Source organism: Schistocerca cancellata, chromosome 4, assembly GCF_023864275.1.
Source record: "Schistocerca cancellata isolate TAMUIC-IGC-003103 chromosome 4, iqSchCanc2.1, whole genome shotgun sequence".
NCBI classification, from domain to species: Eukaryota; Metazoa; Arthropoda; class Insecta; order Orthoptera; family Acrididae; genus Schistocerca; species Schistocerca cancellata.
Window position 1 is genome coordinate 774,940,602 of NC_064629.1, and position 51,815 is coordinate 774,992,416.

The following is a 51,815-nucleotide window of genomic DNA, read 5'->3' on the forward strand; positions in this document are numbered from 1 at the left end:
GCAAGAAATGCTTCTACAAATCTTAAACATCCTCAAAGCGGTGTGATTAACAGTGTCATATCCCACATTTTTAAATAATTTTAATCACCAGTACACTAAAAATTATCTTTTTCTGTTTCTTTTTTAAGTTAAAGTTTTTTAGCTAGACACTAAAATTTGACAATTGTCTAAAATTCCTATGCAGATATCAATTTCTCAGCAAATTCTCAAATTTTGAAGGCCAGTAATATCCAAGGCACATACCTGTGAGTTCTTGCAATGTGTTTTTCATAGCCTCTTCGGAAAGGTGCCAAGTAGGGATCCTTCTTAATTTTCTCAGGAAGATCATTCCAAGCTGCCAAGGCAGCCATTGGTAAATCACTGTCAACATTTATTTAATCAAATGATTCAATTGGAGTCCAATCTGTTAACAGACTGCCATGAGACTGGCAGCAACACAGCAGAGCTACCTGTTGCTGCCAGTGGCTACATGGCTGCCAATGTTAATCTAGAAGGTAAATTTCCTAAATTTAAATTATAATTTATCACATTGTCAATAGGGATTATGGAGCCAATGGAAATTCTTTGTTCTTTGTCTGTAGATAATTTCTTGCAGTGATATTTGACACTTCATGTTAACATAAATATCAAATTTATGTAGTGAAAAAATACAGTGATATATATCAATATGTATGATTGCATTTATAATCAGTCCATTACATATATATCTGCTAGCTACAAAAAGGTAGAACATGTACATCTATTTTATAGAATTTTCACAGAAAATGTCATTTAAGTACATTATAAAAATATATACTGACACTAATTATTTCATGATTCTTTAACACTAAGGGCAAATACTGATCAGATGTCTAATTTTCTTTTAAAATGAGAGACTTTCTATAATCTTTATACATTGTGGTAAACTGTTTTACAGTATGCACCTAGCATTTACAGGTTCTTTGTTAATTTTAGCCTACTTCATTCTATATGATAGTTTTTATTCTTGTATTATGTTCATGATATTCTTTGTTTGGCAATGCAGTGCAGTTTTAAAGTGATAATTGTTTCATATGAACAGTTTCAACCACAATGTGTGAGCAAATGAGAACACTAAGACACTGACTAACTTTTTAGCTCCCTGAATATTTCTGAAGAATTCTCTAGGTGATACTTTTGCAATGCACCATATGGCCTCTTGTGATCTTGTGTGTGCACATTTGCAGCATTTCCCCAAGCCAGGACGCCATATGACAGGTGTGAATGGACTAGTTCATAGTACATTGATTGTAGAGTGTGTATTTACTGACATTTTCTTGTCAGAAATATGCTTTAACCTTTTTGCTGCACATGTGTGATTCTCCCATGTCATATCAATCCACTACTACACTTAGAAATTTATAGGAGTCTCTTAGTTTTAGGTCTCCAAGCCTGCCTGACATTGTCCGAAGTGTGTGTTTGCATTTATCTGCATATATGATGTTTTGTTTCCATTTATAAAGAGATTGTTTTCTTGAAATAATTATTTCCACTTTTCATATTTAGTGAAGCCTTCTCTTGCAGGTCATCTGTTGTAGAACTGGTAGCAAAAAATGAAGTGTCATCTCTATACACACACTAAGATTGTAAGACCAGATGTTCATATGAAGAGAAATTGTTTATGAGCCATATATATAACATTGCACCTAAATGCAGACTCACAGCAAACCATATCTGTTACTGGTGTTTATAGGAAACTCCAGCTAATAAATTATTTGGTATTTTAAAACAATGGTTAAGCCACCTGACACTGACTTGGATATAATTCACATGTTTTTTGGAAATTCAGTGCATATTACTGAAATGTACAATAACCCAATAACATTATGTAGCTTTGCATTTGCTGTGCAAATATTAGCTGGTGCAACAGACATTGCATACCACAGCTACTTCCAATCAAGTTTTAAGGTATGGTATTTTTTGGGGAAATTCAAGCAATATATTGTGCATACTAAAGTTACAGAAAAGAATGAGGAACATGTGAACTGCCCATCTAAGGACATCATGTCACCCACTATTGGGAAAAACAGTTATTAACAGTTCCCTCCTTTTACATTTATGATATCTTTCTACACAGCAATTTAGAATTATTCAAGAAAAACTGTTTCAATCACACACACAACGCGAGAAACAATTTTATGCTTCCCACTCATCACTTAAACCTATATGCACAGTCTCCTCAGTATATGGCAATGAAAATTCGTAACAAGCTAAAAGGAAAATGTTTTGAGTATGACCCTTGAGACACTGAAAACAAAGCTATATGATATACTTGTCAAACACTGCTACTTCACTGTTGAGTTCATGAAGGATGAACTGAACATTTGAGCAGGATAAATTTACATATAGTCCTGTGTGTAAATGTAGCTGTCCTTCACAAAAGGGAGGAAAGAAAAATAAGTTTATATTAATGTTAAAATTCTTTGTATCGATTAGGCCTAACTTGTGTTGTCAAAAAATTGATATGTCTCTTTTACACTAACCATGTGATTAGAAATTTTATGTTATGAGATGAATAAAACCCTCTTCACTATTAAAATTCTATTTTAGGTAATGAACATTTTCTAATTAGCAATGCAGCAATGCAGCAATGCAGCAATTCCACATGGTATGGCCAACTTTAGTTCTTACTAAAAAGAGTATTTGTTACATACTTTCAATCTAACACCAAACAGAAACACCCTTTTATAGGGGAGATCAAAACTTAAGGGCTATTTCAAGTTATTTATGTAGGTCTTTAATAGTTCTTTAACTTTCTTACCTTGGACTGCTAATTTGCATAGACTCTCCACTTGATTCATAATCTGGCACGTGCTTTCCTGGATGTTCAGCCATTTTCTGGTGAAAGGATAAGATTTATTTACTAAAAGTAATTTTTCAAAACCAAGGAACATGACATGCCACACCCATCTGTCAGTGAAGACTGACTATGAAAACTATTTGTACTATAATTTTCTGTATTTCCTTGATATACAATATGTTTTGGCATATAAATTCATAAGGAACAGAATTTTAATATTTTGAAAAGTTCTCTGCTGTGAGCCCACTTACTGCTTTTCATTATCATTTTTACTGCTCTCTTTTGCATCTTTACTTTGTAAATTTTGAGCATTGTTTCCCCAGAAATTTCTACCATAACTAATTCCTGACTGAATGTAACTAAAGTGTACAATTCTCAAACATTCACTACTGCATGCAGATGGAAGGACTAAGTGCATATTAAAACGAAGCAATGAAACAAATCCAAATTAACCAAATATTTGATCAACCACATTTGAAATGTACATGTTGACTAAGTGTAACCCTTCAAACATGGAAGTATATTTCTCAAATGAATAAAGCTAATTTCAACATGAGCAGCACTGCAAATATAAGTTCTGGATGTATGATAAACAGCTTTTAAGTGGCATCAAGTATAGGTCAACAAGGAAACAATAAGTACAACTTTTATTCAATGAACAATGTATATAAACAACTATAGCAGAAAGTTTGTAAGGATGAATAGTGTTTCCCAACTGGCAAGGAATCAACACAAAGGTGTTTTGTGTTGTGTTGTGTTAGTCCTGTATCATCAATGTGTAACACGCAGTGTCTTGTGGTGATACTGCTCCTATGCACACAATTCTTAGCAAAGTGATTCTTTTCTGTATATCAAATGCCCAATACTATCTTCAAGTTGCAGAAATAGGGCAGAATAATAAGGTAGAAGTAAGGTTCATTTTAAGGAAATTTAAAAGTTGTATCTCCTTACAGTAGCAAAAGATTTCATTTATCACTTGTGCACATTAGGGAAAATGGAACAAGAACAAATTTACACTTTCATACTAAGGAATAAACAACAATATCTGTCAGTAACTCTGTAAACAACTTGCCCAAGAAGATTAAAGAGAAAAATACATTTATAAACAGACAAAAAAATACCTTCTGAATAATGTGTACAACAGCAACATTACTGGAAAACAGTAAATGTTAATGAAAAGTAACAAATTCAACACTTGGATTAATATATTTTAACAATTTTACTGTCCTTACATGAAAATAATGCTCAAGATAATGAGTTCTTAATATTGATACTGGGCAGATGTAAGGAAGGGTACAATGCACAAAACTTAGGAATGTACATTGACCAAGACAAACTGGAAAGACCACATGACCAAGCTCTGAGACCTTTTGCTCTAAGAACGACAGTATTTGTGAAGTTCTTTAGATAGTGCTAGAATGGCTTATTTTGATTATGTCCAGTTTCCTTTAGCATATGGAAACTTTCTGTAGCAAAATTAATAGTTGATTAAATGAAGTCTTACATTACAGGAAAGGACTATTTGAACCTTTTCACATAGCTCTGCTAGAACTCATTGCAAGTCTATTTAAAAGACTGTTTGCTTACTGTACCCTAGCTGTACACACCTGAATGTGTGGATACAAATAGCTAGGCTACAACCTGCAAACCAACTGATTATCACAGTTGTTAATCCTCATATCTGAGCTGCATGTAAATTACCATGCAAATCTTTAACTTCTGTACATGGGCATTGTGACAGTACTCCAGATATATCATGTATCTGGAGTGATGAAGCCACATTTACCAGTGATGGCCAAGTAAACTGCACAGACATGCACTGTTTGTCTGTTTACAATACCCACTGCCTTCATCAGATGGAACATCAGTGTCCATCTAGTGTAAACATGTGATGTGCAATAGGCAACCATGAGCCCATAGGTCAGTGTTTCATAGACTGAACACTGACCTAGCATCTCAGCCATCTAACAGACCATCTTCAAGGGATGCTAGGAAATGTTCCTCTGCAGACTAGGATGAACCTGTGACAGCAACATGATGGCTGTCCTGCTTATAGCAAACAAGGTACTACAGCATGTCTTCATGAATTGTTTTCAAGTCATTGTCCTGGATGCAGAGGACTTTCACCTTAAACAGCCCATTCCCAGATTGGACACTGTAGACTTATTTTGTGGGTAAGGCTGAAAGAGGTCTCTAAAAACATATCAACTACACCTGATATGCAATGATTTATTACTGCAGCCTGCTTGGACATCTCCACCAAAATGCTAGTTATTGTGCAACAGTTTTTCCATACAAGACTGGAAGCATGTATTACCACTGCTGGTTGTCATTTTGAACACAACTTCTGTTTATTGTTCTGATTACTGGTTAGAATCCACATATTTATTATTTATTTATTTATTTATTTATTTATCTCTTGTTCCGGTGATCCATGTTGTGACAATATCACAGGATATGGAACATGTCAATTTTACAAGCTTTTGGCCAGAATTTATGGTAATACAGAAAACAAAACAAAACAAAAACAGTAAACAGTAACTTAGGTCCCACTACAAAAAAATACATTTTAGATATAGATATTACAAAACAAAAACAGTGAACAGTAACTTAGGTCCCACTACAAAAATACATTTTAGAGAGAGATAAAGATTACAAAATAATAAGTGTTACAAAGAAATAAATATTGCAAAATATATGTCCACAATAAAAATATTTGGTATTACAAATACAAATTTGGGCATACATTTGCATTTTACAATACAAGAGATGTTAAACACTGTAGTTCAGGAACTCTTCTAATGTATAAAATGATCCCTGCAATAGGAACTGCCTTAAGGTTTTTTTGAACAGGAGATCATCATCTATCAAACACTTAATTCTTGAAGGGAGGGCATTAAAAATCTTACAGCCACTGAAATGGACTCCTTTCTGCACCATACTTAGATTTAGCTGTTCATAGTGGATATCATGTTTCCTTCTAGTATTGTGACTGTGATATGCACTATTCAGCTTAAAGATGGATTTTTCTTTCCTTATGAAGCACATCAATGAGAATATATATTGCGCAGTGGATGTAAGTATTTCAAGCTTCTTAAAAAGATTCCTGCATGTGGCTCTAGGATTGACTCCACACATGATCCTTATGGCTCTTTTTGTACACACAGTACTTTTTTAGCCAGTGGCTGATTTCCCCAAAATATAATTCCAAATGCCATAATTGCATGAAAGTAACCATAATATGCTGACTTCATGGTTTCCATATTTCTATAAGAAGAAACAATGCGCAATGCATATGTTGCTGAACTTAGTCCTTTGCACAGATCCACGATGTGGCTGGACCAATTCAGTTTGCTATCAATATGCAAGCATAGGTATTTTGAGGAATCTACCCTGTTTATTGTCTGCTCACCTACCTTTACAAATATTTCCTCATCTTTGGATGTTTTGCGGAACTGAATGTAGTTTGTTTTACAGTAATTTAAAATAAGACCATTAATGTTGAACCAGTTCACCGTTTCATTTAAAATCCTAGTGTATGCACTCCTGTTTGGCTTTGGTGTGTCCTACCACAGATATTGTGTAAGTATCTGGGTGGGAACTTTTCAAAACAAAATTTTGTAAATGACTAGAATCCTGCAACAATCACTGACATTCTAATTTACCCTACTTGTAGTTTGTTAGTCTCAATAGGCATTGTTCCATTTAAAGAGCAGATGTTCGCACAAAAAACACTGTAAGTAATATTACAATCTGCATATTGGCTAACAATACAAGCTCCTGATTACCAATGCATTTACTGAAAAAAACACAGATTAGGAAAACTACATTTCTGCAATATTTGGAGAGCGAATTTTAGATGAGTTACCCTGTCTGATAACATGTCTAACACCGATTGGTCTTTCAAGATTTCAACTATTTTCTGAGATTCATCATTAAGATGAATGGTTGGGTATATGGAGACTGACCAGCAGTATCATCAGTCCCTCATTCATATGATAGTCCAGATTCAATTAGTGACACCAGCCAGATGTCAGTTATAGTATATAGCAGTGGTGAAACTGACCCACTGAAGGCAATATTGACAGCGAAGAACAGGGTAAGAAAGGAACACACGTCACAACAGATGAACCACCACTGTGCGATCAACACCAAGGATTATCCCTCACTTTACTGTGCATCAATCCAGCACAAGGATAAGGATAAATGGAAAAAGCATTTCTTCTAGTTGGGTGGAAGTGATTTCTGCAATAGTAAAAGAGGGAAGCCTCAAAGAACTGACAATAAATGATAGAATCAAGTTCACAGATGGAGTTTGGTGTAGCCTAGGAGGCAGCATTAGATGTCTACCCCTTGTGTCTCACACCAAATCCAATTGTGTATTAAAGATAGGAACAGACTACTAAAAAAGATGAATTATCAGAGCAGCTGCTGGAGGATGTATAGCCTGTGGCTTCCAGACTTGGCATGTAGCAGAAGACAACAACCTAAACCACCCTACCGAAAAGCACTTCTTAAGTATAGAAAACACTGAGTAACTGAAGAACCAGTTCAAAACCTTGTGTATATTATCCACAAACATTACAAGCTAAGAATACACATGTTTACAGGGGAGGCCAGGTGGTGGCCCTCCACCAGGTCATGATTGGTTGGTGGGTGGGTTAGGGATTAATGGACTAAACAGTGAAGCCATCAATCCCTTGGTCCATAGACACTATGATCAAAAGAATCTAGACACCTGGCTGAAAATTACTTAGAAGTTCGTGGTGCACTCCATCGGTCATGCTGGAATTCAGTATGGTGTTGGCCCACCCTTAGCCTAGATAACAGCTTTCACTCTCACAGGCATATTTTCAATGAGGCGTTTGAAGATTTCTTTGGAAATGGCAGCCCATCCTTCATGGAATGCTGCAGTGAGGAGAGGTATCAATGTCAGTTGGTGAGGCCAGGCACGAAGTCAACATTCCAAAACATCCCAGACATGTTCTATATGATTCAGGTCAGGACTATGCAGGTCAGTCCATTACAAGGATGTTATTGTCATGTAACCACTCTGCCACAGGTCATGCATTATGAACAGGTGCCTGATCATGTTTAAATATGCAATTGCTATCCTCAAATTGCTCTTCAACAGTGGGAAGCAAGAAGGTGCTTAAAACATGAATGTAGGCCTGTCCTGTGATAGTGCCACACAAAACAAGAAGTGGTGCAATCCCCCTTAATGAAAAACGACCACACCATAACACCACTGCCTCCGAATTTTACTGTTGGCACTACATATGCTGGCAGATGACTCACCGTGAATTCACCGTACACACATCCTGCAATTAGTTCACCACATTGTGTACCATGATTTGTCACTTCACACAATATTTTTCCACTGTTCAATCGTCCAAAGTTTACCCTCCTTACACCAAGAGTGTCATTGTTTGGCATTTACCAGCATGATTTGTGGCTTATGTGCATCCGCTGAAAATGAAATCCAAGTTTTCTCAACTCCCTCCTAAGTGTCATAGTACTTGCAGTGGATCCTGATGCAGTTTGGAGTTCTTGTATGATGGTCTGGATAAATGTCTGCCTATTACACATTACAACCCTCTTCAACTGTCAGCCTGTCAGTCAACAGAAGAGGTCAGCCTGTACACTTTTGTGCTGTACGTGTCCCTTTACACTTCCACTTCACTATCAAATCACAACAGTGGACCTAGAGATGTTTAGGAGTGAGGAAATCTCACGTACAAATGTATGATAAGTGACACCCAATCACCTGACGATGTTTGAAGTGCGCGAGTTTCGTGGCATGCCCCATTCTGCTCTCACAATGCCTAGTGCCAACTGAGGTCACTGATATGGAGTATCTGGCAGCACAATGGTTGGTTGTTGGTTGATTTACAAGAGGGGGAAAGCACCAAACTGCTAGGTCATCTGTCCCTTGTTCTGAATAAAACAATGCCGTAATAGTGAGAATAAAGAAGCAAGACTGACACAAAATGGAGAGAAAGGAGAAAACCACAAGAATGCAATTGCAACCAACACTTAAATGGAAAAAGGGGAGAATGAAACCACAGAAATGCAAGAAACAGGTAGAAAAGAGTAACATGACAAAACATTATCATGGCTGGCTGACCATGATAATAAGGAAGAGCCAGCCACTCTGCAACACATTAAAACTTCCACCCTAAAAGCACTACAGTGGACACAGAGGGACAAAGGACATGTGCTAAAATTTAGATCAAACGATACAACCAACCCTCAAGAATAAAACGTAAAACTAAGTCCTTTGGGCCACTTTAAAGGTCCAGGCGAAGCCGCAGCCTAGGTGTACACCATGGAGGTGTACACGATTGGACCTCGAGTAAACGTGGTAAAGGCAAGGACTCCAGACAGAAGGGATCGAACGCGAACTACAGTTTTAAGCCCTGACCTGGACAGCCAATGCAGAAGATGAACAGCCATGGGTGGGGGAAAACAAAACTCTGATGAGCGGGAGGATTACGAACATAACTGGCGAGCAGTTGTGCATACCTGACCTGCAATGGAGGGACTCCAGCCTCCGCAAGGACAAGTCACTGGACTCGTCCTGAAAGCTCTCGTTGGTAGTCTAACGCCTCAACGGTGCACTGGGTCGAGTAAGCACAACACAGCGTGCCGCCAAACCGTAAACCAGACTCCTATAGTCAAGGCAGGCTTAAATAACGGCTCTGTATAGGTGCAGCAGCTTAGAGCTCTCTGCACCCCAGTTGGTGTTGCTCAGGCAGCAGAGGATCTTGAGGTGCTGCCAGCACTTCTGCTTAAGCTGACGTAGGTGAGGAAGACAAGTCAATCAGGCATCTAAATCCAGTCCTAAAAATCTGTATGTCTTCACTACAGTGAGGGGGATTGTCAGTAAGGTTAAATACTGGTTCCGAATGAACAGTACGATGCAGACAGAAGTGCATAGCACACAACTTAGCGGCCGTAAACTGGAAACCATGGGCTAGAGCCCTTGACTGCGCCTTGTGGATTGCTCCCTGTAGACGCCACTCAACAACACTAGTACTGGTGGAGCAGTACAAACGCAGAAGTCGTCTGCATACAGACGGCCCTACAGCTGCTGCTAGACTGTTAATGGCCACTAAAAATAGAGACTCAATACAGAGCCCTGTGGGACCCCGTTCTGGATATGGAAAGGGGAAGGGGGGGAGGGACTATGAGAGGGACCAACTTTGACAAGTAAAGTACGAAGAGACAGGAAATTTGGGATAAAAATTGGGAGCAGGCCTTGGGTACCCGACTCGTATAATGTGCCAAGGATATGATGTCGCCAGGTTATTTCATAAACTTTTCGTAATTCGAAAAAGACGGCAACACGGTGTCAGCGTCTGGAAAAGTCTGTTCGGATAGCAGACTCTAGGGACAAGATTATCAGTGGTAGAGCGACACAGGTGGAAGCTGCCCTGGCAGAGCCAGTAAGCCACGTTACTCCATGACTCAACCCAACTGCCGACACCATACATTCCAAAAGCTTACAAAGAACGTTGGTGAGGCTGATGGGCCGATAGCTATCCACATCAACTGGGTTTTTGCCGGGTTTGAGCACTGGTCTGATGGTGCTCTCCCGCCAATGCAATGGATGATTATTGGTTTGTGGGGCACTCTACTGTGCCGTTATCAGGGCCTGTACAAATTCCCAACCTTTTCTCAGACACGTCACTCCACTTTCAAGGATTATGATGAAATGAGGACAACACACTCAGTCATCTCAAGGCACGTGAAAATCCCTGACCCCACCAGGAATCAAATCCAGGACTCCATGCTCAGGAAGAGGATGCAACCGCAAGATCATAATCTGTGGAGGCCAGTGTCATGGAAAGACGCAGTCATGCTAGTACCAGCTGAAGATGACGCGGGGATGTCGCTCGTAGTCTGACGAGAGGTGTTTAATCATCTGACTGGATCTGATTGGGCCCAGGAGCTGTGCTGGGGCAATGGGCAAGGGCACTGAGGAGCTCCCACTCTGTAAATGGGCGTTATAGGATTCAGTGTTGCGTGTAGTGAACGAGAGGACTCTGCAATCGTGTTTGCATCGGTAACACACCTTTTATTTTAACACTGGCAACACCTGTTGGGGTCTGGTACCTAAATACTCGTACCTTTCCCAGCAGTCCTGTTTCTGCCTTTTGGTAAGCTGGCGAACGTGCGCATGGAGCCGTTTGAAGGTTATGAGGTGCTCCAGGGAAGGATGCCGCTTATGCCACTGCAGAGCTCACCAACGCTCCTTAATTGCCTCTGCGACTTCTGGAGACCACCAAGGGACTGTCTTTCGCTGAAAGCACACTAAAGAACAAAGGATCGCGTTTTCCGCCGCAGAAACGATCGTTGTAGTTGCCTGATCAACCACCACATCGATGTTACCATGTGTGGGAGATTCAACAGTGACAGCAGAGGTCAAAACTTCCCAGTCTTCCTTGTTTACAGCCCATCTGGGCAGGTGCCCATGGGCCGGACAATGGGGCAGTGACAGGTTGGTTGGTTTTTTTTGTTTGATGGGAGATGAACATCGAGGTCATCAGTCCCCTGTTCCAAACAGACATACTTGTAAAAGGCCCAAACAGTAGAAGCGTAACCTCAATAGTTCACTAGAGTAAAACATTACAGTGGTTGATGGAACAGGTAACAGGTCAACCACTCAACTACAAACGAACCTCCAGCTGGAAAGCATTGATAGAGGTACCAACACAACTTGTTACCATAAAGACAATATCTTGGTATCCCCGTCACAAAATTCGCTGGAGTAGGTGTAGCCTGAGACATCATGCGAGAGCACCCACACTAGAACGAGTGATAAAACCCACCTGCATGGATAAAATGTGAAAGTCAGCTATAGAGGCATTGTCACCTAAAATTAATGGAAGTGTAGCTCGTAAATTAAAGGACTGCTGCAAGGGGGCTAAAAGGGGGCAGTCCATCAGAAGATGGACCACTGTCAGCCCTGCATCACAGTGACACTTGGGCAGGTTCTCACGACGAAGGAGATAGCTGTGGGTCTTTTTTTTTTTGGTTGGGTTTAAGGGCGCTCAACTGCTGAGGTCATTAGCGCCCAGTCACTGTTGTTAGAGCACATGGAATCCGGTAAAACTCAAGGGGATGGGGGGACACCAGAAGGACCTGACAAAGATGCAGACAAAATAAGTAAAAAGATTAAATGTCTGGACAAGCCAGTTAAAGTTATAAAACGCAGAATACGAGCAGCTGCTCTAGCGTCATCAGCTAAAACATCCGGTAAAGTAGATGGTAGGGACAGGACAACACGAAATTGACTAAAATGGGGACACGACAATAAAACATGGCGCACTGTTAATGCCTGACCACAAGGGCACTGCGGGGCTGGGTCACCGGAGAGCAGGTAGAGGTGGCTAAACCGGCAATGCCCAATCCGCAACCTGGTCAGAAGGACCTCCTTGCGCCGAGATGGTTGGTTGGTTGGTTGGTTTGGGGGGATTAAAGGGACCAGACTGCGACGGTCATCGGTCCCTTTTTCCAAAAAAAAGGTAAAACCACCCAAAGAGAATAAAAAAAAAAAAACAACGAACAACAGGAAAGACGTCAGACGACACAGGACAAGAAATACTCCTACAGAGATCAGACGAAACAAATTAAAATCACACAGAGTGTGACAGTGGTTGGCCGACCATAGAGATAAAAAGGAAAAGCCAACCACCGAGAACACATTAAAAACTCAGCGTAAAATCGTAGGCCAATGGCCAGAATCAACACAAAAGAACAGAACAAACACTCAGATGAAAGAATAAAAACTCCCTGCCCTAATAAAACGTAAAACTAAGGCAGCCATACCAGGGTCATCACATAAGAGGGCAGGGAGAGTATCAGGCAGCGCAAATGTCTGCCTGACCACACCTAAAAGGGGGCAGGCCAACAAAATGTGGGCCACTGTCAAAGCCGCCCCGCAGCGACATACAGGAGGGTCCTCCCGGCGCAGTAAATAACTGTGTGTCAGGTGGGAGTGGCCAATGCGGAGCCGACAAAGGACGACAGAGTCCCTGCGGTTGGCTCGCAGGGATGACTGCCACACAGTCGTCGTCTCCTTGATTGCACGGAGTTTATTGGGCATGATCCGATTGCGCCATTCAGCGTCCCAAAGCGCAAAAACTTTTCGGCGGAGGACTGCCCGCAAATCAGTCTCTGGGAGGCCAACGTCCAGAGACTGTTTACTCGTGGCCTCTTTCGCCAGGCGGTCAACATGTTCATTGCCCGGGATACCGACATGACCGGGGGTCCACACAAAGACCACAGAGCGGCCGCAACGCGCAAGAGTATGCAGGGACTCATGGATAGCCATCACCAGACGAGAACGAGGAAAACACTGGTCGAGAGCTCGTAAACCGCTCAGGGAATCGCTACAGATAACGAAGGACTCACCTGAGCAGGAGCGGATATACTCTAGGGCACGAAAGATGGCGACTAGCTCAGCAGTGTAAACGCTGCAGCCAGCCGCCAAGGACCGTTGTTCGGAATGGTCCCCTAGAGTTAGCGCATACCCGACACGACCAGCAACCATCGAACCGTCGGTGTAAACTATTCCAGAGCCCTGATACTTGGCCAGGATGGAATAAAAGCGGCGGCGGAAGGCCTCTGGAGGAACCGAGTCCTTCGAGCCCTGTGCCAAGTCGAGCCGAAGGCAAGGGCGAGGAACACACCACGGGGGTGTACGCAGAGGCGCCCGGAAAGGAGGTGGAACTGGGAAAAACCCAAGCCCGCAGAGAAGCTCCTTGATGCGTACGGCGATCGGACAACCCGACCGGGGCCGACGGTCTGGCAGATGGACGACTGACTGCGGGAACAGGACACGATAATTTGGATGCCCGGGCAAGCTAAAAACATGGGCAGCATAAGCGGCCAGCAAACGTTGGCGTCGGAACCGCAGTGGAGGTACACCTGCCTCCACTAGGACGCTGTCCACAGGGCTGGTGCGGAAAGCACCAGTGGCAAGGCGTATCCCGCTGTGGAGAATTGGGTCCAGCACCCGCAACGCAGATGGGGATGCTGAGCCATAAGCTAGGCACCCATAATCCAGGCGAGACTGGATTAACGCCTGGTAGAGCCGCAACAGGGTAGATCGGTCGGCGCCCCAGCGGGTGTGGCTCAAGCATCTCAGAGCGTTTAGATGCCGCCAACAGGTCTGTTTAAGCTGCCGGATATGAGGCAGCCAAGTCAACCGGGCATCAAAAAGGACACCCAAAAACCTGTGGGTCTCCACCACAGCTAGAAGTTCGTCGGCAAGATAAAGCCGCGGCTCAGGATGGACCGTTCGGCGCCGGCAGAAATGCATAACGCGAGTCTTGGCTGCCGAAAACTGAAAACCACGCGCTACAGCCCAAGACTGCGCCTTGCGGATTGCGCCCTGTAGCTGACGTTCAGCTGCTGCAATGCTAATAGAACTATAGTAAAGACAGAAGTCGTCAGCATACAGGGAAGCGGAGACAGAATTTCCCACTGCCGCAGCAAGACCGTTTATCGCAATTAAAAACAGGCAGACACTGAGGACAGAGCCCTGGGGTACCCCGTTCTCCTGGACGAGGGAGGAACTATACGAGGCCGCGACTTGCACGCGGAAGGTACGATACGACAGAAAATTTCTGATAAAGATCGGCAGAGGGCCCCGAAGACCCCATCCATGAAGTGTAGAAAGGATGTGATGACGCCATGTCGTATCGTACGCCTTCCGCATGTCGAAAAAGACAGCGACCAGGTGCTGACGGCGGGCAAAGGCTGTACGGATGGCCGACTCAAGGCTCACCAGATTGTCGGTGGCGGAGCGGCCTTTACGGAACCCACCCTGAGACGGAGCCAGAAGGCCCCGAGACTCCAGCACCCAATTTAAGCGCCGGCTCACCATCCGTTCAAGCAACTTGCAAAGAACGTTGGTGAGACTAATGGGACGGTAGCTGTCCACCTCCAGAGGGTTCTTTCCAGGTTTCAAAATGGGGATGACGATACTTTCCCGCCATTGCGACGGAAACTCACCCTCGACCCAGAGACGGTTGTAAAGGTCGAGGAGGCGTCGCTTGCAGTCCACTGAAAGGTGTTTCAGCATCTGACAGTGGATGCGATCTGGCCCGGGAGCGGTATCAGGGCAAGCGGCAAGGGCACTCTGAAATTCCCACTCACTGAATGGAGCGTTGTAGGGTTCAGAAGCGTTGGTGCGAAAAGAAAGGCTCCGACGTTCCATCCGCTCTTTAATGGAGCGGAAGGCCTGGGGGTAATTCGCAGAAGCGGAACTCATAGCAAAATGCTCTGCTAAGCGGGTTGCAATGACGTCGGAGTCAGTACAAACTGCTCCATGCAGTGAGAGCGCAGGGACGCTGGCAGGGGTCCGATAGCCGAAGACCCGTCGAATCTTGGCCCAGACCTGCGATGGAGTGACATGGAGGCCAATGGTCGACACATACCGCTCCCAGCACTCCTTCTTGCCTTGGCGGATAAGGAGGCGGGCCCGCGCACGCAGCCGTTTGAAGGCAATAAGGTGGTCCATGGAGGGATGTCGCTTGTGACGCTGGAGCGCCCGCCGGCGATCTTTAATCGCTTCAGCGATCTCAGGCGACCACCAAGGCACAGCCCTCCGCCGAGGGGACCCAGAAGAACGGGGAATGGCAGACTCGGCGGCAGTGACGATGCCGGCGGTGACCGATGTAACCACCGCATCAATGGCATCAGTTGAGAGAGGCTCAATAGCGGCAGTGGAGGAGAACAAGTCCCAGTCAGCCTTATTCATAGCCCATCTGCTAGGGCGCCCAGAAGAGTGACGCTGTGGTAGTGACAGAAAAATCGGAAAGTGGTCACTACCACACAGGTCGTCATGCACACTCCAGTGGACAGATGGTAAGAGGCTAGGGCTACAGATTGAAAGGTCAATGGCGGAGTAGGTGCCATGCGCCACACTGAAGTGTGTGGAGGCACCATCATTCAAAATCGAGAGATCGAGCTGCGACAATAAATGCTCAATGGTGGCGCCTCGACCTGTTGCCACTGACCCACCCCACAGAGGGTGATGGGCGTTAAAGTCGCCCAGTAACAAGAAAGGTGGCGGCAATTGGGCTATCAGCGCAGCCAGGACATGCTGCGCGACATCACCCTCCGGTGGAAGGTAAAGACTGCAGACGGTAATAGCCTGCGGCGTCCACACCCTAACAGCGACAGCCTCTAAAGCTGTTTGTAGAGGGACAGACTCGCTGTGAAGAGAGTTAAGGACATAGATGCAGACGCCACCAGACACCCTTTCATAAGCTGCTCGGTTCTTATAATAACCCCGATAGCCACGGAGGGCGGGGGTGCGCATTGCTGGAAACCAAGTTTCCTGCAGAGCAATGCAGAGGAAAGGGTGAAGGCTGATAAGTTGGCGGAGCTCAGCTAGATGGTGGAAGAAACCGCTGCAGTTCCACTGGAGGATGGTTTTGTCCATGGCTGAGAAAGGCGTGCCGGGACTGGGACGGCAGATTACGCCGCTGGGTCACCTGCTGCCTCCGATTGAGCACCCGTGCTAGTGCTATTGCTATTCACGGCGTCTGAGGGACCGGCGAGATCGAGGTCCTCAGCGGACGCCAGAATCTCCACCTCGTCCCCAGACGCAGAGCTAGAAGGTTGCGATGGGGTGGCTACCACCGCGCGTTCCTTGGGCTTAGAGCTGCTCTTCTTTGATTTCTCACGCTGCTCCTTGGGTTTAACTGGCTGGGAGGGCTTCACCGATTCAGTCTCCGGGACTGAGGAGGATCGGGAAGCCCTTCGACCTGCAGATTGTGGGCACTTACGCCACTGTCGATCGTCAGCCTTCCCGCCGGTGGAAACCTGGGAAGGGAGGGACCCAAGGGACCCCTTGCGAGCGTGAGAAGCCGAAGAAGTTGGACACTTCTCCGGCTTAGAAGCGGGGACCAACGTCCCCGATGGGGGGGATGGTGTTGCTCCTGAGGTACGTGGCACAGGAGCAACCCGGTGGGTAGAGCCCCCCACTGGCAAGGGGGCAGGAGGAGTTGTACCACTCGTCGATCCGGCCGGAAGGCGTGAAACTGATGGGGCTAGCACAGGTGTTGTAGCAGCGGCGTAGGAAGTTGTCATTCGCACAGGATGTAATCGGTCGTATTTCCGTTTGGCCTCAGTATAAGTCAGTCGGTCCAGGGTCTTATATTCCATGATTTTGCGCTCTTTCTGGAATATTCTGCAGTCTGGCGAGCAAGGTGAATGGTGCTCCCCGCAGTTGACGCAGATGGGAGGCGGGGCACATGGAGTATCGGGATGAGATGGGCGTCCGCAATCTCGACATGTGAGGCTGGAAGTGCAGCGGGAAGACATATGGCCGAACTTCCAGCACTTGAAGCACCGCATCGGGGGAGGGATATAGGGCTTGACGTCACATCGGTAGACCATCACCTTGACCTTTTCCGGTAACGTATCACCCTCGAAGGCCAAGATGAAGGCACCGGTAGCAACCTGATTGTCCCTCGGACCCCGATGAACGCGCCGGACGAAATGAACACCTCTACGTTCTAAGTTGGCGCGCAGCTCGTCATCAGACTGCAAAAGGAGGTCCCTATGGAAAATAACACCCTGGACCATATTTAAACTCTTATGTGGAGTAATAGTAACGTTAACATCCCCCAACTTGTCACAAGCAAGTAACCTGCGTGACTGGGCGGAGGATGCCGTTTGTATCAGTACTGAGCCAGAGCGCATTTTAGACAAGCCCTCCACCTCCCCAAACTTGTCCTCTAAATGCTCGACGAAGAACTGAGGCTTTGTGGAGAGAAAAGACTCCCCATCAGCTCTCGTGCAAACTAAGAATCGGGGCGAATAACTGTTACCTCCATCCTGGGACTTACGCTCTTCCCACGGCGTGGCCAGGGAGGGGAACGTTTTCGGATCGTACTTCTGAGCATTAAATTGAGCCCGAGAACGCTTAGAGACTGCTGGCGGCTGGCCGCCAGCGAGAGATGATGGACCACGCTTCATTGCGGGTCATCCGCCCTGATGCCACCTACTCCGACCAAGGGCCCTCCCCACGGGCGCCACCCAGCCACAGCAAAGGCCACCTGGCAGGATGGCCGTTGCCGGGAGTCCTGATACCCCAGGAGGATAGGCATCTACTCCTTGGCATACGTGGGGAGTTAACGGCGCAGGCATCAGTAGAGCGATCCCTGTGTTGTCAGGGGGCTACAACCAAGAGGGTACATGGCGGCCCCACCACAACGGACTGGCTACCGTGCTGGATCTTAGGTGCAAAAATGGCCAAGGTCGTCGTCGCAGTTAAAAGAAACACTGCAGAGTGCAGTGTGGTAATCGCCCAAGAGATCGAAAACGAGCGGGACACCATGGCAACGACGAGAAAGACGGCTAAAGGTCTAATTGCACGACGGATACAGTGCACCATGTAAGGCGCCCTTCCCCAATTGGCTCGCTCTTCGGAATAATTTAGAAAGATGGAGGTCAAACCCGAGAGGGGACCATCACATAAGGCCAAAACATGTGAGACTCCTTTTAGTCGCCTCTTACGACAGGCAGGAATACCGCGGGCCTATTCTAACCCCCGAACCCGCAGGGGGTTGCGCCGAGATGGTCGGGAGGATGTTGTCCAAGCAGTTGGGAGCGGTTTGACTGCCCGGAGCTTGTTTCCTTGGAGGGATGACCAAGCATCCCACCACGACACAAGCCTCTTACATACATCCCCACGAACGTCGGATGACGGGACACAATGGGAGGCTGCCCGAGGCAGGAGGACTGCAGCCTTGGCTGCAGCATCCGCAGCCTCATTCCCAGGCACTCCTACATGTCTGGGAACCCACAAAGCTGACAGAACCACCATTATCAGCGAAAGAATGGAGGGACTGCTGTATCCGTTGAATCAAGGGATGGACTGGATAGGGAGCTCCAAGGCTCTGAAGAGCACTGAGTGAGTCAGAGCAGAGTACATATGATGAATGGCGGTGGCGGCGGGCATACTGAACGGCCTGATGGAGAGCAAAAAGCTCGGCCGTAAAGCTGGAACATTGGTCGAGGAGCCGGTATTTAAAGGTGGCGGCCCCGACGACAAAGGCACAGCCGACACCATCGTCAGTTTTGGAGCCATCGGTGTAAATAAAGGTGTGACCGGCAAGTCGAGCACGAAGTTCAACAAACCGTGAGCAATACACTGCAGCCGGAGTACCATCCTTCGGGAGGGAGCTGAGGTCTAGATAAATATGAACTGGAGCCTGGAGCCAAGGTGGTGTCGGGCTCTCACCCTCTCTGAAGGTGGTAGGGAGGGCAAAATCCAATTGGCGAAGCAGGCGACGGAAGCGGACTCCGGGGGGCAGCAGGGCAGACACATACAACCCGTACTGACGGTCGAGAGAATCGGCGAAGAAGGACTTTTAAGAGGGGTGGTCGGGCATAGACGACAGCCGGCAGGCATACTGACACAGCAGTATGTCGCGCCGGTAGGTCAACGATAACTCGGCAGCTTCAGCATAAAGACTCTCGACAGGACTAGTGTAGAAGGCTCCGGTCGCAAGACGTATCCCCCGATGGTGGATGGAGTTGAGCCGGCGTAAGAGGGACGGCCGAGCGGACGAGTAGACGAAGCTCCCATAATCCAGCTTCGATCGGACTATGGACCGATACAAGCGAAGCAGGACAGCGCGATCCGCTCCCCACGATGAACCGCTAAGAATTCTTAGGACATTAAGGGAACGTGTACAACGGGCCGCCAAATAAGAGACATGTGGAGACCAACACAGCTTCCTGTCCAAGGTGAGCCCTAGAAACTTAGTTGTGTCCACGAATGGGAGAACAACGGGACCGAGATGTAAGGATGGCGGAAGGAGCGCTTTATATCGCCAAAAGTTGATACAAACCGTCTCTTCAGAGAACCGGAAGCCATTTGCCACGCTCCATGAGTAGAGGCTGTCTAGACAACGCTGAAGGCAGCGCTCCAGGAGGCATGCTCTCTGGGCACTGCAGTAGATCACGAAGTCATCGACAAAGAGAGCCTGAGACATTAGGTGGAATGCAATCCATAATTGGATTGGTCGCGATGGCAAAAAGGGCTACGCTCAAGACGGAGCCCTGAGGCACTCCGTTCTCCTGGAGGAAGACGTCGGACAATACGGAACCCACACGTACCCTAAACTTTCGATCCGTTAAAAAGGAATCAATAAAAAGGGGCAGGCGACCGCGTAGGCCCCACCTGTGCATAGTGCGGAGGATACCTCCTCTCGAAGTATCATAAGCCTGCTCCAAGTCGAAGAACACTGCTACCGTTTGGCGCCTTCGCAAAAAGTTGTTCATGATGAATGTCGACAAGGTCACAAGGTGGTCAACAGCGGAGCGGCAGCGACGAAAGCCGCATTGAACATTGGTAAGTAGCCGTCGAGATTGAAGAATCCAGACTAACCAAGCGTTAACTATGCGCTCCATCACCTTACAGACAGCTTGTAAGAGAAATGGTGCGGTAACTAGAAAGATGGTGTCTATCCTTCCCGGGTTTGTGTATAGGAACAACAACGGCGTCACGCCAACGCATGGGGACTTGACCTTCGGTCCAGCCGCGATTGTAGGTACGAAGAAGGAAGCTTTTGCCCGCCAGAGAAAGGTGTGCCAGCATCTGAACGTGAATGGCATCTGGCCCCGGAGCAGAGGACCGGGACAGTGCAAGCGCACGTTCGAGTTCCTGCATAGTAAATGGGGCATTATAATTTTCCAGATCCAGCGAGTGGAAGGAAGGTCGCCGAGCCTCTGCTGCCTCTTTCCTGGCAATGAAGGCAGGATAGTAATGGGCGGAGCTTGAAACCTCCGCGAAAAAGCGGCCAAAGGCGTTGGAGACAGCCATAGGATCAACAAGGACTGCATTACCCGAGGTGAGGTCAGGCCAGGTACCGAGGAGTAGGCCTTAATGCCCGACAGCCAGCGCAGGCTACCCCAAACGACAGAAGAGGGAGTAAAACTGTTAAAGGAGCTGTTGAAAGAGGCCCAACAAGCTTTTTTGCTGTCTTTGATGACTCTACGGCATTGCGCTCGGAGTCGTTTGTATTCAATACAATTCGCCAACGTAGGATGGCGGCGAAAGGTGCGTAAAGCACGTCGTCGAGCGCGGATAGCGTCCCTACAAGCCTCGTTCCACCAGGGGACGGAAACGCGACGTGAAGAAGAAGTAGTAGTACGAGGAATGGAACGTTCGGCAGCATTGATAACAGCCGTGAGGTATTCGACCTGACTGTCACAACTGGGAAAATCGTGGTCCAGAAAGGTCGCCAGGGATGAGTAAAGTCCCCAGCCAGCTTTCAGTATGTTCCACCTCGAAGGACGTGGGGATGGGGTGTGGTGCAGGAGACTAATGACACAGGGGAAGTGGTCGCTCGAATAGGTGTCAGAAAGGACATACCACTCGAACCGACGGGCAAGAGTGGTAGAACAGATCGAGAGGTCCAAGTGGGAGTAGGTATGAGTAGAGTCCGAGAGGAAAGTCGGGGCGCCGGTATTGAGGCAGAGAAGATTGAGATGGTTGAAGACATCTGCCAAGAGTGAGCCTCTTGGACAGGATGCAGGAGAGCCCCAAAGGGGATGATGGGCATTGAAGTCGCCAAACAATAAAAACGGCGGGGGAAGCTGAACGATCAGGTGCATCATGTCAGCCTGACTAACAGCAAACGACGGTGGAGTGTAGATGGTACAAACTGAAAAAGTAAAAGCAGAAAGAGTAATGCGGACAGCTATTGCTTGGAGTGGGGTGGTCAATGGGATGGGATGGTAAGAGACATCGTCCCGAACGAGCAACATGACCCCACTATGAGCTGGGATACCGTCCACAGGGGTGAGGTCATACCGCTCCGAGGTATAGTGGGTAAAGGCAATACGGTCAGTCGGGCGCAACTTGGTTTCCTGGAGTCCAAGGACGAGCGGACAGTGCAGGCGGAGGAGCAGTTGTAATACCTCCCGATGAGATCGAATACCTCTTATGTTCCAATGAAACAACGCCATCGCTAGTCAAAAAGTCGGGGGAACGAGACAGGGGAAGAGCTGGTCACCTCGACGGCCGCGGAGGGCCAGGTTGCGAGGGAACAACGCTACAACCGACGGGAGGCGGATCCGGTTCCATCGACTCGTCGCCAGCTGCGGCCGCTGTTCCTGGTTGTGTAGGAGGGGCAGCATCATTTGCCGACGAAAGGCCAGCTGAGCGCCTGGCAGCAGAGCGTCCCGGCGAAACTGAGGACGGCCGGGAGCAGCGACTCACGGATGGAGCGTCAGACGAAACGCGCCGGGGTGGAGAGGGGGATAGAGACTACTTCTTTGAGGTCTTCTTGGAAGGCCAAGGAGGCACAGGGATGGTGGGCTGGACCCGAAGAAGGTCCTCACACGCAGGGTCCGTTTTGGAACGCCGGACCTCTGAAGCTGGGGTCCGGAACGTTTCCCCGATGGACACCTGAGAAGAGGATCGCTTCTCAGGTGGCGTGGGGGGAGAAGGAGGAAGGGTGGCCCATGGGGCAGAGGGGGTGGGGGCCACGGGGGAGGAGGATTTGGAAGGGAGGGATTTGGCAGGCGGAGGCAGAGCCCCCTGATGGGCGGAGGAGAGAGAGGATAGGGGTGAGGATACCGCGGAAGGAGTGGACACAACTGAGGCAAACGATGTGGTCAATGGCACGGGATGGAGGCGGTCATACTTCTTCCTGGCCTCAGAAGAAGAGAGCCGATCCAAAGTTTTGATTTCTTGTATCTTCTGCTCCTTCTGATATGCGGGGCAGTCTAAAGATCTAGGCGAGTGGACGCCAGGACAATTAACGCACCGAGGTGGTGGGGTGCATGTATGTTCCTCACGAAGAGGACGTCCACAATCGCCACAAAGGGGCTCAGCCTCACACCGTGACGACATGTGCCCAAAGCGCAAACACCTAAAACAGCGCATAGGAGGCAGGACGTAGGGTCGCACGTCACACCGGTAGCGCATCACCTTTACCTTCTCCGGGAGAACGTCCCCCTCGAAGGCGAGGATAAAGGCCCCGGTGTCGATGCGACAGTCTTTGGGGCCGCGCTGGACTCGCCGGACGAAATGCACGCCTCGGCGCTCCAGGTTGGCCCTGAGCTCATCAGATTGTAGCAGGAGGTCACGATGAAAAATAACCCCCTGCGTCCTACTTAGTGCCAGATGTGGGACAATGGAGACTGAGATGTCCCCTAGGCGGTCGCACGCCTGGAGCGCCGCCGACTGTGGCGGAGGTGGTCTTGATAAGAACAGACCCTGAACGCATCTTGCTGAGAGCCGCGATTTCCCTGAAGATGTCCTCAATGTGCTGAACAAAGAACATGGGCTTGGAGGTGGTGAATGTCCCCCCATCAGTTCGAGAACAGACCAAATAGCGGGGTAAGTACTTCGCCCCAAGCCGGCGGGCCTGTCCCTCCTCCCATGGAGTGGCCAAGGGGGAAAGGGCAGGAGAACTAGAACTAGAAACGGTACCTTTTCTTTTGAAAGACTCTGCTGCAGAGCGACCTGGTACGTGATGACGTTTCATCTGCGAAACGTCCGCCCCGATACCACCCACTCTGACCAGGGGCTCTCCCCACGGGCGCCACCCAGCCGCAGCAAGGGCCACCTGGCAGGATGACCATTGCCGGGAGTCCTGATGCCCCAAGGAGACGGGCATCTACTCCTTGGCCGACGTGGGGAGGGTGCAGCTCAGGTATCGGCAGTATGATCCCTGTGTTGTCAGGGGGCTACAACCTAGAGGGTACATGACGACCCCACCACAACGGGCTGGCTACCGTGCTGGATTTCTGGTGCCATGGAAAGTCCATCATGATCGCTGGTGCAGATGGAGATGCACTATGGGAGTAACTTGGACAACCCATCAGGCGTTTAGGCCCAATTTGATGAATAGTGGGTATGGTTACAACGCCAGTGCAATGCTGAGTGCCTAGGTCTTAGTGCACTTAGGACCAGTGGTACACCACGTAAGGTGTCCTTCCCCAAAAGGCTCGTACTTCTGTAGAATTCTGAAAAATGGAGGTCAAACCCCAAGGGGGACCATCACATGGAAGGCCAAAACAGTTGAAACTCGTTTTAGTCGCCTCGTACGACAGGCAGGAATACCTCGGGCCTATTCTTACCCCGGACCCGCAGGGGGAAGGAAGGGGGAGGAAGGGTTGAAGATGTAATCAAGGCATAACTAGATGTCATGGATACAGGGTGAAGACTTGTATATTTCTTACAGGCCTCTGTGTAGGTTAAACGATCGAGGGACTTATGCTCCTGTATCTTCTTTTCCTCCTTATATACTGGGCAATCTGGTGAACGTGGAGAATGACTACCACTACAACTTACACACACAGGAGGGGGAACACAGGGACTCCCTCATGGAGTGGACGTCCAGTCACCACAGAGAGGAGCCTGTGAACAGTGGGAAGACGTGTCCAAAACACAAGCACTTAAAATACCTCATAGGAAGTGGGATGTACGGCTTCACATCACATCGATAAACCATAATCTTAACTTTCTCATGAAGGGTATCCCCTTCAAAGGCCAGGATAAAAGCACCAGTATCAATGCTATTGTCTTTAGGACCCTTCTGAACACGCCGAACAAAGTGAACACCCCGCCGTCCGAGATTGTCCCGAAGTTCCTCATCAGTTTGAAGGATGAGGTCCCTGCGAAAACTCACACCATGTACCATATTTAGACTGGTGGGGGCAATGGACACAGGAATTGTGCGAAGATGGGTATAGGCACGAAGGGCCACAGACTGGGCAGCTGAAGCAGTTTTTATCAGCAACAAACCCGACCGCATCTTGCTCAGGGAGTCCACTTTGCCAAACTTGTCTTCAATGTGTTCCACAAAGAATAAAGGTTTGGTATTGGTGAAAGTATCTCCATCAGTCCTGGTGCAAACTAGGTAACGGGGGAAAGGTTTTGCCCCTAGCCGACGGGCCTGACCCTCTTCCCAGGGGGTAGCCATGGAAGGGAAGGCCGAAGGGGCAAAAGAAGCAGCACTTGAGGAATCAGTTCCACACAGAGAGACGGCCGCAGAAGAACGGCCAGAGTTCTGGACCCGTATGCGTTTCATTCGCATAGCGTGCGCCCTGATACCACCCACTCTGATCAAGGGCTGTCCTCACAGGCGCCACCCAGCCACAGCAAGGGCCGTCTGGCATGGCGGCCATTGCCGGGAGTTCCGATGCTCCAGGATGACGAGCAACCACTCCAAGGCATGCATGAGGGTCACAGCGCAGGTATCAGAAGTGTGATCCCTGTGTGTTCAGGGGGCTCCACCAGAAGGGTACATAGCAACCCCACCACACGGGCTGGCTACCGTGCTGGCTATGCACCCTAGCATCAGATGACGACGTTGAAGAAATGGTGGACTGTACTAGGAGGGCGCACGTCAGAGACACTAGGTAAGGTGCTCTTCCCCAAATGGCTCACACTACGGAGGAGAAATTTTGTAATGGAAGTCAAACCCCAGAGGGGGACCAAGGAATGCCAAGAGGAGAAGATTATGCAACAAAGCCAAATTGGAAAATTAACAGAACCAGGAGGATAGTGGGGCCAACATAAGCAAGGACACCAAGAGAGGGAGAGGAGAGGGCGATGGGAAAGGATCAAGGAGGGGAAATGAGGGTTGGTTGGTTGGTTTGGGGGGATTAAAGGGACCAGACTGCGACGGTCATCGGTCCCTTTTTCCAAAAAAAAAAGTAAAACCACCCAAAGAGAATAAAAAAAAAAAAAAAACTAACAACAGGAAAGACGTCAGACAACACAGGACAAGAAATACTCCGACAGAGATCAGACGAAACATATTAAAATCACACGGAGTGTGACAGTGGTTGGCCGACCATAGAGATAAAAAGGAAAAGCCAACCACCGAGAACACATTAAAAACTCAGCGTAAAATCGTAGGCCAATGGCCAGAATCAACACAAAAGAACAGAACAAACACTCAGATGAAAGAATAAAAACTCCCTGCCCTAATAAAACGTAAAACTAAGGCAGCCATACCAGGGTCATCACATAAGAGGGCAGGGAGCGTATCAGGCAGCGCAAATGTCTGCCTGACCACAGCTAAAAGGGGGCAGGCCAACAAAATGTGGGCCACTGTCAAAGCCGCCCCGCAGCGACATACAGGAGGGTCCTCCCGGCGCAGTAAATAACTGTGTGTCAGGTGGGAGTGGCCAATGCGGAGCCGACAAAGGACGACAGAGTCCCTGCGGTTGGCTCGCAGGGATGACTGCCACACAGTCGTCGTCTCCTTGATTGCACGGAGTTTATTGGGCATGATCCGATTGCGCCATTCAGCGTCCCAAAGCGCAAAAACTTTTCGGCGGAGGACTGCCCGCAAATCAGTCTCTGGGAGGCCAACGTCCAGAGACTGTTTACTCGTGGCCTCTTTCGCCAGGCGGTCGACATGTTCATTGCCTGGGATACCGACATGACCGGGGGTCCACACAAAGACCACAGAGCGGCCGCAACGCGCAAGAGTATGCAGGGACTCATGGATAGCCATCACCAGACGAGAACGAGGAAAACACTGGTCGAGAGCTCGTAAACCGCTCAGGGAATCGCTACAGATAACGAAGGACTCACCTGAGCAGGAGCGGATATACTCTAGGGCACGAAAGATGGCGACTAGCTCAGCAGTGTAAACGCTGCAGCCAGCCGCCAAGGACCGTTGTTCACAATGGTCCCCTAGAGTTAGCGCATACCCGACACGACCAGCAACCATCGAACCGTCAGTGTAAACAATTCCAGAGCCCTGATACGTGGCCAGGATGGAATAAAAGCGGCGGCGGAAGGCCTCTGGAGGGACCAAGTCCTTCGAGCCCTGTGCCAAGTCGAGCCGAAGGCAAGGGCGAGGAACACACCACGGGGGTGTACGCAGAGGCGCCCGGAAAGGAGGTGGAACAGGGAAAAACCCAAGCCCACAGAGAAGCTCCTTGACGCGTACGGCGATCGGACAACCCGACCGGGGCCGACGGTCTGGCAGATGGACGACTGACTGCGGGAACAGGACACGATAATTTGGATGCCCGGGCAAGCTAAAAACATGGGCAGCATAAGCGGCCAGCAAACGTTGGCGTCGGAACCGCAGTGGAGGTACACCTGCCTCCACTAGGACGCTGTCCACAGGGCTGGTGCGGAAAGCACCAGTGGCAAGGCGTATCCCGCTGTGGAGAATTGGGTCCAGCACCCGCAACGCAGATGGGGATGCTGAGCCATAAGCTAGGCACCCATAATCCAGGCGAGACTGGATTAACGCCTGGTAGAGCCGCAACAGGGTAGATCGGTCGGCGCCCCAGCGGGTGTGGCTCAAACAACGCAGGGCGTTGAGATGCCGCCAACACGCTTGTTTAAGCTGCCGGATATGAGGCAGCCAAGTCAACCGGGCATCAAAAAGGACACCCAAAAACCTGTGGGTCTCCACCACAGCTAGAATTTCGTCGGCAAGATAAAGCCGCGGCTCAGGATGGACCGTTCGGCGCCGGCAGAAATGCATAACGCGGGTCTTGGCTGCCGAAAACTGAAAACCACGCGCTACAGCCCAAGACTGCGCCTTGCGGATTGCGCCCTGTAGCTGACGTTCAGCTGCTGCAATGCTAATAGAACTATAGTAAAGACAGAAGTCGTCAGCATACAGGGAAGCGGAGACAGAATTTCCCACTGCCGCAGCGAGACCGTTTATTGCAATTAAAAACAGGCAGACACTGAGGACAGAGCCCTGGGGTACCCCGTTCTCCTGGACGAGGGAGGAACTATACGAGGCCGCGACTTGCACGCGGAAGGTACGATACGACAGAAAATTTCTGATAAAGATCGGCAGAGGGCCCCGAAGACCCCATCCATGAAGCGTAGAAAGGATGTGATGACGCCATGTCGTATCGTACGCCTTCCGCATGTCGAAAAAGACAGCGACCAGGTGCTGACGGCGGGCAAAGGCTGTACGGATGGCCGACTCAAGGCTCACCAGATTGTCGGTGGCGGAGCGGCCTTTACGGAACCCACCCTGAGATGGAGCCAGAAGGCCCCGAGACTCCAGCACCCAATTTAAGCGCCGGCTCACCATCCGTTCAAGCAACTTGCAAAGAACGTTGGTGAGACTAATGGGACGGTAGCTGTCCACCTCCAGAGGGTTCTTTCCAGGTTTCAAAATGGGGATGACAATACTTTCCCGCCATTGCGACGGAAACTCACCCTCGACCCAGAGACGGTTGTAAAGGTCGAGGAGGCGTCGCTTGCAGTCCACTGAAAGGTGTTTCAGCATCTGACAGTGGATGCGATCTGGCCCGGGAGCGGTATCAGGGCAAGCGGCAAGGGCACTCTGAAATTCCCACTCACTGAATGGAGCGTTGTAGGGTTCAGAAGCGTTGGTTCGAAAAGAAAGGCTCCGACGTTCCATCCGCTCTTTAATGGAGCGGAAGGCCTGGGGGTAATTCGCAGAAGCGGAACTCATAGCAAAATGCTCTGCTAAGCGGTTTGCAATGACGTCGGAGTCAGTACAAACTGCTCCATGCAGTGAGAGCGCAGGGACGCTGGCAGGGGTCCGATAGCCGAAGACCCGTCGAATCTTGGCCCAGACCTGCGATGGAGTGACATGGAGGCCAATGGTGGACACATACCGCTCCCAGCACTCCTCCTTGCCTTGGCGGATAAGGAGGCGGGCCCGCGCACGCAGCCGTTTGAAGGCAATAAGGTGGTCCATGGAGGGATGTCGCTTGTGACGCTGGAGCGCCCGCCGGCGATCTTTAATCGCTTCAGCGATCTCAGGCGACCACCAAGGCACAGCCCTCCGCCGAGGGGACCCAGAAGAACGGGGAATGGCAGACTCGGCGGCAGTGACGATGCCGGCGGTGACCGATGTAACCACCGCATCAATGGCATCAGTTGAGAGAGGCTCAATAGCGGCAGTGGAGGAGAACAAGTCCCAGTCAGCCTTATTCATAGCCCATCTGCTAGGGCGCCCAGAAGAGTGACGCTGTGGTAGTGACAGAAAAATCGGAAAGTGGTCACTACCACACAGGTCGTCATGCACACTCCAGTGGACAGATGGTAAGAGGCTAGGGCTACAGATTGAAAGGTCAATGGCGGAGTAGGTGCCATGCGCCACACTGAAGTGTGTGGAGGCACCATCATTCAAAATCGAGAGATCGAGCTGCGACAATAAATGCTCAACGGTGGCGCCTCGACCTGTTGCCACTGACCCACCCCACAGAGGGTTATGGGCGTTAAAGTCGCCCAGTAATAAGAAAGGTGGCGGCAATTGGGCTATCAGCGCAGCCAGGACATGCTGCGCGACATCACCCTCCGGTGGAAGATAAATACTGCAGACGGTAAGAGCCTGCGGCGTCCACACCCTAACAGCGACAGCCTCTAAAGCTGTTTGTAGAGGGACAGACTCGCTGTGAAGAGAGTTAAGGACATAGATGCAGACGCCACCAGACACCCTTTCATAAGCTGCTCGGTTCTTATAATAACCCCGATAGCCACGGAGGGCGGGGGTGCGCATTGCTGGAAACCAAGTTTCCTGCAGAGCAATGCAGAGGAAAGGGTGAAGGCTGATAAGTTGGCGGAGCTCAGCTAGATGGTGGAAGAAACCGCTGCAGTTCCACTGGAGGATGGTTTTGTCCATGGCTGAGAAAGGCGTGCCGGGACTGGGACGGCAGATTACGCCGCTGGGTCACCTGCTGCCTCCGATTGAGCACCCGTGCTAGTGCTATTGCTATTCACGGCGTCTGAGGGACCGGCGAGATCGAGGTCCTCAGCGGACGCCAGAATCTCCACCTCGTCCCCAGACGCAGAGCTAGAAGGTTGCGATGGGGTGGCTACCACCGCGCGTTCCTTGGGCTTAGAGCTGCTCTTCTTTGATTTCTCACGCTGCTCCTTGGGTTTAACTGGCTGGGAGGGCTTCACCGATTCAGTCTCCGGGACTGAGGAGGATCGGGAAGCCCTTCGACCTGCAGATTGTGGGCACTTACGCCACTGTCGATCGTCAGCCTTCCCGCCGGTGGAAACCTGGGAAGGGAGGGACCCAAGGGACCCCTTGCGAGCGTGAGAAGCCGAAGAAGTTGGACACTTCTCCGGCTTAGAAGCGGGGACCAACGTCCCCGATGGGGGGGATGGTGTTGCTCCTGAGGTACGTGGCACAGGAGCAACCCGGTGGGTAGAGCCCCCCACTGGCAAGGGGGCAGGAGGAGTTGTACCACTCGTCGATCCGGCCGGAAGGCGTGAAACTGATGGGGCTAGCACAGGTGTTGTAGCAGCGGCGTAGGAAGTTGTCATTCGCACAGGATGTAATCGGTCGTATTTCCGTTTGGCCTCAGTATAAGTCAGTCGGTCCAGGGTCTTATATTCCATGATTTTGCGCTCTTTCTGGAATATTCTGCAGTCTGGCGAGCAAGGTGAATGGTGCTCCCCGCAGTTGACGCAGATGGGAGGCGGGGCACATGGAGTATCGGGATGAGATGGGCGTCCGCAATCTCGACATGTGAGGCTGGAAGTGCAGCGGGAAGACATATGGCCGAACTTCCAGCACTTGAAGCACCGCATCGGGGGAGGGATATAGGGCTTGACGTCACATCGGTAGACCATCACCTTGACCTTTTCCGGTAACGTATCACCCTCGAAGGCCAAGATGAAGGCACCGGTAGCAACCTGATTGTCCCTCGGACCCCGATGAACGCGCCGGACGAAATGAACACCTCTACGTTCTAAGTTGGCGCGCAGCTCGTCATCAGACTGCAAAAGGAGGTCCCTATGGAAAATAACACCCTGGACCATATTTAAACTCTTATGTGGAGTAATAGTAACGTTAACATCCCCCAACTTGTCACAAGCAAGTAACCTGCGTGACTGGGCGGAGGATGCCGTTTGTATCAGTACTGAGCCAGAGCGCATTTTAGACAAGCCCTCCACCTCCCCAAACTTGTCCTCTAAATGCTCGACGAAGAACTGAGGCTTTGTGGAGAGAAAAGACTCCCCATCAGCTCTCGTGCAAACTAAGAATCGGGGCGAATAACTGTTACCTCCATCCTGGGACTTACGCTCTTCCCACGGCGTGGCCAGGGAGGGGAACGTTTTCGGATCGTACTTCTGAGCATTAAATTGAGCCCGAGAACGCTTAGAGACTGCTGGCGGCTGGCCGCCAGCGAGAGATGATGGACCACGCTTCATTGCGGGTCATCCGCCCTGATGCCACCTACTCCGACCAAGGGCCCTCCCCACGGGCGCCACCCAGCCACAGCAAAGGCCACCTGGCAGGATGGCCGTTGCCGGGAGTCCTGATACCCCAGGAGGATAGGCATCTACTCCTTGGCATACGTGGGGAGTTAACGGCGCAGGCAGGAATACCGCGGGCCTATTCTAACCCCCGAACCCGCAGGGGGGGGAAATGAGGGGAAGGGGAAGGAAATGCAGTCCTGGAGAGAAAGAAGGCTGCAATAGCTCGGGGCCCCGTGCTCGCCACACACGTATCCACAAAAGAGTTGTGGACCCCTGGGAGGGTGGATATGAGATGCGAATAGTTCCATGGTCATCATTGGTGCAGAAAAGGACACTGCATAGTGGGTGGAGGAAAACACCCAGGAAGGTGTCCTCACCCAAGAGATTGATTGATGAGCGGGACTACAATGCCTCTGCGAGAAAGTGGGCTAAAGATCTTTATGCACAATAGACACTATGCACCATGTAAGGCGCCCTTCCCAATTGGCTCGCTCTTTGGGAAAATTTTGAAAATGGAGGTCAAACCCTACATGGGACCAGCACAAAGGCCTAGAGGTGTGACTCCTTTTAGTAGCCTCTTACAACAGGCCAGAATACCTCGGGCCTATTCTAACCCCCAGGCCTGTAGCAGGTGGGGGGAAGGGAGGAATGGGAGAGAAATCCACGTCATATGTGCTAGGTGGAGTTATCCCCAAATGACACAAAGAAAATTTAAAAGTAGTTGTCTACCCCAAATGGAGACTAAAAATGCCAAAAACGAAGGATGAAAAGGGAAAGGCAAGGGTAACAAAAACCAAAAGGAATACAAGAATCCAGGTGGATATACAGGTCGACCTAAATAAGAACACAGAATGGAAGGAGAGGCAGAAGCTAAGGAGCAGGGAGAGGGAGGCAGAACCATGGGAAAGGAACTGCAGCCCAGGAAAGAAGAATGGGCTGTAGCGGCTCAGGGCCCCGTGTGCACCACACACAAACTCGCGATGGAACTGAACCCCTAGGGAATCCTGCGAAACCGTACCAGGTCGCTAGTTCACTATAAATTGTAGTTTGGTGGAAGTATTTTATACTGAAAGAGCGACTGTAATTGTATATGGGGTCTTCAATATAGACCTTGCGCATAAATCTGCTGAAAATGTTTAATATATCGCACAAAAACATGCGTTCTCATAAATAGCCCCCACAAGCGTAAATGTAAGTCAGACACTGTACTTTCAAATGTTTACACCACAGAGACGTATTAATAATACTGATTTAGGGTTATCTAATCACCGTTCCCTCATCCTTATAATTCCAGTTGTACCTATGAAAGAGGAGTTTATTCTCTAAGAATTTTTTCTGCAGAAAATTGAGTTGTTAGTAGCCTGAGTAATCAATCCCAGTTAGAAGTGCTTTCACGTTCCAGTGCGAACTATCCTTATAATACTTTTCAATATTTATGTCCAATACTGAAATTACTTTCCGTAATAGATTGACTGGCCCACTGATCACAGACTAGTTCCTAGATTTCATCAGGCAGTGATATTTCCTGTAAGACTTCAGAAATACTCAGTCCCCAAATGGAAAGATCCACAGACCAGGTTTATTAAATATATAAAGACTTAAGGAAGGTATCGATAGGTAATTGCAAAGGAAAGCTACCTAGAAATGGTAACAAGAATATCAGGAAATAAATGAACATCCTTATGGGGTATTACAGGGAAGTGACATTAAGAGCACGAAAAAGCTCTTACAAATGCTGATATCACTATTGGCAAAAAGAACTGCAGAATCGTAAAAAGGATAACTTTATAAACGATATAGAAACACTTAAATTTCTATGATCAGGATAAACTTTGGTTTTATTCACCAGCATACAGTACGGGGTACAGTGCAACTAGCGAGCGCGAATTATAGGTGAGTAAAGCCTGAAACGATAACGTTAACTGGTGTTGACGTAGCAGTGAGTTATCCATACTGTTTCACAAGTCACAAAGCTCTTCACTCATTGTTAATGTATATTTCATTGAAGTGTTTCCAAATATTAAAAAGTTAAGTTATACCTTTACTGACTACTGCGAATAGGCATTAAATTTAAAATTATCGACCTATTTCACTCTTGTCGGCATTATCAAAGTAATTAATGAAACAACGAATCACTGAGTACTTAGACGACCATAGCCTACTGAATGATGATCAGTATTGTTTTAGAACAAGTAGTGCAGGACCAGCGATGGATGATTCAGTACTTAGAAATTTGGATAACAATGGTGAGCTAATTTAGGCCTTTCTAAAGCTTTCGATATGGTTCGTCGTGAAATTCTTTTAGATAAGTTGGAAGCAACAGCGATAAAAGGAACAAAATAAGTGGTTTCATTCATATTTGTAAAATATCACAGGTTGTTTAGCTCACAATAGTTCATACTAATCGTTAAATCAAATTAGTCTGATGCAAGAAAAGTCGAAATAGGTGTAACCCAGAATGTGTTCACCCCCCCCCCCCCCCCCGTCTTATTTATATAAATGATACACCGGAAACTGCAGCCAAAATCATGTTTGGAGACGACACTAGAGTAGTAGTGAGAAGCTAAGGAACCTGCCGCCAACTGATCAAGTCATCATATCCTTTCATTCGTGGTTCACCGTCCATAGGGTGACAATGCGAAAAACTACATATAATTTGGGAAGATGAATCAAAACCAAGATCTACATCTGGTACTGGATGGAAATGAGGAAAGGTATGATGCACTTTTAGGAAAGTATGTTGACTAAGAAACTAGAAGGACCATAACTAAACTGTCCCAGAGATGTTTTGCTCTGAGAATTAGAGAAAGTTTACTCCTAAGATGGCGCTAGAATGGTTTTTCCGGTCCCTTTTAGTTTTTGGAATAGATTTCTGTTATAAAATTAATAGTCTAGCAAATGAAACTTTTAGATTACAAAAAATTGCTATCCATCTTGGCACATAGCTCTGTTAGGGCTCACTGCAAGTCCATATTTAACAAGTTGGGTTTGTTTACTGTACCCTACCTGTACACATACTTTTAGATTATAATCTGCAAACCAAATCCTATCACAGTTTTAATACTCGCAAGTGTGGGACGCTCCATATAGAAGTTAAAATAATCCATACTGAAAGCACGCAAGCCACGTTGGTGTCTTTCCTAATGCTCTGCAAGCAGAGGTTGCAGATGGAAACTGCTCTGAGAGCAGAGTTGATCATTTTTGTTAAGAAGTGTTTCTACAATGAGAGTATGCTAGCTTATAGCAATACTATACCCTCGTTGAGTTCCTTTGATTCTGTTAACTCATGTACTGTCTATATTGTGTCTTTGCAAATGTTTCTGCTGAATGAGATTTTCACTCTGCAGCGGAGTGTGCGCTGATAAACTTCCTCGCAGATTAAAACTGTGTGCCGGATTGAGACTAACTCGGGACCTTTGCCTTTCGCGGGCAAGTGCTCTACCAACTGAGCTACCCAAGTACGACTCACGCCCCGTCCTCACAGCTTTACTTCTGCCAGTATCTCGTCTCCTATCTTCAAAACTTTACAGAAGCTCCCCTGCGAAATTTTCAGAACTAGCACTCCTGAAAGAAAGGATACTGCGAAGACATGGCTTAGCCACAGCCTGGGGGATGTTTCCAGAATGAGATTTTCACCCTGCAAAGCAGGAGAGCTTCTGTAAAGTTTGGAAGGTAGGAGACGAGATGCTAGCAGAAGTAAAGCTGTGAGGACTGGGCGTGAGTCGTGTTTGGGTAGCTCAGTTGGTACAGCACATGCCCGCAAAAGGCAAAGGTCCCGAGTTCGAGTCTCGGTCCGACACAGTTTTAATCTGCCAGGAAGTTTCAATGTTTCCCCATTCCAGAAGCAGTGCGGTACAACTCGCAGAAGGCATCTGGTGCTAGGTTAGTTCTTGTGCGTTATACTTTTCAGCAATGCTACCTAACTACTTTTTCAGTGGTGTTTTGTATCAAAGTTTCATGAATGACCTACGTCATTGGTTTACTTACTGTGCATGCTGTACTCATGAATATATCTTTGTGATTCCCTTCCAATCACGTACCTATCGAGGTGGGTACTATATGCACTGGACTCATTTTGGAGGACCAGAGTTTATTCCCTGTCTGCCGATCCTGATTTGGGTTTTTGATGGTTTCCCCAGGTTATTGAGGGGAATGCAGGGATGGTCCTTTTGATTAGCCCAGGGCCGACTTCCTGCCCTATCTTATCTTACTTTGATGTTTTATTTGTATTACTTCTGTGATTTATCTGATATATTCAATGCTGTTCTAGTAAATGAGAAGAATGTGTAGGGCAGCTTTTGTAAGTAGGGTCAAGCGGCGTCGCTATTCATCTGTTTTGCATAGTCTTATTGCAAAGGTATAAGAATTTCAGGCAAACTATTAACACTGTAAAGCGATCAGTCGCTATCACCAACAATGTGTCAAGTCCGTAATAAAAATGGTTTAATTAGAATTACCACGAATATATTCTTTAAAAATTCATAGAACGTATGCGAACCTTTGTTAACTGAGTGGCTGAAAGTCATTGAAAGACACTTATATCGGTCTTTGAGATTGAAGCTTATGCTCCTTACAGTCCTAGAAGAACTGTTTCTGAAGCAGCAGCCTCACTCGGTAGAGCGTTGATATCCCGAAACTGCTGAGACGACGTGGCGTCCGTTCGTCCATTGTCCAGTGGGGCGATTTACGCGCTGAAATAAACGTTTCTGCAATAACGAAGATCCACCTTAGACACTTCCTCATTTACGACATGACCTTGCGTCGTGCGTCTGTTAGCCAACTTCCAAAGTTTGTTAACCCTGGGAAGACACTGGAGCCCAATACACCCCACTTACATTTCTTTTCTTCATTATTCACTTCTTTCCGGCTCAAAAATTTGTCGGCAAAGAAATCACATTTGCCTAGTAAGCAAGAGACTTTGGTTCAAGTCACAAGTCATGGCACAAATTTTAATCTATATCTTCAGCTTCTATCGTCATCGAATATAAATTGTGTTTGTTGTACTGCTCTAAACAGCCAATATCTTGAGTCAGTTATGCACTACCTACGCAGTGATATTTATCGATAATCGGGTTCGTTGCACCGATGCGTGTATTCCGTATCTCCGATGTTCCTTGTGACCAAGCTAGATACCATCAGAAGCAGACGAACTGCTATGATTCAACTGTCACAGAAACGTGACAAAACATTTCTTGCCACAGAAGTGATCAACACCATAAGAGACTGGTACAAAAATGTAACTTGTGGGATAAGGGAATCATCGCCGTAATGGATTGCAATGTTCCTTAATTTTATTATTACTTAAGACACTGAAATTTGTCTATATACCCTTTCATTCTTTAATAGTAACGCTAAGAACTAAAAATGGTTAAGTATTTAAATTTTCATTAACCTGCAGTTGAACTGCAAGAAAATTTTTAAAATAGGACCTGGGCGTTTGAGACGCAACACTACACTCTAGGGTTAACTCGCAGCGTGCTACCATGTACAGTAGACACTGTATCTGCTACACTTGCACCTACCTTAACATGATTCAGCTTTATTACGTCATACGTCACCTTTTCAGATGTTACAACCCTTCCCATGAGTTTATCTCCAGTTTATGTCCCGTGCTTTAGAAGTAATGCACAGTCCTGTATACACGGCTAGAAATTTTCCATTCAAACTTAACTAAGTTTCCCCCTAAACTTAGCAGTGGGACGGCAAGACAGCGGACAGGGTGAGGCCCACAGTACGTGCTATATGCGTAAACCGCCTCAGAAAAAAATCATGTGCACGGATAATTACACGCATATGTTTACGATTGATGTACCGTATACATGTGATGCCCCGCCGCTGATTCTTTAAAGACTCCAACTCCCATGTATCAAACATATCCCAAACGGAGTCAATGAAAATCTTGCAGGTACTTTCGGTGGTGTAAGTGGATACCGCCAGCAAGAATTGTCGCAAATAGAGTTACTAGTAAAGAAGTAATACATAGGAACGTTATGCCCGACGCAGAGCTTTATTGCATGAACAGCGACACTAAGTGAACTTTTCGTGTCCATTTGAGGGAGTTAATGGAGAATATTTTGCAAAGGTTTGAAGTTAGTTATAAGTTTGTTTAAAACCGCCAAAAATTTTCTTTTCAAATACTGGATGAATGTAGTCCGTAATTTGTGAACCATGAGTTACACTACCTCCAAGAGTAATACTTTTATTAAAAGTTTAAGATTACAGCTCAATGAGTACTGGACGACAGCATTTTAAATTCTGCTAACAGTATAGACTATTGAAACGAAAATTTTTGCCCTGGAAGACGTTAGCTGGGCTACTTCTGAGCTATGCCCTGGATTAGCAGCTTAGTAATCTAGACGGCGTAGAACAGCTGGTAACACCGAAAATATACTCATTGTCATCTTATGACACGACCCGAGAAAATTTAAAGTTTGTATAAACTTTGTGCGAACTAGTATCTAGCAGCAACCTAAAATACATACAAGTGACTGGTTCACTTAGAATTCTATGTTAGAATGTACACTACTTGAGAAATGCTCTCGCAAATCCATACATCAACGACCATTCTCAAAAGCAAAGGCCATTGTGAGTGCAGATGCCTTCAGCCATTTTCAATTGAGGAAATGTTATTGTAATACCAACGACCAAAATTTATTTTAATTGTGACAATTTATTCTAATGAATGTGAGAATTACTGTACAGCGAATAGGCGCAAATAATTTGTTCATATTAAACAGGAAGCACTTTGATAGCACCATCTTTTGGTAAATATATTTCGTACACAACACGACTGGAATTGTGCACTCATATTTAAAAGTTGCTGATGTAGAAATCTTCCTTTACACACGTTTGCATCTGGTCTAGGAGATGTCATGATCAACACGAGGAAACATTCGTCAAAATGTCGTTTGCTCCAAGCGGACTGACTTGGAAAAAACAGAATTCTGTACAAAGCAGTAAGTAGTAAATATCTCGGGGAAAAACCATGAAGTGCCACTAGAATTCAACATTAGTGCATATTGCCCAATTAGAGTAAATCACATAATCCAAGTCCGCATTCGGCAAATTTTGTTTATGGTTTAAAGAAACTTTCCTTAGTTCTATTACCATCCCACGGGATATTTTGCACTTCCTGCAAAGTGCACACTGTTGTGGTCTTCAGTCCTGAGACTGGTTTATTGCAGCTCTCCATGCTACTCTATCCTGTGCAAGCTGCTTCATCTCCCAGTACCTACTGCAACCTACATCCTTCTGAATCTGCTTGGTGTATTCATCTCTTGGTCTCCCTCTACGATTTTTACCCTCCACGCTGCCCTCCAATACCAAATTGGTGATCCCTTGATGCCTTAGAATATGTCCTACCAACCGATCCCCTTCTAGTCAAGTTGTGCCACAAACTTGACTTCTCTCCGGTTCTATTCAATACCTCCTCATTAGTCATGTGATCTACCCATCTAATCTTCAGCATTCTTCTGTAGCATCACATTTCGAAAGCTATTCTCTTGTCTAAACTACAAGTTAATAGATAACCAAACAAGTAGTCATACAGCCTAACAAGTCAGTCCCACCTGTTTACCATTTACAGCATACTTTGCATTAGCAACAACCAAAGAACATTAGGAATAAAATCACTACACGGGTACAGCTTAGTTTAACACAAATCATACTAACATAACTTTCTGATAACAGTAAACTATGCCTCAGCTCCATTGCTGTAAATATGCGCATATGTAGGACACATCCAGGTCGTGCAGGAGAGGACCGTCCTGCCCCTGCACACCGATAGCTTTATCAACTGAGTTTGTAGAGCCACAGCGATATTACTAATAGCAAGTCCGCCCCGAGTCTCACCTGGAGATCTGGAAACTCGCCGCTCGCCATTATTCTTGCAACTGAATGCTTGGTGGTTCTGGGTTCCAAAAGCTTCCAGTACTATATTTTCTCGTGTTAACCAGCGTCCCACTACTAAAAATGAATACAGGAAGTATTCGCAGGTATCCTAACAGTCCCTGCCTGGAAAAAATATAGCATCCCAGCAAGAAAACTGATAAGTCCAGAAACAGCAGTTGCAGTTTAGGTCACTGAAAAATGTGTGAAGTCTCCCAACGTGTGCGAAAAATATGAAATTTACTGCCAACAATATTTACTTATACGGTTTCCTTTTAAGTTTTAAAAGAATTCCTTAAGACTAGTTCTCTAGGATTGCATTTGAGTTTTTTCGCTGCTCTCACCAGGATGCGATATACTCAAAATCTCATACAAACTATTCCATTAAGAACGTAGGCAGAAGGCATAATTAGTAAGTTTCAGGAGTTTAAGAAATTTCCCTTGCTTTCCTTCACAATTCCTATAATAAACTAATGATTTGCTCTAGGGCTTCTGGTGGGAGATTTAACACTTATTTTCAGCTTTTTCTGGTAACAACGTTTACAGAGCGCGCAAAATTCCACTCTCCTTTGGGAAAGGCGGCTACTGTGAAATATTCAACTAAATGATGTCAATCGTTAAAGCAAAGTAACAGCACGTTGAGTTCAAATTTGCGAACATTTGATATTCTTGTAAATTGACCGGCGCACTCCATTTGGCGAGATAGTTATGTTTATGAAGCTGATTGGATACTCTTACAGATAATCTGCACTACATTACATCCTGAAAATTGCAGAATATGGCGTAGACATGAGTAGTGTAAAATTGATCGTGACAGTAAAATAAGACAGAACTTCCAGAACGCGTATCTCAGCCCCTGTACACTAAATTTTTAATGTCCCAATGACACGAAACAGTGATTCAGGCGGTTGTCCGACTTGCTAGGTAGACCGCTGCTCTATCAAACGGGCAAGGAAAAAAAAAATATTTCAGTTGGGCGTTTTCCATGTAAGTACAAATTTTTCCTTACAAGGAAAGAAAGGATTATCAAATTCCATACGTTTGTAAAATTTGGCAATTTCCTGATTTAATTCTGATCAAAAGTTAGTTAGGAAAAATCAAGTTTTAAGTTTGTTTTCAGGCATAAGATCCGCCAGACAGTTTCAAAATTAGTTACATTTCATATTTTATATTCAGCTCCGCAAATATGGAAACTGATTTCCGAAACAGAAAAATTACGTTAAAATAACTTTTTCGGCGGAAAGTAACCGACGGAGATTCTTAAAAATATTTCAAGTGCGAATTATAAGCATGAAAAAATGTCAAGGTTCGTGTTCCAGGGATTTATGTGCCCTTACGTTATGGTACTTTTGGGCATCCTAAATTACCTCAAATGCATTTCGGGATGCAATGGAAACGATTGCACGACAGTTTTGTCGAAGTCTAGTTTGATAAATACCAAAATAGTTATTTTTTTACCGGCTTCAACATCCCTACACACCCTAACTACAGAAACTGCATGTTCCTAGGATCTACTTTGTGGTTGCATTTCCCATCACGAACAGCACTGGACTAAAAACGGAAACTTCAAACCATTCTGGAGGCTTTTTTTTGTGCTAGCTAGTTTCGCTTTGTCAAAAGGAAAGATTACAGCACGATGCAAGATTCCCTGCAAGGGGCGAAAAGAATAGAGAGAGACGGCAGTAAGAGATTAACCAACCGAAAGCTGACCTTTAGGGGCGAATGCGAGTAAACTTATCACATTGGGTCTTTACCGAACTTACTCTATTTAATACGTAAGTATCCTCCATCCATCACCATTCCTTATCTGGCGAATAAAAAAAAAATCCACACGAAGCCAGTGTTTTCCTCGACAGCGTCCATCTAAAGCGCCTCAACACAAACTTACCAAGCCACCACTACACAAAACTTTTTTTTTCCCTCTATAGCTATGACATTGTTTATACAGACAGAACTCTAGGTTCCTCCTCATTACAAGAAGCTCTGCTGCCATAAGAAACAGCGACAACTTACCTCTTCGTCCATCGCAACGCTGCGGTGGGCAAGGAAACAGGAGACTTGGGGGTCAGCAACAGACTGGCTTACGACCGGCCGCAGTCGACGCAAAACGAGTAAGCCAGAGACACTAATAGTGAAGAACAGTGGTTCATAAGGAATCGATAACAGTCAAACCCGAGGCGCCACACATCGATATTAGTGAAACTTTCTTCCTCATATTTATTACCGGTTTACTTGGCAGTGAACAAAGTAACGACGCCATGCAAAGGCTGGGCTAATTAGTTAGTATCGGTTCCCATTGTTTTCCTTGGTGTCCCAAATACTTTCTGTCGGTAGCTCAGTACCTCCAATCTTTCTCTGCGATGTAGCTTGGAGGCAGTCGGATTGGATTATCATGCCTGTACTCACTTATTGTACTCATTACGCTGTGTGTTCTTAATCTTTCCCAAGGCCTCCCAAATAAATCTCAGTTCAGCAGAAGGTACGACCAGAGTTTCTCTTCTAGTAAAATTCCATGTGACGCTTTTTCATAAATATTTCCAGACAGCCTTTGCTATGGTGAATTTTTATTTCGTGTTGTTAATATATTTAAAAATGCGGTTCTCGCTTCGCAGTAAAAGAAGAGACGTCGAGGAAAAGTAACTAGCATAAAGTCTTTTTCTTTTTTATATCCTAAATTTCTCACAATGACATTAAATTGTGATGGCACGAGGCGACCTAAGAGGGAAGAAAAGAATGCTGCAGAAAAAAATTGAGCAATAGCAATAACTGCGTCACATCGACAAGTATACCATGCAAGTCGCGGCGGAGGGAACTTCTGGTACAAACCTTTCCAGTGGCGAAGGGACTGTACGGAAAATAAGTGCCGGTAAGGTTTCGCATGAGCTCACATGTCTTTGACTTTCGCGAGATGTACATGGGAAGAAGTAATATTTTGCCTGCCTGCTTGGAGTATATGCTCACGGAAGTTTTACAGTAAACTGTCTCTCGTGAAGCATCTGCCACTGGAGTCTTATGGGTATTTGAGTGATTGTCTTGTGACTACTAGACGAACCCTTAACGAAGCGTCTATTAATCACAACCGGGAAGGACCCAAGACTAGGGAGAAAAATCGACAGAGCAGGTTTCTTTTTTTTGTTTTTGTGAGTTACCCCTTTCGTGGGCGAATTGCATTTCCTTCCAATGGATCTCAGACTGGTATGCCCTTTTTGTACAATTCGTTTTATGTCGTTCCACTGGAAATCGCTCCACTCGGTTACTCCCAGCTGTTTTACGGTTGTTACTGGTTCCAGTTATTTATCGTTAATAGAGTATTCGAACAATGATAGGCCTTCGGGCTAATTCAGCGCAATACGTTACGTTTCTTTACGGTGAGGGCCACTTGCTAGCCCCTACACCAAGCGTCCCGTAGTCTGCAGGTCTTCTTGCATTTCACTTCAGTTTAATACCGAGCGAGGTGGCACAGTGGTTAGCACACTGGACTCGCATTCGGGAGGACGACGGTTCAATCCCGTCTCCAGCCATCCTGATTTAGGTTTTCCGTGATTTCCCTAAATCGCTTCAGGCAAATGCCGGGATGGTTCCTTTGAAAGGGCACGGCCGATTTCCTTCCCCATCCTTCCCTAACCCGAGCTTCTGCTCCGTCTCTAATGACCTCGTTGTCGACGGGACGTTAAACAACACTCACCCCCACTACAGTTTAATAGCGTTGCGACTTCCCTGCGTACATTAGTATCATCCACAAACAGCCTCACGAAGCTTACGGCGCTATCCGTCAGATTATTTGCACATAGATTGTGAACAGTTACGGACGCACAGCGCTACTTTGGGGTATTTCGCGAATTAATTTTACATCCGATGATCCCGTAAATAACGACATGAGTTCTGTCTTCCACTACGGTAGGGGAAGGGGGGGGGGGGGGGCAAGTTCTTTTTCTCACAATGAGTATTGCATCGTGCAGGTATATCATCAGGTCCAGTTGGCTTTCTCTGTTGAGTAATTTTAGTTGGCTTTGTATTATCTCAGTATCTTCTATTTCGGTGATCGAGTGATGTCTGAAAGAAGGAACAATATTACAATTATCCGCAGTGAAACAATTCCGGAAGACCAAATACAGTATTTCGGCCATCCGTGTATCATATTCCATATCGGTGCCAGTGTGATCTTTGAGCGATAGTATAGATGAATTTGATCCATTAACGGCCTAGACAAGAGGGCGTAAACTTCTCAGCGTTTTTCGTTACATCGGTTGGAAAAATTTTCATTTCTAATTCATTAAATGCTATGACACTGATCACCTTAAATTCGTTCGTCAACATCTACATCTACATAACTATTCTGCAATTCATAATCAAGTGCCTGGTAGAGGATTTATCGAACAACCTTCAAGCTATTTCTCTACAGGTCCACTCTCCAACAGCGCGGGAAAAAGAGAACACTTAAATCTTTCAGTGCAAGCTATGATTTCTGTTATTTTATTATGAGGATCATTTCTTCCTATGTAGGTGGGCACCAGTAAAATATTTTCGCATTTGGAGGACAAAGTGGGTGACAGAAATTCCATGAGAAGATACTGTCGCAACGAAAAATGTCTTTGTTTTAATTATTGCCACCCTAATTCGCGTATCATTTCTGCGACACCCTCTCCCCTATTTCGCGATAGTATAAAATGAGCCGCCCTCTTTTGAACTTTGTCGATGTCCATCGTCCGTTCTATCTCATGCTGATCCCATACCGTGCAGCAAAACTCCAGAAGAGGACGGACAAGTGTTGCTTTATTAGATCTGTAGCATCTTCTAAGTGTTCTACCATAAATCTCAGCCTTTTGTTCGCTTTCCCCTCAAAATTATCTATGTGATCGTTCCAACTTAAGTTATTCGTAACTGTAATCCCAAAGTATTTAGTTGAATTCGCATCCATTAGATACGTATAATTTATCGAGTACCAAAAATTCGGTGGATTCCTTTTAGTACTCGTGTGAATGACTTTTCATTATTTAGTGTCAATTTCCACATTTTACACCACACAGATATCCTGTCCAAATCATTCTGTATTTGCTTTAGATCATCTGATGACTTTATAAGACGGCAAATGACAACATTATCTGCAAATAATCTAAGAGGCCTGGTCAGAATGTCTCCTAAATCATTTACGTAGATCAGGAACAGCAGGGGGGCTAAACGCAACCTTGGGCAACGCCCGACATTACTTCTGCTTTATTGGATGATTTTCCGTCAGTTACTACGAACTATGACCTTCCTGATGGGAAATCACGAACCCAGTCGCACAACTGAGACGATACTCCGTAGTCATGCAATTAGATTGAGTCACTTGTGCGCAACAGTGTCACAACTCTTCTGGAAATCTAAAAATATGGAATCAATTTGACATCTATCGACAGCATTCATTACTTCTGAGAACAAAGATCTAGTAGTGTTTCACAAGAACGATGTATTCTGAATCCGCACTGGCAATTTGTCAATAACTCGTTTTCCCCGAGGCAATTCATAACGTTTGAATACAGCATATGTTCCAAATAAATACCGCAACACGATGTTAGTGGCATTGGTCTGTAATTCAGCGGATTACTCCCATTTCCTTTCTTGGGTACTGATGTGACCTGTTCAATTTTCCAGTCTTTAGCTACGGATCTTTCGGCGAGCGAACTTTTGTGTATGGAATGCAATCTAGGCCGGAGGCTTTGCCTTTATCAAGTGACTTAAGCTGCTTCGCTACAGCTAGGATATCTACTTCTATGATGCTCGTGCTGGCAGTCGTCCCTGTTTCGAGTTCTGCAATGTTTACTTCCTCGTCTTTGGTGAAGAAAATTGGGAAAGCCGTTTTTAATAACTTTGCTTTAATGGCAATGTCATCAGTAACATTACCATTGCTATCCCATACTGTACACATTGGGTGTATTTTACGTATGACGAGAATCTCTTTGGGTTCTCTGCCAGATTTCGAGACTGAGCTTCGTTGTGAAAACTATTAAAAGCATCTCGCATTGAAGATCGCGCTAAGTTTCGAGCTTCTGTAAAACTTCCCCGATTTTGGGGATTTTGTGTTCTTTTCAGTTTGGCATGGATTTTACGTTGCTTATTCAATAGTGCCACGACATGTTTTGTGTACCATGGGGGATCAGCACCCTCTCTCATTAATTTGTTTCGTATACACTGAATCTCTCTGTTGCTGTCGATACTATTATCTGAATTTAAACCACATCTGGTCTACGCTTACATAGTCAGCTGGGAAGGAGTGGGGACTGTCTCTTAGGAAGGCGTCAAATGAATTTTCATCTGATTTTTTTAAACTGATATATTTTGTGGTTATTTTTGATGGAATTGGCTGTTACGGTATGCAGTCTCGCTACGTTGTGGTCGCTAATCCGTGTTTTCGTCATGATGCTCCCTGTTTGCTCTGTATTATTGTTGCTGAGACGTCAAGTTATGTTTTCGCAACCATGTACACTTCGAGTAACCTCCTGAACTAATTGTTCAAAATAATTTTCTGAGAAAGCATTGATAGATTCCTTTTATTTGTGGACAAGGCTTTTATTTGTTTCAGTCTGTGATGAAGTTTCTTTTGCATTCGTAACAACTTTCTGACAGGGCTCCTAGTTTTTTCCGTTTCCCACAACGTTGTCAAAATATCTCCGAAGTTTATTCTACAATTCCTCTAAATTTTATCTTTTGATGCTCCACAGCTTCCCTCTCAGAGATGAATATTTGCCACATTTAATTAAAATAAATCTTTGCTCCGATTTTTAATATTCCTTTTAGCATCTGTAGCCACTGATGACGTAACAGCATCATGTTCAGTGATTCTCTCTTCTGTGTTAAGTAAATCGAAAGAAATCTGTTAGTTACAATGGGATCTAACGCACTGAGCTTACACGACGGTTCTCAAACTGTGATGCTGCTTGCAATGTAGGCTTACTGTATTCAGCATTTAGTCTTCTACAAATTTTACCTTGCCCCCCCCCCCTTCCCCCCCCCCCCCCCACACACACACACGCACACACAAACACACACTTCCCTCCAATACCAAATTACTGATTCCTTGACGTCACAGAATGTGTCTCGCCAACCAATCCCTTCTTTTAGTCAAGTTGTGCCATAAACTTATTTTCTCCCCAATTCTTGAAGTAAACGATCTAGCCATCTAATCTTCAACATTCTTCTATAACGCCACTTTTCAAAAGCTTCTATTCTCTACTACTAATCATCCACGTTTAACTTCCATACAAAACTACGCTTCAGGCAAATACCTCCGATGTTAACAAATTTCTCTTCTTCAGAAATGATTTCCTTGCCATTGTCAGTTTACATTTTGTTGCCTCTCTACTTTAGCCGTCATCAGTTATTTTGCTGTCCAAATAGCAAAACTCATTTACTACTTTTAGTTCCTTCAATACCACCTGAATTAATTCAGTTGTATTCCACTACCCTTGTTTTACTTTTGTTGATGTTCATCTTATGTCCTCCTTTCAAGACACTGCCAACTCCGTTCGACTGCCCTTCTCAGTTCTTTGCTGTTTCTGAAAGATTTACAATGCCATTGGCAAACCTCAAAGTTTTTATTTCCTCTCCATGAACTTAAATTCGGTTTCCGAATTTATCATTGGTTTCCTTTACTCTTTGCTCAACGTACAGACTGAATAACATCGGGGTAAATTACAGCCCTATCTCACTCCCTTCTCAACCACTGCTTCCGTTTCATGGCCCTCGACTCGTATAACTGCCGTCTGGTTTCTGTACCAACTGTAAACAACCTCTCACACCCTGTGTTTTACCCCTGCTACCTCCTAAATTTCAAAGAGAGAATTCCAGTCAACATTGTCAAAAGCATTCTCTGAGTCTACAAATGCTAAAAACGTAGGTTTGCCTTTGCTTAACCTATCTTTAAGAGAAGAAGAAGGTCCATGTTGCCTTGTGTATCTCTATATTTCTTCGGACCGAAATTGACCTTCCCCAAGGTCAGTTTCTACCAGTTTTTCCATTCTTCTGTAAACAATTCGTGTCAATAATTTGCAGCCATGACTTATTAAACTGATAGTTCGGTAATATTAACAAGTGTCAGCTCCTCCTTTCATTGGAACTGGAATGGTTACATTATTTTCGAAGTCTGAGGGTGTTTTCCGTATCTTATACATCTTGCACACCAGGTAAAATAACTTTGTCTTGACTGGGTCCCCCATGGACATCAGTTGTTCGGAGGGATTGTCGTCTACTCCAGGGGCCTTGTTTCGATTTGGGTCTTTCAGTGCTCTGTCAAATTCTTCTCACAATATCTTATCTCACAAGTCATCTTCACTTATGTCCTCTTCCCTTTCTGAAATATTGCCTTCAAGTTCATTTTCCTTGTATAGCCTCTCTATGTAACCTTCCACCTTTGAGCTTCCCTTTCGTTGCTTAGTGCTGTGCTCTTGATATTCATACTACTGCTTCTATTTGCTCCAAAGACCTCTTTAATTTTCCCATTGGTGGTGTCTACCTTTCCCCTAGTATAGCCTTGCATTTGACCTCTGTCCATTCCTGCTTAAATCTTTTACACTTTCTTTCAGTCTCACTTTTTAGACGTCTTTATTCCTTTTTGCCTGCTTCATTTGGTGCATTTTTATATTTTCTCCTTTCATCGATTAAATTCAATATCTCCTGTGCTATCCAAGGATTTCTACTATTTCTCGTCTCTTTACCTACTTGATCCCCTGCTACCTTTACTACTTCATCTCTCAAAGCTACCCATTCTTCTTCTACTTTATTCCTTTAACCTCTTCTTGTCGATCGTTCCCTAATGCTCCCTTTTGAAACTCTCTACAATCTCTGGTTCTTTCAGTTTATACAGGTCCCATCTCCTTATTTTCTGCCTTTCTGCAGTTTCTTTAGTTTTAATCTGCAGTTCATAACCAATAAATTGTGGCCAAAGTCCACATCTGCCCCTATTTGGTTGGAGGAGGGGACCAGACAGTGAGGTTATCAGGAAGGATTGTGAAGGAAGTCGGCCGTGCCCTTTCACACGAACCATCCCGGAATTTACCTGAAGTGATTTAGGGAAATCACGAAAAACCTAAATCAGGATGTCCGGAGTCGGGTTTGAACCGTCGTGACAAGATCTACCCCCGGAAATGCCTTGCAATTTAAAATCTGGATTCCGAAATCTCTACCCTACCATTATATAATCAATCTGAAACCTTCTGGTGTCTCGAGGTCTCTTTCACATGTATAACCTTCTTCCGTAGTTCTTTATTTAAACCAAGTGTTAGCCATGATTAATTTATGCCCTGTGCCAAATTCTACCGGACGGCTTCCTCTGTCATCCCTTTCTCCCAGTCCATTACTATATTTCCTTTTCTTCCTTTCCCCGCTATGGGATTCCAGTCCACTATGACAATTAAATTTTCCTCTCCCTTGACTATCTGAATAATTTCTTTCATCTCACGATACAGTCTTTCAATCTCTTCATCACCAGTGGCGCTAGTTTTCGTATGAACCTGCACTACTGAGGTGGCTGATGGCTTCGCGTCTGTCATGACTACGATAATGCGTTTGCTATGTTGTTCGTAGTAGCTTACCAGTATTTCTGTTTTCGTCCTCATTGTTAGACCTACTCTTGTACTACCCCAATTTGATTTTTTAGTTATGGCCCTCTACTCACCTGACCAGGAGCCCTGTTCGCCCTTACACTGAACTTCACTAAGTTCCACTACATCTAACTTTAACCTATGCATTTCCCTCTTTAAATTTTCTAACCTACCTGCCCGATTAAGCGATGTGACGCTCCGTCTGCTGGTCCTGGAGGGCAGTTCAGTAACGACCGGCCGCTGTGTAATTCTCTGCCAATGGCGGCATTCGGATGCAGTATGATTAGATTAGATTAGATTTACTTTCATTCCAATTGATCCGTAGTGAGGAGGTCCTCCAGGATGTGGAACATGTCAGAAAAACAACAATACATGACAAATATTTACAACTAAAACAAATAAGCTAATGTACCATTCCACAGGTCCCAAGTGGAATGATCGTCATATTTTAATGAACACTAAGAGTCATTTTACAAATACTAATGCACTGAATTTAAAATAAAAAAGTTTTTTATTTATTTATAAGGTAATAAACATGTAATACAACTACTTAAATACTTATTTACAATGAACACATTACTGCACTGAAATGGTGCAGAAGTTAGATTATACTTACACACAACCACGCACACACACAGACACACAAATTTTCAGTGAACACATTACTGCACTGAAATTGTGCAGAAGTTATGTTGTACTTATATACAAATCAGTTGGTTTTACTAAGAAATTCATCAATGGAGTAGAAGGAGTTGGCCACCAATAAATCCTTTAGGCTTCTCTTAAACTGAATTTCATTGGTTGTTAAGCTTTTTATGGCTGCTGGCAAGTTATTGAAAATGTGTGTTCCTGAATAATGCACACCTTTTTGTACAAGACTAAGTGACTTTAAATCCTTGTGAAGATTATTCTTATTTCTAGTATTGATTCCATGAATTGAGCTGTTGGTTTGAAAAAGTGATATATTTTTAATGACAAATTTCATTAAGGAATAAATATATTGGGAAGCTGTAGTTAGTATCCCTAGTTCCCTAAACAGGCTTCTGCAGGATGTTCTTGAGTTCACACCACATATAATTCTTACTGCACGTTTTTGTGCCCGGAAAACTTTAGCTTGGCTTGATGAATTACCCCAAAAAATAATCCCATATGACATTATGGAATGAAAGTAAGCATAGTATGCCAGCTTTTTCATTTTTATATCCCCTATGTCTGACAAAATTAGCATTGCAAACAGAGATTTGTTAAGACGCTTCAGCAGTTCTGTGGTGTGTGGGACAGACTACCGCTCTCCCGGCCATTGTCAGCTTCCCAGACCCAGGAGTAGCTACTTCTCACTCAAATAGCATGGATGAGCTATTGTGTGTACTGTTAACTGCATGAAACCGTATTTGTAGGGTGTGCGTATACAGGACCAAGAAATAATGCCCCACTTGGCGGTTGGCATACAATTCCTCATCCCAATTCAAGACAAAAGTGTATCTAGCCAAACCTAGTCCCGCCAATAAGCTTAATAGAAATTTTATTTAAAATGAGAGCCTCTGGCAACGCTGTAACTGCGTGCAGCGATAGGCGCCATGAACGCAGCACTAGCTCAGTGAAACGAGGCAATGATGTGGTGGACGAGTATACGGACTTGGCCGATGTTCGAATAGCGTTCGCATCAAACATTTCAAGCATCAAATTGCGTCCAAGTTACACCTCCACAATGCGGTAGCTTGAGTGTTTATTTCTGTTACTCTTGCCTTTTGTTTAAACATTAAGACATAACGTGACCTTCTATAGACGTAAGCGACTACTTTGTTTCGTCCACGACACGTACAAAGCCAATAGAATATAGCAGTGGGTACAGTACATCGCCTGTATCCAATGAGGCACAAAAAACGCAATACCTAGGCTACACTAGATCGCAAATTTTGCAACGTACAATAATTCCATTCTGTATGGTTGATGTCCAGGCTTATCTTCACAGTTACGATACGTACACGTACGAGCAACATTCAGTTTAGAGGGGATGTTCAAAGCGACCACCTTGCATTTGCAAACACTTCCCCACACGGTGGATCATACTTCGTTGGATCCTACGCAACACACCAGCATCCACTATTGCTGAAGCGGCATGCACGTAAGACATTAGGTCGTGTACACCCATGGGTGGAGTACAGTATTGTTCCTTTAAGTGGCCCCACAAATACAAATCTAGTGGATTAAGGTCAGGGGAACGTACAGGCCAGAACATTGGACCTCTGTGACCAATCTTTCAAACGCCTCATTTAAATAGTCACATTTATTCCAAAGTGTGGCGGAGCATCATCATGCTGTCTCCGAACACCAGGTGAAACGTTTTCGAATGCGTCAGGCAAATTATGGCAAAGAAATATACAACACAGTGGCACATTCAAATTGTCCGGCAATAGGTAAGGGCCCGAAAGCACTCCTCCCACGATTCCAGCCCACAGGTTGATGCCAAAGTGTGCCTGAAAGCCACGTTCCTGGGTGACACGTAGATTGTCTTCCAACCAGTAATAGAGGTTGAAAATGTCTGCACGAGTAAAGCTAGCTTCCTCAGTCCATACTACCTTATTTGCAAAATGTTCGTTACCTTCCACTTGGTGCGAAAGCCGTTCTCGAAACTGTACTCGTCGAATGCGGTCTTCTGGCCGCTTGTGTTGAGCTAACGTGTAATGTTATGGATGCAGTTCTTCATCGTGCAACACTTCAACTACTAGTCTCTGAGTTACCTGGAACTGCCTTGCAGTGTCACGGATACTTCGCCGATATGATTGGTGAACTGTTCAAGAATCGTGTCCTCTGTTAGTGGAGAAGGTCTAGTCCTTCGACGACCTCTGCCCATTACTTGTGGACTAAGCTTACTGCTTTCCCGAAGGCGTAGCCCCAGGTGACGAAAAACATTCTTATCGGGATGGCGGCTTTGAGGGTACCGTACAGCATACACACGGTCAGCAGTAGGACCTTGGTTATCGGATGCACCCAACACCAAAAGCATATCGACGTATTCATCATTTGTGTACTCCATCCTACATGAACTTGACAGGACAAGTTATGGTTGTGCACTGCGTGAAGTTTAATGGCTGCCACTGTCCTGTGATAGGCTATAGTTACATGACAAAACGTCGTCCTGCGTATAAACGACGAGAACTAGGAAACGGACGTGTAATAAATGAAAAAGGAAACCCCTCAAGCACTCGAACCACAGTTCCAGCGTTCTGTTCAGTGAGCTGCGACGGCAGGTACGGTCGTGTGGGGTGAGACGCCTTCAACTGTACATTCTGATGGGCTGCACGATGTG

General features: G+C 46.0%; 1 long non-coding RNA gene across 1 annotated transcript; it reads right to left on the bottom strand.

Annotated features, from left to right (window-relative positions):
• Positions 1 to 249: 249 nt before the first annotated feature.
• Positions 250 to 41,029, bottom strand: LOC126183778 (uncharacterized). The gene is made up of 3 exons (XR_007536812.1): positions 40,941 to 41,029; positions 2,780 to 2,856; positions 250 to 360 (listed from the first exon to the last, which is right to left on the bottom strand). It is a non-coding gene; the product is annotated as an uncharacterized LOC126183778 (long non-coding RNA).
• Between the last annotated feature and the right edge of the window lie 10,786 nt (positions 41,030 to 51,815).